Consider the following 72089-nt stretch of genomic DNA (forward strand, 5'->3'; position numbering starts at 1 on the left):
ATTGATGTACCTTCCCATGCAGAGATGACCTATGTGAACTGTGCACCTGCTTAATTCAGCGGAAATCATAAAACAGTTTGCTTTAACTTCAGACTTTTTTGCCACAGGGTGAGATATTTCCTTAGAAATGAACTGCTCTCCTGAGAATAATCTAGTCCTGCAGGTTCTAGCCTGCAGGGTCCGTTATCTAGGAAAAACACATATTAGCAACAAAAGCCACCATATTTTGAAGATAATAAGAGAATTCAGTGGTTTCAGTCCGTTTGGCCTGTTGGCACTCCTAGATGCTGATTTGAAAGCAAACCCCTTTATTCTTTGCATGGATAGGCTTTATAAGGACTTTGTACTCTGTAGAGGGGTGCAGTTAGTTGTGCCAATGCCAAATCTCTGGGGTAAACAGCTTCTGAAGCTGTGGTTTGGTGGATCTGGGTCCTAATGCACCATCAAAAACACTGTAGCCACATAACACGAAGTGTTGGTCTAGGATAAACTTGCATACCGGTTCAAATGTTTTCAGAACAAATGGATTAACTTCATATGGTAGGCTTTGTGCCAGATCAGATATCACCTGTCTGCGCCACTCTGACTTCAGGCTAGATTATATATCGTCTGTTCTCCCACAGCAACATCAACTCTTGCTAATTTGATAGTAATGTGATCATGTGCCCATACCCAGAGCAGGTCAGATCTGTATTGCTGAGTGATCCAGTGTTAAGGGTTGTGGGCTGACAGTCTGAGTCTGTTCATTAGTGGGGAAACTGCCTCTTAACGTCAGCCCACCGAGGCTGAAGCAAACCCTCCTTCCTTCAGTTGAGCACCTGGCTTCATTTCATGTTTCAGTCACCCTCTTCCATCATCAGTGCTCACAGTGACAGTGGGCTTTCCTCAGATGTTCCCATTCAGCTCCATCAGAGAAGCAGGCCAACATGCGCACACATACCTACCCAGCTGACAGGCGCGGAAATCCGGTTGGAGGTAGATATTTCTATTCTGGTTGAACTACTCTCATTCCTGTGGTTATTGTTTTATTTATGTCACAATACAAGATTAAATCAGGCCATGGCTTCCCAACAGGCAAACAAGGCGAGTCTGAACAAATGATGTTTTCAAAAGTTTTTGGGATAAGAATAATTCTGAATCTGAAATGCGTGAAAGGAACATTCAGGATTTGTTACAAGTTAAACTGCCCTTTAAAGAAGGAGGTGCAACAAGTTCTTTCATCTAACGTTGTAAATAAATTTTAAAAAGTCCTCCTTTTAGTTTTTTCTAACTTTTAAACTGTACTGGGCTTTGAGATGGAGGCAAAACTCTCCATGTTACTTGCCCCCAACTCTCACATGCAGTGAATATTTGAGTGCTCCTAGCATCATGATATTTTAAAGTAAATGTCTTTGTGTCAGGGATGGCTCTTATATAATACATGTTGTCATCTGGAGTGAGGCACAGTTGTGCATATTTAGCTGGTTTACTTTGTAATGCGTCATTACAAGTGACCAAAAACATGGTACAGGAAGTTGTTTATGTGCTTTTTTTTCATCGCTTATGCAACTCCCAAGCTGAAAATGTTCTAGAGAGCAGATGGTACAGAACAGTCAACTGCAGACTCCATTTTCCAGATGCATGGATGTTTCATGTCTAGTTGAAACCAGTTCAGATGGTTTTGTAAACTTGAGACCTACTATTGTTTAACCCTTTGCTGTGCCACCGGTGGAAGTTTCCTATGGAAGCTTCAGTCCTAATAAAATAATCTAAACGCACAAGATATGCTGTGTTCCCAGATGCTTAACTGGAATATGGGGCCATGCTGTGATAGGCAACTAAAATATTAATCCTGTTGTTCTAGAAGGGATATTGCAATTTGAGCAACTCATGCATGGTCCGTGGCTTCTATTCCTTTCTCTTTCTTTTCTAAATAGTACACTGTAACACTATGGCCAATATCTGAATTTCTTACTGCTTGACAAGGGGATTACTAGATAGTGAAAACAAATTAATTTGACTTCCTACAGAAAAGGTAAGAACTTCTTACCCTAGGGCAGTAGCACAGTCAGCTCATCATGACTGCATGATACTGATAAACTACAGTTTACAACTCAGCAGGTTTCTTGTTTGATTTGTTTTTTTCACTTGCTTGGCTCTTTGGACTTTTCACAGTAGGCTTGTGGCTGCTCAGCCATCAGTTTTTATTTGATAATAAATAAAAGTACTAGTCCAATTTTTTCCCCAGTTGTACTCAAAAAAATCTCTCTGAGATCATAGGAGTACTACAGACTAACTTATTTGGAGGTTATCCAGGAAAGCCAGTGTGCAGTTGTTGACCAGTCCAATCAATTTCTGTGTTCAAACGCAGTTTAGCTTTAGTTCAGTTCTGACTTTACTGTCAGGCAGTTGGTGGATCCAGGATTGTAATAAGCAAGGCACTTGATCTCACAGTACAAAACTGTTGATGAATCCCCACAGTATTCGAAAGGGGCAAATAGCAGTTCCTCCAAAGATAGTGCCTGGTTAAATGGTACAACTCGGTCAGAAGTAGACATAGAACCAGAGTCTCACATCTGATCCATTCAGCCTTACTGTTTTCAGATACTTCCAACAAACTTTAAAGAAAGATTATCTAAGCTGACAATAACTTTAGAAATAAAAGCTGAAGAGAAACATTTTTCTTTGTTACCCACTCAGTTTTTAACTATTTGTTACATTCTCTGAATGTGAAGAGATGGACCTAGACTGAATTCACAATTCTGAAGAATCCAGAGGTCAAACTGACTTTCCGAATCTCTGACTATGATCCATCTCTTAAACCAAGAGAATGTAGCAGTCTGGAATGGCTGAAGTCTGGCTCTTATGTTGGTAATACTGTATAATTCAAACTTAGATGCCAAAGTATGCTGGTTGATGGTAAGAGAGGTCAGAAGAAACTCGTTTCTTTAGAAAACTTTATAAAACAGCTTGGAACCTGTTCATCTTCATTTTTCTCTTCCTTTGAAGAGTTCTGAGTTATTTATTAAGCAGAGTCATGATGCTACAATTGATGTACCTGAGAGCACATTTCTCTACTACTAAGGTTTGTCCCATTTGGCAAGAGGACAGACAACTCAATGTCTCAATGAATAGCACAAAAGTTACTGGAGAGAATTTCTTCTTTGGCCTCCTACTGAAAGTGTAGAATTTTTATGAGGGCAGTATAATCTTTAGAAACTCGTCCTTTAAGCAAACCACCTGTGGACTGCAATATAAATAGTATTTTCAAGATAAAGAATTTTTATTGGAAGATCTCATTATTGATTTGCAACATTTCCTATTAGCCTTACAGTAATGAATGAGTTTCATATTTTCCTTCACTCTACCAAGGAGAAAACAGAGGATAGAAAACATAATGGTGTGTCAGAACTATGGAAAGTAACAGTTTTATTAAAATGTATGCCTTCTCTAAGAGACAGATGAAGAATTCACGTCTAGCAAGAGTTAAGCTTTCCAGTCAGACTCCAGTGGTGGTCTTTGCCATTTAATGCTCTTTCAAAACCAAATGCTGCTGTTGCTTTTTCTTTCACTCCCTCTTGCTGCTCGGGCTGTGAAGCAAATTGTATGTACTGAACTGGTTTCTCAAGGCAATAAGTGAAAAAAAATGGCATTTTAAAATAATAGTTGCCAGGTCCTGCATCTCAGAACTGTCATATTGCATGTTAAAAGCTCTCTCCTTCCCAGAAGTGAGGTGTAAAAAGTAATATGAATATTTGTGTGTGAGTGCATGTGTCTGGGTCTGGGACACAGACAGATTCCCTACCTGGAAATGGCTTGCTATTATTAGATATTCAGTTACCAGGGGTTATGTAAGACAATTGAAGCTCTGTTTTTTAACAGAGACATGATTCATGCTACTTGTAGTAACACTAACCACCTCCAAACCAGACAGAAAGCAGACACAGACAAAAGGCTGAAGAAATCAATGCAGGCTGAACACAGCCATTCTCCTGACATCTTCTCCTTCTTCAGCAGCCCTCAGGTTATCAGCAGCAGGGTTTAATGCTAATTCTGAAGTCACCTGGAATTATCAAGCTGATGCTCCCCTATCCGTGGCCTTTGCAAGGAGCAGCTGAGGCTGTAGGAGCTGGGACAGGGGACAGTACTGGATATGCTTTGCCGTATTCCCAGCAGTGTCTCTGGTGTTCTGCAGGATGCCGAGGGAGCTGTGAGAAGAACTAACACTCCTACCCTATTTTCTCAGTTACTCCAGCTGGGAAGGCTGGAACCAAAACAACTTTTGGCTTCTCTGCCATGAACACTTCTACAGTCATTTTTATAGTAATGTGGAGGGAGAGTTGAGACCTGGAGTAGCTTTGAACTTCTGCCAGTATTCTTCATTAGAGCAAACTGTGAAATCTTATCAAACTAGAATAAATCTGAGCTCCCCTGCAGCTAACGTTCCTGATCCATTTCCTATGGTACTTCTTGGTGGTCATGGAGGAGATTAGAATATCTGCAAGCTCCTTTTTGATTTTGTTCAATGGAGCGGTTTTCGTATGACAGTTTCTGTTGGGAGATAGCAGAAGTAAGGTAGCTGCCAGATTGTCTACAGTTAAAGATCTAGTCTTTTTCTTACAGAGAAAAAAAATGGGGTTAGGCTCAGGGCACCAAAGCGAACACTGATGGGGTGTTTATCTACAGCATATATCTTTCCAGAAATAAAATGTGGGGAAGTTGCTGCAAGGTCCCCTCCAGCCACTGCCATTCCCTACTCTGTATCGTCTTGGAAGACTGGATCTTTTGTATTATTTCATTTCAGCAACATCTAAACCATCCTGTATAGTAACTTCTGCTGTCAAGGAGGAAGATGCTAAAGATTTGGAAATGGTCTTCTTAGCTCACTGGAGGCAGCTCTCCTACATTAGCAGATCTTATCGAGCGAAAGAGCCAACTGCTTTCAGTTTCATTCAAAAAAGTTTTGAAATAACCAGAGAAATAGCCTTGAAGAGGTTCAGAGGAGAGCTGAATTCAAATACATTCCAAGAGTTCATTGTTTGCTAGTACAGCAATAAGAAAAACAAATATTACTGATACATTATTTTCCTTAATGCGTTATGCTATATGTACTGTTGAGAGCAGAAACCACTTCAGCGGCTATTAATGTTAGTAATCGTTCTCCATCAGCCGCACTGCGTAAAGTTTTAGGAGAAAAGCGTGCTTTAAAAATGGCATTTAGTCATGTCTCCGACCTTTCCTGGCGCTGCGTATTTAAAACCCAGATCAGGTGGCACTGACATCTCTACAGTTCAGATAAACTAAAGAAAAATCCTTTTTTGATGCAGCTGATACATAACTTAAAAAAGCAAATAATTATCACAAATATATATCACACCTCAGGACACATTGCTGTCAGTGACTTGACATTTCAAATGATGAGTTTCACAAACGCGCATAACCATCAGATTTGATTGAACAATGTTTTAGAATAATTCACATGTTCATCTAGAACTTTTTTTCATTGTGTTTTGGCACTGAAGCATGAAACAGGAAATCTACAGTGGGTTTCTCTTTGCTTTTGAGGAAGCGAACGCTTTGATCAGTTCTATGTACTCCAAGGCTGCAGTCAGTTATTCCTCAATGGATAATGAAACCAAAGCCCTGAGTGGCTCTGTTTCTCTGTGGATCCCGTGTGATATTTTATATATAGTTTTCGACATAAATCAAACAAGCTTTCATTTGTACAGTTTGAGGCCAGAGGCAGCAAGTGCACAGGAAGAATGGTATGCATATTTGGAAAAGCATGTTCATGGTTCTTTTTACCTAGTCTTTTCACTTTGTTGGTTACTAGCTCTTTAATGATTGACTTGCAAGGAAAATCTTCAGAGACTGGAGACAGCCAAAACATCAGCAAAAAACTTGAAATCATTTGAGTATTTTTTTCCTGACTGCCAGTAACATCATTGTTTAGCTCTGCATTTGGGCAGTGATTAATCTTAAAACTTAAGATTCCTTGTCTCGGGCATGATCTTTAATCACAGAATCACAGAACTGCAGGGGTTGGAAGGGACCTCAAGAGGTCATTGAGTCCAACCCTGCTGCTAAAGCAGGTTCCCTACAATAGGTCGCACAGGTCAGCATCCAGGTAGGTCTTGAATATCTCCATAGAAGAAGACTCCACAGCCTCTTTGGGCAACCTGTCCCAGTGCTCTGTCAACCTTACCGTAAAGAAGTTCTTCTGTATGTCTGTATGGAACTTACTGTGTTCAAGTTTTAGGCCGTTAGTCCTTGTCCTGTTTCTATACACCACCAAGAAGAGCCTGGCCTCATCAATTTGCCTCCCACCTCCCTTTAGATATTTATAAATATTAATCAGATCCCTCTTAAGTCTTCTTTTCCCCAGGCTGAACAGACCGAGTTTACTCAGCCTTTCCTCACACGGGAGATACTCCAGACCCTTCATCATCTGTGTGGCCCTGTGCTGGACTTCTTCCAGGAGACCCCCTGTTTTTTTGAACTGAGAACCCCAGAACTGGACACAGTATTCTAAATGTGGCCTCACCAAGTCAGAGTACAGGGAGAAGATCACCTCCCTCGACCTTTTGGCCACGTTCTTTTTACCATTGGCCTTCTTGGCCACAAGGGCACACTGCTGGCTCATGGCCATCCTGTTGTCCACCAGGACACCCAGGTCCTTCTCTGCAGAGCTCCTCTCCAGCAGGTAACCTGTACTGATTCATGCGGTTATTCCTCCCCAGATGCAAGACTCTACACTTGCTCTTGTTAAAACTCATCAGATTCCTCCCTGTCCAATATAAATATAATATAAATCTTCCTCTAGCAAAGGCATCAGTATGATAAGTAGCAAGTTTCTTCTTCTCCTTCTAAAACAAGTATCATAATAATAATAAGTGAAAGAGGAGAATTTCTCTTATATGATTCTTACTGGAGAGAGGGGGGTAAGTCATCCCATCTTTTTGCTTATCCCTTCAATAATCCCTCATTGCACTCTACAACTTCCTGAAGGGAGGTTGTGATGCAAAAGGGTCTGGCCTCTTCTCCCAGGCAAATAGTAGGACCCAAGGAAACGGCCAGAAGTTATACCAGAGGAGGTTTAGGTTGGACATTAGGAGAAACTTTTTCTCTCAAAGGGTGGTCAGGCACTGGATTGGCTGCCCAGGGAGGTGGTGGAGTCGCCGTCCCTGGTGGTGTTCAAAAGGCGCCTGGATGAGGAGCTATGAGAGATGGTTTAGTGCTTGTGGTACTAATAGGAATGGGAGGGTGGTTGGACTAGATGATCTTGCAGGTCGTTTCCAACCTTGTGATTCTGTGATTCTGTGTGATTCTGTAATGACTTGATTCTTGCTGTTTGAGAAAAATAGTTCTATGAGTAAAAATTTCATTTACTACTTTATATTGTTCTTGGTTGTTTTTTGGGTGGTTTTTTTTTTTTTTTTTATTTTGAATAAAATCCACTTAAATTTATATCTGGCATTATGCTGTTGGCCTTCATGGAATTATCTCATGAATTAATCTAAATAGTATCTCATGGTTTCTGCGGACAACAAGCGTTGAAGGAGCAGAATCTGATTGCTATGATTTTTATCAGTTACCATTTTGTTTCACCTTCCAAAATTACAGCAATGCAGTTCAGATTTGTGATTGATGAGAAATACAGATGTGGTGGCCAGGCATTGGATAAATCAAATGCTACAGGACTTAGACCATGATGGAAGTGGTTTCCACTTGTTAGAACCAGTGCCAGTAGTGTAAAGTGTAATACAGTTGTGCTCACAAAATCTCACAATTGTGAGATTTATTGTCCTCTTCAATATCTTTATTGGTGATCCAGATGAGGGCATTGAGAGACCCTCCGTAAGTTTGCAAATGACACCAAGTTGGCAGGAAGTGTCAATCAGCCTGAGGGCAGAAAGGCTGTACAGACGTATCTGGACAGGTTGGATCACTGGGGTGAAGCCAATGGAATGAGGTTCAACAAGACCAAGTACTGGGTCCTGCACTTTGGCCACAGCAGCCCCAGGCAACGTTACAGGCTTGGGGCAGAGTGGCTGGAAGACTGTGTAAGGGAAACAAATTTGATGCTCAACTGAACATGAACCAGCAGTGTGCCCAGGTGGCCAAGAAGGCCAATGGCATCCTGGCCTGCATCCAAAACATTATTGCCAGCAGGAGTAGGGAGGTAATTGTCCCTCTGTACTCAGCACTGATGAGTCCACACCTTGAGTACTGCCTTCAGTTTTGGGCCCCCACTGCAAGAAAGACATTGAGGCCCTGGAGTGCATCCAGAGAAGGGCAGTGAAGCTCGTGAGGGGTCTGGTGCACAAGCCTAATGAAGAGTTGCTGAGGGAGCTGGGATTGTTCAGTCTGGAGAAGAGGAGGCTTAGGGGAGGCCTTATTGCTATCTATAACTACCTGAAGGGAGGTTGTAGTGAGCTGGGGGTCAGCCTCTTCTGTTGTGTTACTAGTGACAGGACTAGAGGGAATGGCCTTAAATTGTGCCAGGGGGGATTCAGGTTGGATGTTAGAAAATACTGCTTTTCTTAAAGAGTGGTCAGTTGCTGGAATGGGCTGCTCAGGGACGTGGTGGATTCACAACTCTGGAGGTGTTCAAGGAACATTTAGACATTTTGTTGAGGGACGTGGTTTAGTGAGAACTATCAGTGATAGGTGAACAGTTAGACTGGATGAGTAGGTCTTTTCCAACCTGGTGATTCTATGATTCTATGATTCTGTGATAATGCAGTCCCTGCAGGTGAAAGTACATTATACATTTGCAATTCTGGTTGCTGAAACCTTTTTTTGTGGACATTCAGTACTTCCTTCAGTTCATCAACATCTATGGTAATGAGAGTTTCAGAGTTTATGCTAAAGTATTTGTAAGGACAGCAGTCAATCAAACCACAGCAGTGTGTAAGGGAGGAGTAAAAAACTCAGCTCATTCTCTTCATATGCTTTCATTGTTTTTGTTCTTCCTGAAAAATAATGTCCTTTCAGATTTCGTTTGACATCTCCATGATGTTGAACAGATTCGGAGAAATCACCAATATTTTGACAGGGTTCCTTGGCAATGAAATGCTCATGAAGCTCATCTGTCATGAGCTAATCTGGCTCATCTAGCCAAAGCAGTAGCTTAGGCAGATACATTACTGTAACAATTTAATTTCTACACATTTTCTTCATCTCGGTGACTGCAGTGATGGCAACTCGTATTTCAGTGGCAGAAACATTGGCAATAACTGCAGCACAACAATACCTTTGTTTTTCTTGTGAGAACCTTGCTCAAGTGGAGCAATACAATATCATGTTGTCCAAAGCACCTTTTTCTTGGTGACAAGGCAATATTCTGTATGTGCTGGCAATCTTCAGTGTTCATGGCTTTAAAACCTCTTACCTTCAGCCCCTCCCATCAACCTTTTGAGTTTCATACTGTAGAGCTCAAGGATTGTAACTTACAGCATCAACATGGAGCTTCTTATAGAATCACAGAATCCTTGGAGTTGGAGGGAACCTTTAAAGGTCATCTAGTCCAAGTCCCCTGCAATGAACAGAGACACGCACAGCTACTTCAGGTTGCCCAGGGCCTGTTCCAACCTCGCCTTGAAAGTCTCCAGGGACAGGACATCCACCACATCTGTGGGCAGCTGTTCCAGTGCCTCACCACCCTCACTGTAAAAGACCTTTTCCCTATATCTGACCTAAATCAACCCTCTTTAAGCTTGAAACCATTTCCCCTTGTTCTGTCACCACAGACCCCGCTAAAGAGTCTGTCCCCTTCTTTCTTGTGGCCCCCATTTAGATACTGAAAGGCCATTATCAGGTCACCTTGGTGCCTTCTCCAGGCTGAACAGCCCCAGCTCTCTCAGTCTGTCCTCATATGGGAGGTGTTCCATCCCTTGGATCATTTTTGTGGCCCTCCTCTGGACGCACTCCAACAGGTCTTTGTCTATCCTGTACTGAGGACTCCACATCTGGACACAGTTCTCCAGGTGTGTTGACTGCACCCCCACAGCTTGGTGTCAGCAGCAAACTTTCTGAGGATGCACTCAACCCCACTGTCGATGTCACTGATGAAGATATTGAAGAGTATTGGTGCCAGCACTGACCCCTGCAGAACACCACTTATCCCTGATCTCCACCCAGTCATTGAGCCACTGACCATCATTCTCTGGACTTGATACTGCAGCTAGTTTTTTGTCCATTGAAACAGTCCAACCATTAAATCTGTATCTTTCCAATTTGAAGAGAAAGATGTCAAAGGCTGTGTCAAAGGCCTTACTGAAGTCCAGATAGATGACATCAGTGGCTCTTTCCTTGTCTGTTGATGCAGTGATGCCATCATAAAAGGCCACAAAGTTGGTCAAGCAGGATTTGCCCTTGGTGAAGCCGTGCTAGTTCTCCTGTATCACCTTCCTGTATTCCATGTGTCTTAGCATAACTTATAGGAGGATCTGCTCCTTGTTCTTTCCTGGCACAGGTGAGACTAATAGGTCAGTAGCTCCTGGGGTCATCCTCTTTACCCTTGTTAAAAATGGGTGTGATGTTGCCTTTTTTCTAGTCACCAGGCACTTCACCTAATTGCCACGACATTTCAGATGTCATTGAGAGTTGCTCAAACTGCTTCTATTAATAGTAGGTATCTAGAAAACGAGTGCTTAAAACTCAACACTAGCAGCGTACAAGGACCACCCAGAAATCAGTCTGTTTCCTGGAACGTTTATGTAGGTGCAGTGCCACTGAGCACAGAAGGTTTACTCTGAATTTAAAACTAGTACCAGTACATTCGTTTTTTACATATTTGCCTCAGTCATGCCCCATGTTTTAGTGAATAGTTTTTGAAAGTAGGCAGTTTCTTTGAGCATTAAGATACATTTGTGATGGCTCTGTTGTAGGAATATAGAGAATTCTGTGTTTTTATACACAACAATATTTTGTCAGAATAATTTAAAAATAATAACCATGTAGGTAACTGTGCAGACATCCACGTATATATGGTTGCCCTGTATACATACACCAAACTATGTGTACAGCATCATTCTCTTTAACACTAGTGAGAAGACAGCTCATGGTCTGACACACTGTCGTGGTTCAGTCTGACACTGCAGCTTTTTTGTTCATGTGGATGTCTGCCGTAGTGTTACTTTCGCATTGCAGTGATCTGCTTCCACTCTTATTGTGTCTCCCACCTACTGACAAAACATTGCCTTTTCCAGGTGCCAGTTTTCTTCACCGTTTCAAATCAGGCATGCAAAGTCCCAGTAGATACTTAACACTACTTTTCTACTTAGCAACAAGGAAGAGTTCAGAAGGCCTCCTCTTCCTCTCTTGGTTCTTTGTGGTGAGGCAGAAGAAGCATCCGTTGACTCTGCTCTCTGGTTTCTGAGGTTTGGCTCCGCATAGGTACCATCTAACTCCCTTCTCTGCAAGAGTTACGTTTATACATCTGACACAGCAAGCACAATGAGATCTTCACTAGTGAGAAAATATGCAGCACTTCAATATATTTGTTAAATGGGAGAGAGCATTTCCCAGAGTTCACATTTGAGGCTTTGTATGACAGCCTAGGGCAGGAGGGGCCATTCAGCACAGGGAGCAGAGGGGAAGGTTCATGGAAGAGTTGTTTGTCCTTTTGGACCTTAGCTCTTAAGAGTAGCTAGCTGTTGCATTAACAATACCACTTGCAAAATAGCAAGAAATCTCAGCAAGAATCAGCAGGTGAAAGTGATACCTAGAAAATGCCTTTTCCAAAGTGCCAAATTCAAACTGAAGAAAAGAGTTGCCTGTTAAGGGAAGAGGAATTTTATACTCTCAGATAAAAAGGAGTGAGAGAAGGGAAAAAGAAACAGATACAGAAAAGTCATACACAGTGTGTGAGACAAACATTGTAAACATGATGTAGGCATTGCTACAAACTACATTGCTGTTGCAGAATTCAGTAAAAACCCCTGGGACTTCAGGGAGAGGTTTTTTCTATAGTACTTTTGAAAATATGCCTTTATGGGAAATTGGCCTTCACTAGGCTAGAGCAGTCCAGCCTCTTTAAACAGACTTTCTGTGAACGTCTAATCCATTAACAATATCATTTCTGGATTTCAGACCTAATTACAGATAGTGGATGTGCAGTGTTTCCAGCAGGGTACAGCAATGAACAGTTTCCTCTCAAAGATGAAGGTCTGAGTGTTGAGAAAAAATTGTGCTATTCTGACAGTGTGACCTGTGCTGGTAAATGTTTCTGCTTTCTGTGGCACGCATTCTGGCCTCCATTGGGAAGGTGTTTTGTGAACAATCATGCATCTTGATCTCTGTTTAAGACATTGAAGTTGGATATCTACAGGTAGCTGACATCCTACCTTGTTCACTTAACATAAATGCTGCAGTCTGCCCTAGGCAGAGGATGTGTTTTCTTTTGAAAAAGAACCGGGACTCACCTGCCTCATGCAACAAGTTGACTTCTGAATCACACTTGTTGGTGGCTAGCACTGCTGCTCACATCTTTTCCTTCTTGTTGCTGCTTTAAAAGTATCACCTAAAATGCTACTCCTGGAGAGAAGAAGTGGCCACAAAAGAATTGCATTTATCCTAGGCAGCTTGGTCTGAAGATATATCCATGATTGTGAAAGCATCATTTAAAATTGACCCCACCCTACTCAAGAGGCCTGTACAATAACAATATGTGGATTAAGATCAAACGTGCTTACTTCTGTGGCAATAGCAAGTTCTTATTTTTCTTTGCCTCGTGATAGACTGTGCTGTGCCAGTGCAACAGATGATTATGAGAAATAAGCTCACAGGAAGCTCATCTTTTAATTTTTTATCACTGGGAATCACACAGAAAGCAGAAAGGAGCAGACTTTCCCTGAAGATATCAGAGAAAAAAGTATTACAGGGATAAAATAAATAGCGATTAACTAAAATATTGAGCCTTCTTGATCAGGAGTCGCCAAGAGAATGTAACAGAAGTCTGGTACCTGGTCTCAAGCCCAATGCACAAAGAGAAAGCTATTTCATTGATCGTATTGTGCATGTCAGACATATGGCTGCTCCTAACAAATATGGAATAGTGAGAGTTTGGTGATATATCTGAGTGGAAGGAGTGGAGTTAGGGACAGAGACAGAAATGCCCTACAAGGAATAAACCCGGAAAAAACAGATTTCAGGACTGAGCACCAGCAGGAAGTTGATTTTTATAGTATTCCAGTCAACTGTAAAGGAAATATTGTGGTGGTGTGTTGTCTAAAGATCAGAGTCAGGCCACTGCTTGCTTATGTGTGTTTTAAGTAATAGATTATGACAGACCACATCAGATCAATGGTGCTGATTAATGAACAACAATGGAAAGGTAGAAAATGAGATGAAAGAGTCAAGACACAAGTTTGAGGAGGGAGGAGGAGGAGGGTCATTGCATCAGAATATAGAGTTATGGTTTGGGATCCCATTAATCGTTAGTGTTATTATGTAAAGGACCATATTTTCTGCTGACATTGTACCCACTGTGTCTCCACTGAAGCTACTATAGAAATTGAGCTAAAGTTTGCATCTTAAATTACAATCTGTAGTACATCGAAGCCATCATAAAATAGATATTCCTTAATAAAAATAGTAATATGTTACTTACACCCTCTAAATTAGTTAAAAATTGGGAAGAATAAGGTGGAATGTATGTGAAGATACATAAAAGGCTCAAGTTAGTATCATCCACAAAAATATTAAAGAGATAACAGTCTGCACTTCTGGAATGCATTCATCCAGAAAAATTATCCTCTAAGATCTTAATTAAGAACAGTACCTCATGGAGCAGAGAAGTTAATGTTTTCCTTTTCTGAATAGAGAAGCACAGTTAGACTGGGGAAAAGGGACATAACTCAGTGTCACACGTTCCATTCCTCTGCTGTCCTGTTTGTGTCTCTTTTTACCCAGTTTTCTCATGGTCAAAAATTATTTTCCTCTAATTTTTCTGTAACTAGATTATGGCTTTTAGAACATGTTGAAGTGTTTCCTTGTCTGTTAAGCTTCGTATGCCTTACAAAGCAGCATCAGAATTGCTGATTTTATGTGCTTAAAAGGAACCTAAGAACCGTGGATGATCTCAGTGCTTTATGTTCATCACATCGAAGGAAAAGAGATGCATCTTCCCAAGCCACAGAAAAAATGATGGAGAAAAATGGAGATATTCTTAGTTCTTATTTCCACAGGGAGTTTGGTGTGCAGATTTTATAGAAGACTTTGAACAGCCCATCTCTAACAACTTGTCTCTCTGACCCTTGATGTCAAGCCAGATTGAGTGCTAGGCAGCACTGCAACAGAGAGCCACTTGGATTGGAATCCCAGCGATTGGAAGAAAAACAAATGACACACAAAGAGAGATGTGACAAAATATGCAGGATTAGTACATTCAGTTCCTTAGACTTCTCTTGTGTGAAATTAGGAGCGAAGTGAGCAGGAGTTCTGCTGAAGTAAAGACTAAAGACCTGATTCTGTGATTTTTCTGCTTCTAGTGCAAGTTAAAAATGCACTTTGACTGAAGTAGTGGGCAGTCCTCAAGCCATGCAGGATTTATGCCTTAAAAAGAGGAGGAATACTCAGATAAAAGACAGACTGATTTGTGCAGAGTGGATACAAGAAGTGAGGTCAGCGTTAACAGAAAAGGCGGAGCACATATGGAAGTGGAGAGTCTGAAAGTAAGCCATGCTGAGTGTTAGCAAGGGCTTCAGTCTGCAGAATCGCTGAGCATTACTGCACCTTTGAAATTCAAACCTTTGTGCTGGTCAAAGGTGTCACTGTTTCATGAAGTTCTTTTGAGCTAACCTGATGCTGGCATATGGTTCCACTCCAAGCTCCGGTGAAAGTCAGAGGTCCAGGCTGAGCTGAGGATTTTTTTTTTTCTGTTTAAATTTTCTAAATCTGCAATTCAAAGCAGGCTTCAAAAGGGGAGAGTCCAAGAAAATTGGAATCAATGAAAATGTTTTTTGAGCCCCTGTGAAGTGTAGTTGCCAGGTTTTGTGTAGCCTGTTGAAATGAGTATGTAGCACATATCTCAGTTCCCATTAAATATCATCATTACAAAATATGTAAATTGAACATAAAACTGAATGTATATTTTGTGAAGCACGTTATTACAGTGTCATCTAAAATCCTTCATTGTGTCTGCTGGCACTCATTCCAGTGTTCCTGCTGCACTAACAGTGGGTTTTTTTTTTTTTTACTGTGTTGCATTTATGGCCATAAATTCCAGCTTGCACAATGACATTAACTACCTGTGAAATAACAATTACATCTCTTATCATTTTTTGTTCACCTTCCTGATTTCTTTGATAAAGCAAATATTTGCTTTTCTTGTCTGATTGGAGTAGGCAAAATTATTTATTCATGGAAACAGCACCACTGGCTTCACTGTGGGTAGGACTGAATATGCTGATGTCCCAGGAGTTCCTTGCATAAGTGAAGTGAGCAGGATTTCATTCTGTCTCTGGATGTTAACTTCAGAAATACTTCCAACATCCACAACGAGCCACCCAAAGATTATAAGAAGTTAGCAAAGGAGGAGTCCTGTTAGTCTAGCAAAGGATTCAGGTCCCCCCAAAGATGTAAATACTCCCAAAAACTTAGGTCTGGGTGGTAAAATCGCCCTCTAATAAATATTGGAGCTGAGATTTCTCTTCAGATTCATTCCTGTATTAGTCCATTGAGTCCAACTCCCTCTATAGCTCAGAAAATTTCATCCATAAAGCTGTTCCTGAGCTGAACCTTCACTGGAAGGCTGGCAATAAGATGTTTGACTGCTCTCACTGCAGTGGTCCTGATGGGAGATGAATAGGGATTTTTTTTTTATATGAGCCATCATTTTTATATGTGATATGAAGACAGCAAAAGAAGTGAAGGAGTTTTTTTCTTCCTTCTCCTACCTTTTAGTTCTGAGGAAGTGTTCGTCGCTGCTCGGAACAGGACTAGCCTTGTTCTGATGAGATGCATTTTAGTGCCAAGTTTGTGCTAGCTCTCCATTGCTTTTCCATGCTCATGCCATCAAAGTGAGCAACTTCTTAGCAAAGAATCCTACTGATAGCATTTTGCTGGCTAGCCCTCCCTGTCCCAGCTTCACCAGAATAGGTCGCATGGGCAGCCTTTGGAAGCTGGGAGCCGATTCTGTTGTCATGTACAGCTGGGGCTGGAGAGACTGAACAAGGCTCCAGCCAGCTGTACTGACAGTGGAGAACGCCAGTTATCATTGCAACGAGTTTTCTTGCTCTCAATAAATAATTATTATTTCCCCCCTGACCTTTCCTTTTGGTTCTTTCTGTTGCAGACACAGCCTCTCTCTGTTCCCTGCCCCAATGAACGTGTGCACTAAGTCCAAGGCTTGGAGTAATTTACCTGAGGAGTGATACCATTTGGAAACCACTGTAAGTATATTTTATCTCGTATAAAAGGCTGCTTGTTTCAGCAAAAGAAAAAAAAAAAAAAAAAGGGACGGATTTAAAAAATAAAACAAAAACAAACTGCAACACCTGCGAGCATTACTGATGAGAGTAAACTGAGTTTTTGCTTTTGAAATTTACAAGGAAATATGTGGGCGAAAAATATGTCAATAAAAAACTTTTAAATATTTAAGTCATAGCCTCGGAGCATAGTTCAGCAATGGCTGTTGTGCTTGTGTCTCTTACTTTGGCAGGTTCTACTTGCTTACTGATCTAGTTTGTGTTGTTCTAGTCAGTTCATCCATGTTTGTCTTCGGAGTGTTTATCTTCTTATTACTTTTTAATGAGACACCTTTCCTCTTGCTGGTGTTTCATGCATTGTAGATTGAATTTACTACAACTCCTTAAAGGTTTAAGCTATTTCTTCCAGGCCTTGAGTCATCTCTAATTTGGGCTGGAGTTTCTTTAGGCCATTGCAATTTGGTAAATTTGGATGGATTATGTAAGTAGAGTTGCCTGAGATTGTAAACAGTTTTGACTTTGTGTTGTGGTTTTATTATACTGTGAAATGATCAACTTCACGTTATCTGCATTGTTGGTTTTCCCTGTAGATCTCATAGTTCTGATTTGTTGTGATCAGTTCTCATATTGTGGCAGTGTTGCTGTGGCCAAGGTGCTCTGAGGATATAAGTGAGGCGAGTTTTGTAGGCAAGGAGTAACTTTTTTGAGGTTTGTGGTTTAGGTGGAGAAATGGACAAGCTGGGGAGGCATGTCAGCCTCACTGCAGGTCTGAAAAAGACTCAGCAAATTTCAGTCTAAGTTTAACTTAATCTCTGAGTTTAACTTAATTATGTTAATCAGTCTCCTGTAAGGGATTTCGGAGTTTATTTCACTTTTCTGCGTTGATTAAATTTTCCAGGCTTTTATTGCATGAGAACATTGGGCCTCTCTTGTCAGCTCTCCATGCCTCCTATTCTTGCTTTTCAGTGTTCTGCTGGGATTTCCCTTTCATATTACATTTTATGGCCGTGTTTTCAGGAGTTTGTATTTTCTACTGTATGACACAAACTTGCAGTCAGAGATTTTAAACAAACTGCCAGTCATGTAGCTATAACAGCATGAAGATCAATGTGGCTGCAAAATCATCAGAGAAACCGTGTGAATATTCAGGCAGTCAGTCTGTGCAGGACTTCTTACTGCTGAAGCAACACTTCTGGCAGGAAAATTGGGATGGCTTAGGTTGTTTTAAAGCAAGCTTGTCTGCAGAAACTTCACTCGTGGTTCTTCTCTTCAGTCACCCTGAATTTTGAGGTGAGGGCTCTGGGCAGACGTAACACTTCTGTTGGGTGTTTTTGCTTTTTCTTTTCCTTTTTCTTTATATATATATATAGATATATTCAGTAATTATACTCATCTCTCTCTCACTCTGTCAGTTTCTAAATATGTATTGTCAATGTCACGTCTGGAAGAGACACAACACTGGCAGTGATAAGCACTGATATCAAGAGCTGTGTTAGTCGTGTACAGACAGAGGAAGAATGTGCAGCACAACACTCGGTGAAAAATACTGCTTAAAACCAAACGTGAACTGTTTTCACACCTTTATATTTTTAGGATCTGAAAAGCTAGGGTTTTAAAATTATAGATTGTGTGAATTACTAAGATTAGAGACACCAGTGAGTTAAGTACCTGGCTTGGGCACTAAAGGCATCTCTGACCTGAGGGCACTTACTGGAAGGTGATGTCATATCTGTTAAGAGATATAATGCCAGGGATATGGATGGGCAAACTCAACCAGCAGCAACACTTGTAACATCAGCAACCTTATGGCATGTTCCCTCCATGCTCTTTAGTATGCGATGAACAAAGGTCTGGTTAGTGACCCAGCCCCCCCTGTATTCAGAGGCTGAAAACTGCCTCATTATTGTTCATTATGTAGCATTATTCTCATACAGTCACATTATCATAGCTTCCCCTGAGAGCCAGGATACTACTGTGTGTTCTGCACAGCTACACAGGATCCAAGACCTGAGCTAATTTGTTCACTGCTAACCTAGTGGTTAGGACAGAAAGCTGCCCTCTCTGCAAGGGTAGGTTCAATCATTAGTGGTAGCCACCCTGTGAAAAGCACTTGCAGCTCTACAACATAGGTTGCCTGTTTTAGGGGGTTTGGACCTGATTTAGGGGTTCAGCTGTGAGAACATGATAACCCATCACAGGGAAATCCATTCTGAGCTCAAGCAATGGTTACGAGGGCAATGCAAAGAAATCGTGTGCAGAGCATGTGGAGAACTGGGGGCAAGAAAGCTGCATAAGTGAGTGGCAGCAAGAAGAGGTAAAGTTAGCAGGGATTTTAAAGGCATTCCAAAGCTCAGTGGTGGCAATGTTTCCAGATAGCTCTGAGGCTAGGATATCCAAAACATTACGTTCTGCCTTCAAATTAAGCAGAAAGGATCCTGTCCTACTTTGCAGCCAATGCCATCGCTGCAGTAAATGTCACACCGTTATCTGTCACCCATCTGAGACCTCGGTGTGTGATACTGTAGCATTGAAGTAGATGGAAAGGAGGAAATACCTCACTGCAGTGAAGACAGTGACCAAGAAGTTTTGGGAAACAGAAATAAAAAGCTGGGAAGGATTCCTGTTTTACACAAGATGTAGAAATCTCTAATGCACACAGTTTAGTTTGGGGATGTAAGTGGCTGCAGTTAAGCTCATATTAAGTATTAAAGAGCATGCAGTTAAGAAAGAAAATGTATTTTAGATGGTGTAAGTGAACACAATGAGAAGTAACGCAGTAAAAACAAAGGAATGCTGAAAATGAATACCAACAAAAGAAAAGTACCTGAACATAGGATGTAATTTAAAGAGATGAGTAGGTTGGATGTTTAGAACTGCTGGATAAACTTCTTATATATCAGCAGTAAAAAATATGTCTGTAGTGACTCTTCAGATTCAGATTATCTTGGGAGGGTCAGTGTCATTTCTGTCCATGACTTCTGGGAGTCTTTCCGTCAGCTTCATATATGGACGTGCCTTTCCTTTCTTTTCCATGTTGGCTTTCTGCTGTCCTTCACAAGAAGCAAAGATGATATATGGCCTTCTGATGGTTTTCGGGAGTAACGCAGTATTTGGAAGGGCTTGTAGTGAACCTAAGTGTGGAGAAGGAGCTCAGAGATAACTGAAGGTTAGACCAGATTTCTGTGCTCCAAAAGCAAATTCCCAAGTTTTTTGCAAGTATCTTCAACTTTCATTGCCCTAAGCAACAAGTATATTGCAAACTTCTTGTTTGGATTAGTCTGTGGAGGAGGACATACTCAGATAAACTCAAGTAATTAGGTAGGCTGACTTTCACAACAGAAATAATCACACAAGACTGACAGTGAAGTCCAAGGACAAGTAGTTGTACTTTGGGAAGGTTCCACAATTAATCTTTATTGCATGCTTCATTCTCATGCCTATCCCTGTGCTTTCATTCTTATATTTTTTTCACATAGCTAAGACAAGTCATACTCTTCCACAGTTAGTGTCCCATTTTACCTCTGGAACACAGAGATTTATTAGAGAGCTCACTGATGGAAGTGTTCATAGAAGAACTGTGCAATCAGAGAAGAAATTAGGTTGGAAGGGTCCTCTGGAGGTCCCTAGCCCAATTCCCCACTCAGAGCAGGGCTGACTTCCAAGTTGGATCAGGTTACTCAGGGCCTGGTTCAATTAAGTTTTGAAAATCTCCAAGGATGGAAATGCCACAACCTGTCTTGTCAGCCTGATCCAGTACTTAACAACTCTCCCTGTAAAGAATGTAGCAATAAGATAGCAATATAGACTTTGTAAATGAATGCATGAATGTTTAATTATAACATATAGGTGAAGATCGTAACAATAGGAATCTTTTGTAAGGGAGATAAGGTAGAACAAGAGGATAACAATATACTTAGAGCAATTGGACCTTTTTTCTGGTTTTACCTATTTTCTTTAGCTGACAATTGCAGTCTGACATTGCAGACTGCAGAGGAAGAACCACATTTGAGTTTCTTCATAAGCTCTTTCCTTTACTGAAATTTCCTCATGTGGAGGCCTGCATTCCCTTCAGGTAGTATTGAGGCACAGCACATGTCTAAATGGAAAGAAATGGAGAGCTGCTGTGGAAAGGTATTGCATTTAGTGTCATTCTAGAAACACTGCTTCTCCTGCCATCCAAGTCACCATGCTACAGGGCTCTAATGTGGAAAAGTGATGGTGCAAGACCATCTGACGTAGGTTTGGAATATGTAGGTTTGGAAAGGAAAAAGCAGGAGATGCTGTACACAGCCTCACTGGTGTCGTTTTTATTTCAAGTACAAGCGAGTTCTGGGAGGCAGATGCAGGATCAGAATGGATTAAATGTCAGCCTTGGTCAGTGCTAGGTCTAACAACATACTCTGGCTGTGCTAGCAGCCTACAAGCAGTGCTTGCTCAGAGCCCCTATCCTACAAATAACAGCACTGCCTTCTCAAAGGAAGCAGCTTTGCGTGGGGATTGAGCTGGAGCCAGAGGCCATACTCCAAGTATACAATTTGAGCTAACACTGGACTGCAAACAGACCTTAAATACAGGAGCTGAGCTTCCAAATGCGCTCAGAGTCTAACTCTATGTATGTCCTTTGCTGCCTGGACAAAAGCCATGCTATCTGAAAGCCTCTTGGGTAGCAATGCTGTAAAAAGCCACTGATTTATACACACTGCAGTATCCAGCATGTGCTGGGTGCACATGGGAAAGTCATGGGGTCAGGACACGATACGTGTGAGGGCGTGCAGTGGAAGTCAGCAGAGTTAGTATGCCAAGGAGCTACACAAACTGCTATGAACAAAACACAGGCAGTCTGTACGCTTTAAAATATACATGCTCACATGCAAGCTGTGCATCTCATGCAGGCTCAGCTATGTAGCAAGAGGTGGATCTTGGTGACAGGATGGGAAACAGACGGAGGGATGCCAGAGCTTGGATTGACAAAAAATGCTATGTTTACTCTTCATGAAAAATATGCTTTTGAATGCTTTCATTTTCCTTCTGTTCAAGATAAATTAATCCGGTTCAACCCTTAGCTGTACCTTGGCAATTTTAAGTAAGGTGCACTTTGTCATCTCCTATTTGTTACTGTTTAAATCTGATTTGATGTTGGCCCATCTTATTTTGAGCATATTGATTATATATGTGGAGAATGCAGCAGCCTGTGCCCGCTGTCTGTGGTACATCTGCTGCGAGGAATTTTAGCCCCATTACTCCAGAACACATCGAGGCTTCGTCGGTCAGCTTTGTTTTCCCTAAAATCTCTGCTGCAAGACCTAAACGCAGACTTTCTGGACAAGAGGGAGCACTTGGGGTCGTTTGGGCAGCTTAGGGACCCCGCCGTTGTGAGCACATCGCCCTTAACTCGTTGCCGTGCCTCAGTTTCCCCCCCCTTTTTTTAACTCCCCATCTTTCCTTCACCTTTCGATTCTTCTCGGCCTGTGGGACGTGGTTTGTTTGTTTATTTTGTGCTCGTTTAACTTTTGCTTTCTCCTCCTTTCCTTTCTTCCCCAAGCTTCGGCCGAAGGGACACCGCCGGGCACGGCAGCTGCTGCCCCCCAACGGCGGCCGAAGGGAAATGGCGGCGGGTCCCGGCCCTGCCCCTGGCCCTGCCCCCGACCGGGCGTGCCTCCCTTATATAACGCCCTTATGTAAGCGCCCGGGGGCTGAAAAACTCCGGGTTCTTGCGTGTCAGCCACAGGCTGTTCTAGGTGGGACATGGAGAGCAGAGCGTGTGTGGGGAAGGAGCCCCTGGATGTCCATGCGGGAGACCTGCTGTGTGAATCAAAGCCTGCCACATCCCTTCTTTGTGCCTCAATTTCCCCAATTGTGAAATGGATGCAGCAGTCACCACCTGCTTACAGCTTCTAATTCCCTGTGTTTACAAAATGCTGCGAGGAAGGAGGCCTTGAGGGCTTGCATGCGTTTTGGTCAGAGTACGTTGTTTCAGGCTCCAAAACTTAACGCTTTACTGAGATGACCTCTGAATCTCAAAATTACTTCAGTGCTTTTTTTTCTACAAATCAAGTCTTTTCTCTGATTTGTGTTGAACTGGAAACTTGCATATTTGTTTGCTTTTCAGACAAATCTATTACGTTTCTGTATAACTATTCAGAACGCTACAGCCTTGGTTAATATTTGTCAAACGGAGCTCCAACTGTCTAAACCACTGGGACGAGTTTCGCTTTATATGTCATCAGTAGGGGCAGAATGAGGAGCTTCGTGCTTGGCCTCTTTGCTGTAATACAGTCTCAGGGCCATTGCATCAGAGTCAAAACAAGGAGCAGCTTGTTTCCAAACAAGAAGCATGGAGGAAAGTCTTCTCTGCCTCCCTCCCTGCAAGGGAAAGGAGAGAAGGGAGGGGGGCGAGAGGGGGAAAAAGAAAGTTATCTTTAACAGATTCTAAAAATGCCTTTTCCCAAATATGCAGCCAGTCCCTTCAAAGGTCTCTTTGTTTATTTTCAGGAAGAAACCCAAGACAGCTGAAAACCAGAAGGCGTCTGAGGAGAATGAGATTACTCAGACGGGTGCATGCAGCGCCAAGCCAGGCCTTCCCTGCCTGAACCTTGAAGCTGTTCCGTCTCTGAGCCCGGCCCTCATCCACTCACCACATTCACCAACAAACCTACACGCACACACAGGGTCATCTGATTGTGAGTACACCAACGCACTGCTGGGTTGCACTGGGGTTCCTGAAAGCACGTTCCTTACTGTAGACCAGGCTTTCAAGCCAATTGGATGTTCTTTCCATAATGGCTCAAGCAAGACTTCCTCAGAGTTTACTTTTTCCCTGTGGGAATTACCTTTGAAAAAAGAGTGTTTTGTGATAAGGTCATGATAATGCAGTCAGACAGAGGAAGCTGAGAACATGTTGATGGGTCAAGTTGCTGGCTGCTCCGACTTCTTACGAAGCAAAAAGGGAAGATCCTTTGAGCATGACTCCTTCTAACTAGAGCTGTAGTTAATTCTCTCCAGATAGTCTCATACTTCTCATTACCCAAGCTCATCTACTCACTGGAATTTTCAGCCTATTACTGTATTGCAGTGTCTGGCTCTAACATGCTGCCTTGTAAAGGATTTCTACTTTGAAAGGGAGGAGTGTTTCTATGGATGGAATCAGATTCAATATTTGATAGACGGGGAGATCTTTATAGACCTGTGTGATTGTACCAGTCTAAGGCCCATGTTTTCAGTGCATTCACTTTCAGATTACTCAGCACGCGTTAATCAGCTTTTTTTAAAATGTTCATTTGTTCTTCCTCCCTCCTCTTCCCCACTTCCAGCCCTCTTCCCTCTGCCCCTCTCTTCCCCCCAGAAAAGAGGAAATGATTAAAACTGGATTCTGGAATGTCAGCACTTAGCCTGTCAGGTGTTCTAACTGTGTCATTTCACAGTGGTCCATACCTGAAAGTCTCTTGGGAAGGAACATGGAGGGTGTTGTTAACCCTATCATTGACTAGTTATATAAAACACAGCTAAACTCTTTTGTGGTGGTTTTAGGACACTGTAAAACTTACAAGGGGGAAGAAAGGAAAAGGAATCATAGAATCATAGGAAAATGGTGATGCCGGGTTTCAAGAGCTCAGAAGCCAATCAGACTTTTCAAAGGCCTATAAAAAAATCAGGGCATGACAATAAAAAATCAGATTAAAAAGTATGTATATTCTTTTTTCTTGTTAAATTTAAAAATCTTGCCTCAAGGCCAAGCTTGGAAGCAGCTGGGTTATAGGGATCATCACTATCAAAATCACTTTAGCTGCAATTCATTCCTGCTGGCTTCTGACTGTATTCATTATGAGCTTCTTCTGGAGATCTTGATTTTAGTAGAACTGATAAAAACATTGGGGAGAATTTCCTAAATCTCACCTAGTGATCTGAGGAGAAGAAAGAAGTGTGAAGCAGTTGAACAGCAGGCAGGATGCAATTTGGTATATATAAGAATTCTCTTCAAATTGGTGATGTCAAACACTTTGTCAAAGCTGGGATACAGTTTTGTCTTGTAATGTTTTCTAAAAACAAAAGTCATGTAAGAAGATACGAAAATGAGCAGAACAACAAGAAAAAATAATCCTTATTTTCAAACAAAGAATCTCTTTATCCCATTCACAAAGATGAAAGAGTTCATTAGTAAATGGGATTTGAAACCTCACACTGATGGTTTTTGACAGTACAAATAGAAACCCATGAAAGTAACCTTAGGACAGAGGCCAGCAGGAATTGTAGAGAACTCAGAGAATGAACTGCTTTTGCTCACTGAGGTGGCCAAATGCAGGGGTGAGGAAAATTGGTGAAGGGCACCATGAAGAGGTGGAGCATGCAACTCTTCGTACTCTTGTTTCATGGACAAGCAGACCTTTAGACACCCAAGATTTTAATGTTCACAAATCACCTCCCACTCCTGCTAAATTCACAGTGTCAATTGGAAAGAGAATCTTCAAACCTAGACTAGATGTTCCTTTCACGTGGAAGTCAGTTTTTGAAAAAGGATGTTTAATAGTATTTTCAGCATTAAAATTGTTCTATCTCGGAAGCTGTTGAAATCAGGTTCCCAAAATACAGTTAGAGTCCTACAAAAATTCAAGAAATGCGAAAAACCTCTTATGGTGTTGATCTGTTAGTTGATTCCTTGTGCTTTGAAACGGTTGGAAAAGCTCTCTCGCTATTTATGATGGGTTATAACCTTCATCAGGCTGTATTTGTTTGGGGCGGTATGCCTATAATTAATGTTTGGCATGTTCTTGCAAAATATCAATGCCAGTTTCTGACATGAAAATAAAATGAGGCAGGATGGATTTATGCTTGCATATTTACTACAGCTGTTTAACATGGTATACGTATTTTTTTAGAGGTTGTTTCAGTCCCTACTGCTAGAACACATTGACTGACCCAAGCGATTGGCGTCTGTAGTTCCCTTTACCTCTTCCCTTCCCTGACTTTTGGACTGGTTCTTTCCTCTCACACTAGATCCCTCCTTTTGCCCTCAGAATTATGTTGCCACACCTCTCTTTTTCTCCTCAGCTATTGGACCTGCAATTACGTCTTCTTTCTTTGGGCCAGCAGCACTTCCTGTTCTTCCCTATGCCTTCTTGACAGTACAGCACTGTTTCTTGTCCCTTTTGCCCAGATCACTATACAGCCTCTACCCTTGTGACTGAGCAGATTGTATTTCATTCTCAAATGGACACTTTTTACTCTGGTGGGATGTTTTCTAGAGGATAGCTAATATTCTATTTATAAATTGGAATTAGACAAAATGTTTGACAGGAATTGTTTCATGCAAAATATCAAAAACATCCAGAAAAAGTCAGCATGTAGGGTATTTCCATTCTTGGAAAAGTGTACTGATGTCCAGATGGCTCTGTAAGTCCTCATTTATGTATCTGGAAAAAAGTCTTTGATTTTATGGACCACCTATTCAAATCAGCTTGAGATCTTCACTGGCCATTTTGCATGCACAATCACTAGTGCTTGGCAGAAAACACCACATTTATTATGAGAAATATTCATAAGCCAGTCTACTTTGAAAAATCAGGGTGCTTTTGGAATGATTCAGACCAAAATACTTTTTCCAAGCATAGGAAATAAAAACTCTGTGATAGCCATCTGCTCCTCAGCCGTAAAGGCAGAGGTGAAGAAAGCCTAAGCAACAGACTGAATGCCAGTCTTACTGAATTGAATTCTTAGTGGGGAAAAATATATATATATGTAAAAGTCATATGTGATACACAATAAAATATAGAGCTTAAGGCAGTATATTCTGCATGCTGCCTCTTGTACTACCTCTTCACAATGAAACAGGATTGTTTCTGACCATTTTAGGACTTTGGATTTAATTGTAATATTTTTTCAGTGCAGCTGAACCCTTGAAGCAAAATCCAGAACTCGGGAGACATTGTGTCCATTCCCAGCTTTTTCATTCTTGGGAAATGAATGGTCAGGCAATGCAGTTGTAGAAAGAGGTCACAGGAAGAGGTACTTCCTGAGGTAACTATTTCCATGTGGGACTTGGCAGACAGAAATCACCACTTTGAATTAATCTGGAATCAAATCATAGACTGAGCTGATAGAGCTCCAAATACCTCTAGCTACTCAGCTGTCACAGACAGATGTAGCTGCTTGCTCAGAAGAAAGGTGTTCTTGCAAAAAACTACAAAGACAAGTAAAGAAGGGAGGAAAGGGTTCTGGAAAGGTTACAAAGAAGCCACATATACGAGAGTGGTGTCGTTTGCAACTTTCCATGCTCTTTCTTGCTTGTGGGCAGAGCATGCATAAACTTGGTACTGTCCTAGATCTGAAGGCTGAACTCCCTCAGGTAAAGCTTTTGAAGATTTTCCTGAGAGGAAAATCAGTCCACCAGGACTTGGCTCTCTGTTTAAACTGTTTTGGTCTGTATAGGCCACTTATTTCAGGAGCCCTTTAGAAAGCATCTATCACTATATATGTTTTGCAAGTGCCAAGAGATAAGATCATTTTGGCAGAAACTTTCACAAATGCTAAGAGATACAATCAGACAAAAACTTCATTCAGACTCTGATGTATGCATCTTAACAGATGTGTCCAAACTCAAAGAAATCCCATGGGAACAGTGCAACTGAATCTCTTTGTCTCTATTGATAGTTAAAGGAGTTATTCTTAGATATTGGATGGTCCATCTGCCTAGGAATTTGTTCCAGACAAGGGAAAAGCAGCATCTTAGCAAAGAGTTTCCAATGGGCTGAGAAGCAGCTTGGACAGTCATTGGAAAAACTGCTGAAGAATTTTTTATGATTTTGGAGAACACAAAATTCTTGGGGATCTGAGACTCTGATAGGCAATGAAAGTTGCAAAGAAAAGGGAGGCATGGATATCTTTTTTAAAAAAATATGTGAAACAATCACTGACAAGTTATTGCGATGGGGGAGGACTTCTTTAAGTCACATCTTAGCAACAGGCTGGAGAGTTCTTGAGAAATAGAATGCAGTTTGTAATAAACACTTCTGATGATGGACCAGATGAAAACCACTTGTCCATACATGCTCAAGTGATGTGGCTAACTTGGTCTGATTCCAGCACTTCTAAATTCTGATTTTGGTATCTTGATAGCTTTCCAGCATAATGGGAAAAGGCAGAGAGGGAACCTCAGAAGGTTCCTGAACAGAGCATTTAGAGAAGGCTTGAAACTCTAGTTTTTCATTTTCTTGAGCAGCTAGAGGGATCATCCATTTCCTTCCCATGAATCAACAGGTTTGATTTGCCCGTTGCTAATGTGGAGGCTAGATGGATCTGAAGGTGGTTTGGCCTCATCTTTATGTTTTAGGTTTCCTGTGTTTCTCTTTGAGGTTCTGTGGCAGGAAAAGAATGGTTATATGCCCTTATGGTCTTCCTGCTTTGCCTCTGGAAATGTGTGATTATGATTACCTGATAACTGCTCTGGAGCTTTGAAATGGTTTCCCCTCTGAGGGGAGAAGGAGGATCCTGATTCCTTCTTTACAGAGACAGACAGTATGTTAATAGTCATTTCATCTGTATTTTTGCTAATCTAAGTATGGTATGTGTTAGCTAATGCTGAATATTTTTAGGTTGTTTTTGGTGACCTAAGAAATGATGTATGTTTAGATATCTATTTTAGACAATATTATAATGAGATAGGCCTTCTCTGCAGCAACTAAGCTGAAAGATACCCATAGTTCTCAAATGCTGAATCTCACAAGACTTAGCTATTTGTTTATCTTGCAGAACATTCTAATATTTGTTTAGTAAATACTTTGGTTCTTAGCAGTCACGGGTGGTTTCTTATCCTGTAAATTTATATTTTTGTTCGTAATATTATCAAAGAAATGTCAGCCAAAAACGACTTGTGTTTTCACGGAAGCAGACATACGTTGCTTGAATTGTGTAGAGTCAGAAATAAATACAAGTAAAGATGTAAAACTATAAGCTGAGCTCACTCTACCTCTGTTGAAAAAGCTGTTGCTGTACACCAAAGTGTTAGTGATATTATACTACCAATCTGAACTGGTCTCTGTATTCCTGCGTACCTAAGTGAGTTTTGTCAGGTTGATCTCTTGGGCTTTTCTTCTCTTGAGAAATGACTAAAAACATATGGTACTTCAGTTATGAAGTCAATGAGTATGTTTTCAGAAACAACTGTGTGACTTTGGAACTTAACTTTTACTGATGCTTAAATCACAGGGAAAGTTACTTAAAGGATCTTTAAAAATTTGTTTATCTTTAATGGTGATTCTCTTATTAGATGACCCTGTAATACTGACTTGATGCTAGCCTGTCAGTCATTGTGGCATTCAGTGCTTTTCTTACTGGTCTCCCCTTGGAGAACTGTGAGTGATCACATGCATAACTTCAGCTTTGATTGGAAAAAGCCACGAGTGTCTAGCTTTCATGCTTTCAAGGGAGAGCTTGAAGATATGTCCCCAGCATATGTATTACTTATAAGTACAAGGAATAAGAATAAAAGATGTATTACTCTTTAAAATTCTAAATTTTCTATTCTTAAGATTTTAAGATTTTGATAATACACCAGTATTTGTAAGTTTGCTGAAGCACTGAGATATACTGGAACTGTCCAGTAAAACACTGGTAGTCTGTACCTGTTCATGCCTTCAGAGTCTACCTCCCACAGATTTTTGTTACCATTAAGTTGCAAGCCTTTTTGCAAATCCCTCCCTTAAATGAGACTTTCAACTATTTCACTCACTGAGTGAACAGTGAAAAATATGCAACTCTCAAGTGTTTATCACTGTTTATAAAGACGTAGTAATGCTCCATTGCTGGTCTTGGTTTCTCGTTCATTGGTTGGTCTGTGTTTGTTTTTTTTTAATTATGGTTTTGTTGTTGGCTTTTTTTGTTGTGATTTGGTTTTGTATTTTTTTCAATAACTGTCTCCAGGACAGTGCTTTCTTCCTATCCCCCTTGAGGTAGTTTACCTTCTCCCATCATCTTCCATTCTGAAAATTAAAGCAAAATTCCACTGCATAATTTCTGTAACCTCTTTGATTACTTTTATTGCTTTCATAAATCTGTAGTCCAGCCAACCCACTGACTCTGCTCCTTGCCTGTTTAATCTATCAAACTACATAATCTAAGGCACTTCTTAGGTACCAGTCATTGCCCTGTAAGCTTCCTTTATCTGATGTGGTTAAAAAATATTTTATTACAGTATTTGTCTTTATACTCCTAGCTGTTTTTCTTTAAATTTCCCCTTTGTCCTGCCTAATCTTTGTTTTACATCTAGCCTGCAACAGTTTATGCTCTGTTCTATTAGTGTCACTTGGGCATGATTTCCTTGTTTGGAAAGATACATTTTCAGCTTTGATGAGCTCTTATACTTCATTATTTAACCATTGTATTTTTTTTCTTTTTTCTTTATATTTGTTATTGTTGTTGTCTTTGCATATGGAGTCTAATATCAATGTTATTAAGGCCACCTTCCTGATGATGTTATGGATTTAAATTCCTTCTCTTTTCCTTTAAGACCCTTTCTAACTTCCTCTTTTATTTATTTCTTTTCTTTTACTAGTTGTCCCTCCTGAAGATCACAGAATCACACAGTCAAAGAGCCATAGAGGTTGGAAGGGACCTCTGGGGATCATCTAGTCCAACCCCTCTGCTAAAGCAGGTTCCCTGGAGTAGATTGCAGAGAAACATGTTCAGGCAGGTTTAGAGTGTCTCCAGAAGAGACTCCATAACCTCTCTGGGCAGCCTGCTCCAGTGCTCTGTCACCATCAAAGTTATGAAGTTTTTTCTCCTGTTCAGAGAATGTAAGCAGTCTTATATCTAATAGTACAAAAGGAAACAGTGCAGGAGAATACTGTAGAAATGATCATGCCAATAGTTGGTATTTCATATCTTAATCATGCATGCTTCTGCTGTCATCTCCTCAGTCCTAATCAGTTGAGATGACTGAACTAAATGTACCATTTCCTTAGCATGGTCCACAGAGGGACACTTCATGTAGCGGTCAAACACAAATGATTTTCCTGTGTTTGACAGGTGACTCTTCCTAAAAGAAAGCTGAAGCAGCCACATCTACCATCTTTTGTTCTGCTGTGTGTTACTGAAACCCTGTGTAACTCAGTGCTGCTGTATCTCTTGGTTTGTCCTTTGTATGCTGTGAGGAGACACCTTCCGTGCTTGGGGAAGCATTGTCTGGCACATTACTTGTCAGGTTTGTTACAACTATGCAACTTCAAATCTACAAATGTAAAAATAGACTTGGTCACCTTCTGTTCCTTTTCATCGCTGTGACTTGTTTAGCACTAGAGCTTTTTGCTCTTTTCATCTCAGCTTCCGTGGTCATTTTCTCTTCTTTCCTCTTGTTTAGCCAGGGTAGAACAGCTATATAATCCTTGTGCCATGATCCCACTCAAAAACTTTAGGACAAGGTGGGGCTAGAGCAGTATTCAAATAAAATAACAAAATAAAACAAAACCAGAACAATTATGTTATTGTTCATGTCTGACCAAAGGGAGCTCATTCATTCCAAATAGTTTTGAAGTGCAGTCTTAACATGGTACTGGGAGAGAACCTGAGAAATAAAAGCAAGCTGCTGCTTAATACTGCCTACTGATGTTTATAAAATGTGCTAGGGGATGCCACAGGGGGTAGGAATCACCTGTTTCCACAAGAAACATGGTGTTTGATCTATTCCATAGGTAAAAATCAGTTGTAAGCCATGTGAGTGCTGTTAAACTCCTTCCTTGCTATCAAAGCATTTGTTCTGGCAGCCTCATAATGTATGGTAGAGCACAACAGTGTGTTCTTGTTGGCCAAGGACTATACTTGGTTCCAGAGTGCACTAAGTATTATTGTTTCTTAAGAGAATGCTATCATGCCATCTTTTTATTTGTTTTCTATGTGTATTTTCATTGTCCATAAAGTCATTTACAAGACTAAAATAACACGAGATCTAGATTTACCCATCTGCCACTCAGTAACTGGAATATAAAGAGAATTCAAGATATCTAGTTAATCTGTCAGCAGAAATAGCTCCACAATGAATTAACTGTGCCTATGAAAGAGAAAAAGAAAAAAAAGGGAAGAAAAAAAAAAAACAGGATAAACAAATCCTAGAACCCCTACTCCTATTAGCTTTGTTGTGTTAAACACTGAAGGGAGCTCTGCCCAGTTGGGATGAGCAATATATACTCTGTATCAATCTGTGACATGTGGTGAAATGCTTCTTCTTGAAAACCCAGGAGAGAGAAGTAGTATAAATTAAGAGTAATCTCACTACAGCTATTTTTGAGATCTTAACCAGTGAAAATGGAAGTGTAGCAATATTGTGCATCTATTAAAAATCTTGAAAGGCTCTTTATAACTAGATGATAGGAGTGATAACGTGTAATTTATTGATGTTACACAGAGAAAAAAAAATACACACAAAGTAGCAATTTTTGTGTGAAAAGGGGTATGATAGAGGAAATAAAAACAGAGCAAGGGACTTCTCCCCAGAGCTTCATGCCTGTATGTGTGGCCGTGTCAACTTCAACAAAAATACCTTGTGCTTTGATCCCATGTAGTGTTTCAAAAGAAGGCATAGCCCTCCCTGCATTCAAAAGTAAAACCCCTAGATGTTATCTCTAATGTCTTTTGGCTGAGTAGAGGGTAAAATGTGCCTGAAGGCAGACCTGAGAAATAACTCTTAAGCACAAGAGTAGTCTCACCTGTTAGTGTCTGTATGCATGTGCTTACCTGTAGTTCCCGAGCCTTTTCCCTATAGAGAAAAAAAAAATACCAGAACTGACAACGTACATTTAACGGTACAGACCTATCTGATGGTGTCAAGTCACCCATGAAAGCTGTGTTCTTTTTTATTACTGTCATCTATTAGTTTAGAGCATTCTGTCCTACACTGTTCTTCGTATCGAAACAAGCAGGTGGTTTTGGAATGTGCCTGTTACCAAGGATTGCAGAGGTCTCACTGAGGACAGAGATTTTCCCTGTGGCCTTCAGCATCATTGACATGAGCATGTACTGTTTCCCACTGGGTTTTGAATCTGAATTAGAAGCAGGCCTGAACGCTTACCCCCTAAACTCAAAATAAAGAAGCCACAGTCTAGTGCAGTATGAATATCTGTCTCACAATATTTCTAAGTTGAGATATTCACCAAAGCACCCAGTTGTACTAGTTAACAATTACTCTTTCACTGACAGATAAAAAAGATAAATGGAAAAAAAATAACCAAGTAAAATGTAGCTTTTTTCATGTGATAGCTTTCGTCTAGCCAGAACTGAGCGAGGCACAGCCACTGGAAGATACAAAAGAGTCTTTTTCCCAGTCATGGGGACTGGCATTTACAGCTTCTCCTCCATTCCTTGTTTGTCCCATCAACCACTACGTCTGTGACCAGAAAAAAATCTCCTACATTTTAAGGCCTTTCTCTGGAAACATGTGGGATATAAGCAGTCTCCAGTTCTCCCACCAAAGCCATCCATTTCTGTCCAACTGCACCCTTCTCCTAACAGACTGCTACTACAACTCCCCACAGAAGATTTTAGCTTCAATAGAAACCTTCTAAACAGTTAATTATCTTAAGAGGTTTTAATCTATATTTTCCTTTTAACCAAAGCCCATAGGCTTTCAGGCTTACTGTATTTAACCATGCTCAAACTGATAAGCTTTTCCTCCTTGTCTCTCTGCCTGGGGGAAAACCTAACAATACAGCGCAAATCTGAAAGGGTTCGTGGAATAGCAATTGTCTCTTTTGGAGACACATTTTAATATATTTTAACTATTAGCCCTTGAATTCCTTCCTCCTCCACTCTCAGATCCCACCCTCAGCCCTTTCTCCTCCCAGTGTTTCTGAGAGGGGACATAAGTTTCTAGAATCCAACACAGAGAGATGACCGAAGGGGACTCCCCATTCACTGTCCTTACAATCTGAAATACATTATTAGGATTTATGCAAAAGCCCTTAAATTAGGCGAAAACATTCTGAATTAATATAGTAAGCTTTTAATATGGACCATTGAGTATCAAAATACATCACCATGGTTGCCTGTATTTTTCTAAAGTTTATTGTTTTTCCCAAGAAATGTCCCTCATCCTTTGTTTAAATTAAGAGTATTTCAGCTTAATTCCATGGGCATTGTTGGCCTATCTTACTTCTTTCCTAATCAGTGGCTCTTTTGCAACATACCCACTGGTACAGAATGCATTCTGAGTGACAGCACCTGGCACTGCAGAGGAAATCCAGCAATACATGTATGCACCTAGGTTTTTAAAGAGCCCAAATGCCTTAAACTTATAGCCAATTAGAACAGTTGGGCCATGCTGGGCCTTGGCATAATCGTGTATGAGCTCTCTGGGAACAAGCGAATGCAGTTGAAACAGTTTTCATTTAGAATATTAAAATGTTCCCTAACGAAGAGGAGCCGAGCCGAGCCTGGTTTCTCTTCCTAGGAAATGGTGCCATCATGTGGCTACGTTGCTTTCTCTGATTCCTATTGCAAAAGGCTGGTTTTCTCACTTTCTGTTTTCAGTGGTTTGCTGATCCCACCTTTTGCTAATGAAAATTGGTTACAGGTAGTCAGTGCACAAGAACTAGCACCCATATTGTGAAATTGCCATCCAAATACCTGTCAGTGCAGCTATAGCAACAGCCCTCATGGTTCTTCTGTTGACATTGTGTATGTGCAGTTGTAAGTAGTATGTTCAGCATCAAGAGGCATAAAGGAATCAAGGCACTAGAGCAGGGCAGCGGAAATCTTGATTTTGTAAGCCTGGAGAACAAAATCTTGTGTGTCTTCTGGAATTAATTCTTGGTCTTTCTCTACTGCTCTTCACAAGTTGTTCTGCATTTCTTGGATAAAGATTAATTGAGGCACCCAGTCCTTCTGCAGAACTGGGCACATGATGCTATCCCTCTTTTACATGCAAAGCAAAGTGAGGCACAGACTCATTGCTGCCCTGCAGATGAGAAGTAAATGGGGTTATGGCTAATGGACTCTTCCTGCAGACTTCCAGGCAAAGCACAGGGAAGTGATTCAGTGCCTGCACCCCAAGTATCTTGCCTGAAATAGAGGCTTTTGTGCTCAGCGTTGAGGATTTAGGACTGCTGGATATAGAAGCAATTTTATGTGCAGAACACCTATGGTTTAGTTTTCTGTTTGATGAAAAATGGATATCTCATCACTATGGATGCTAAAAAGAATGGGGCAATTAGCTAAATAAATCATCCGTAGGACATTTGCTGAACATTGCTTAGCCTGCAGAAAAAGCCTGTCTTCTCAAAAAAGTTTAAACAAACTCTGATTAGCCATCTACTCTATATGTTTGCTCCTTGGAGAATAAGGTTGTGTTCGTGTGTGCATGCATTTCTGTCTTTCAAATAAACGTAGTTATTAGACTATGAAATTTAGAGAATTTTGACAGCTTTCAGAACACAGTGATTCTTTTTTCCATAGATTTTATTACTGACACATTAATAGATGTTGTGCTGGTAAAAATACAGTACTTCCTGTTAAATGTAGACTGCTACATATTTTGATTCTAACAACAATCTGGTAGGGTTAGGGCAATTCGTGTAGTGTCATCTGGTGTTTGTTTTGGATAGATATTATAGAAGGAGATACTGATTTTCAAGATGTTCAAGCAGATGATTGGGTGAGAACTCCAGCAAACCTTTAAAGCAACAGAAAGCAAGAGCTGCTCCTGGTCAGATCTCCTGCTGAGGATACAAATGTTCTTCCTGTGCTCCCGAAACTCCATACAGGTTTTATGCCTTGAAGACCCCTTTTCAGAATGAGGCCAAGTATTCAGAAGAATGAATCCAAACAGAGTTGGATAAATCGGTCTCTCTGGCATCATTGGGATGTACTAAGAAGTCAGCCACTGCTGGGTTTTCGGGATTTTAAATTCAGGTCACTTCTTTGAGTGGAAAAGTGTCCTTCTGTTAAATGCAGTCTCAGAGAGTTGAAACCTGATGTAGGACTAATTTTGTCAACGGCAACACCGGATATGAATTTTTACTCCATTCATGCAGTTTTATTTTAGAATAACGAATTTCAGAACAACAGAACATAACACTTCATCACTAGGGACAAATCAGGTCATTGGAGCTGAAGAATGCACCCGTGGTTTTTGATTACTAAGGTTGGAACAGGAGATGCTGATGTATGGAAATGAGAAAACTTCCTATGGTAATTGTGGGGCTTTCATATGTTGTGATAGAAATGCTGTATTTGTAATGAACTGCCATGTTTATGCAAGACTTTAGATTTTTCATTCCAAATTAAGCATTCTTTACTGAGACATGCTTTTTTTTTTTTTTAAGGAAAATCAGTAGAGTTTCATTTTGATAACAGGGCTTTACTTGCTTGATTGTATTTATCCTGTAAGGTATTTAATAGTATTGTATCTGAGGTGTCTCAGGCAAGTGTTTAATTCACACTGTTACTGAACAAAAACTCCAGTCTGAAAGATGACTTCTTAAGACCAATGTGGATTTTAAAAAAGTAGGCATTCCTATTGCGGTGCTGGATGCACAGGGTTGGGTGTACATGTTATGTGCACAAAAAGTCTCCACATTATGTACATTTTACTCATTACATTTAAAGCCGCATAAGCATTACTGATTGATTGCTACAAACTGTTTGGTACAATCTGATTGGATTAAGGCCACTTGGTGAGTTTCGTTTGGCTATACATTGGATTGGCAAATCTAGTGGCTAATGTTTAGTTGTTAATGTTCTTTACTTCCCTACCTATGTGCTACCTTCAAGAGGCTGCAAAATGTAGGTAGCCCAAGACACACTGCAAAATATACCACAAGACACAATGCAGACATAAAAACATACACTGTGACTTAGTGGTATAATCATTACAACATCGCTCAGCTAGACACTTAACCTGCTTTAGGGCAGTGCATTTTTAAGTGAAAGAAGGACAAATGGAGTAGAAGATGGAAGAAAAGAATGAGAGTATGTATGTCCAGTGAGTGTGATGGGGAGAACAGAGTTTGGATTTTCTAGGAAAGACAGGCTTAAAGAAGAAATGTGAGACATTTTCCAGTACGTGGGAGGCTGCTATAGAAAGGAAAATAGTCAACACTTCTCTACGTCTGTTGGAGAAAAGGATGATTAACTGATTTCCAAGTAGAATACTAGGAAAACTTTCTTATTATAAAGATGGTAGACAGTCTGTCTGAGGAGAGAGTGGAAATCCCACGCATTTGTGGTTTTTGCAAATGTCTTAGGCAAATTTCTGAGCGCATGGTGTAACTAAATTGTTCCCGCTACGAGGAAGCGGAGTAAACGTGATGACTACATGAAGAACTTAACACATCCTTTTGCTCTAGCCAGCAGGCTGTGATCCTCCAGCACTTGATTTGGGGGGCAAAGGTTAGAGATAACCAAAACAAACCACTGCTGGGACAGAGAGTAAAGAGTAGATGCTGGTCTCCAGCAGCAGCAGGTTAATTTAGTTTGTGGTGCTTCCAGGAACTGGATTACAGGTGCACATACTCTATAGGAGATAAAAATGCCTCCAGCTTTTCTTCAGTCACTCAGTGGGAGATCTTCTCAATGCAAGGCCTGAGAAGCTTGTCAGGAAGACAAGTTAAAGCAGCAGTATCAAAATAGTTCTAGTTAATCCTGTCTAAGTACCAATGAGATGAATTGCCAAACAATTTTCTGGATGCTTCTTCAGAAAATTGAGGCTAAAACTCAATCCATTTATGTTTCAATAGGCCTACCAGCTCTGAAGTATATGAGGTGACTATTTCACCCTTGAAGTATGAAGTTAAGAGTAGAGCCTTTGGAGTTCCCCCTGCAAAGTTATTCCTGTGAAAGATCACACAGTAAGTTCCAAAAAAGAGCCTGGATTCCAGCGACACTGGCAGCTTTCTCCAGGGGAAGGCCATGCACTGAGCTACTGCTGGCTTACAGCAGCTGCAGTGATTTCCTCATCGCTGTTTCTAGGAATGATCAGTCATCATTGAGCAGTATGCTTTGAGAGACTGTGATTTTGAAGGGCAATAGAGAAAATCAGATTCTGTGATACCTTACAGGTATGAGCTTTAAAGCAACAAACGTTGGCTTTGCAGAAAGGGACATCTAGTGGCTGTACAAAAAAACCCTTACATTTTAAAACACAGCATAGCCATTTGTGTATGACCAGCAGTCTTCAGCATTCTGTACAACTTTGTAACTGTGCTACATCATGCATTTGCTAGGATCATTCACTACATTTCTGACAAAAAAGTTGCTTTTGTGAGCTGTACCTTTCCACTTTTGTGAAGATCTATGTACTGTAGCTTTAATGTATAGAAATCTTCCTTCAAGCTATGCTTGATATATCTCTCGGCTTTACTTCCACGTATTTTAAAACATCTTCCGAGAGTCCACTGCCTGCTGTTTCCTTCTGCCTTTGTACCCTCAGTACCCTCTGGCACTGTACTTGGAGAGATTGTCACTGTCATTGTCATGGTAAAAATCTGCCTTCCTTAGAACACCCTTAGCATAAAAGTCAGCAGGAGGGGTGGAAGAGATTCAAGAAAACACTAATCTAAGCATTCAGTCATGTATTGCACAACAAAAGTTTTTCCCTTTCCCATCCATGTTGTGCTCCTTCTTACTGGCTGAGGATGAATTCCATGCATGTTTCTGTGAATAGCCTGACAGTTTAATCGGTACATTTGCATATGGGGAACTGGAGCTTTTTTCAAAGTTGTGCAGTAATATGTTTCACCTTTATGCCATGCCAGCTTCAAATTGCAGCTCAGGAGGATTGCAAATGTGCATAATCTGCGCTGTTGACTGGGCTTTTTTTTCCCTTTTTTCTTCCTCTTTTTTCTTTCTCTCTCTCTCTCTCTTTTTTTTTTTTTTAACTGCCCAAACTCCTATTCATTGCCCATCTGAGTAAGAATGGCCTTTGCGTTTTCAAACCCATTCTTTCCTATATGGTTTGTGAATACCCCTCCAATCAGAACTTGCTTCATAGAAAGGGGACAAAACCATTTTACAGGAGTTTCTTAGAATGAGTCCATTGGGATCTCTACATCATATTTACTGGACAAAAAAGGGGGGAGAGGCGGGGAGGCACTTAACAAAGGCCACTTGAATTTCACAGAAAGTTTCCCACTGTCTCATGTTTAAAAGAGTGGCAGGCCTGAGCAGAGCCTGAGACAGTAGTCTTTTTCTGAGCCAGGCATTCTGTAGGTGAGTGACTGAGTGTGTGTGTGTGTGTGTGTGTGTGTATGTGTGTGCACATGTGCACCCACATGTGGGTGTTGCTGGATCTTGTGACGAACTGATACGCTCTGAGACATGCTGAAAGAACTGATACGCAGCTTGGGCTTGCGTAAGATTCTAGTATTCTTTGTCAGAATATCACATTTACTTTGGAGTTAAACCTAACAAGTCCAGTTCTTATGGGAAACACCAACTTTGGACTGCTTAGAACAATATAAAGGACAACTCCAGAACTTGGATCTGGACATAGTTCCCTGCAGAAAGGGAGAGGCTGCGTTGAACAGGGCAATCTCTAGAACTTGAGTGAACTACTGCTTCTTTTATGCTACTGTGGTTTGTGTACTAGCTTCTCTAACACAATCATTGCAAGTACTTCGGTTGCACTTTAAATGGGTATGGTTTTCAGTGCTGAAAATCAAGGAAGATAGCTTGGAAAAATCATCCTCAAAATCTGCATGAGATTGTGTTGTTTTTGTTTTTGTTTTTTACCATTCATTATGTGTCTCTTCCATGCACCACTCCTCTTTCATCCTTAAGGAGTGAATTTCAATTGTTTCTCTGTTGAAGTAGGGAAGGTGTTTCAGTTTCACTTGAAGAAGTAAACAGATTAGATGAGGCTTTTTTTAAGAGAGAGCTCTGTTTATGCCAGGCACAACCAAAATACCTTTGCCTTACATGGAGTGACTCACGTTGTCACAATTATATCAATATGTCATGATGTATATTTTAATGTCTACATTATGTTTTGCTATATGTTTTATTATGTGTCTTGTGCTACTTATGTTTAATGACATTTTGAGTAATCATGGTGGTAAACCATAAGGAAACGAGGCAGCAGATAGATAGGCAAGTAAAGAAGATTAATGACTAAACACTAGCCACTAGATTTGCCAATCAAATTTGTAGCCAAACAAAACTCACCAAGCAGCCTTAATCCAGTCAGATTGTACCAAATAGTTTGTAGCATCCATTTGTTGGAAATATCCAAATAATTTTTGTCAGGACGATATCTCTGATAAAAGCAGATTTTATTCGCGATTGCAATGGTGGGCATCCTGCAAGCAGGAGCACACCTATGAACACAGCATGACAGCCTTTATATCCTGTTTTCCCCCGTTGCCTCCTCCCTCCCCTGCTTTCCTCCCCCCTCCCCTCCGTTTCCCCACTGGCCGGTACTCCAGGTTCACAGTCTTATCAGAAGGTTTACATTTGTTAATTTATTTGTTATCTGGTGTCAGTCCTGTAGTTTCCAAGACATCTCAACATTCTTCTTGTTCATGTTGATATGGTGATTTTGTTCAGAGTCCTTGTTAAACAAAGAATACGGAGGGGAGGTGCCCGATCTTCCTTAATACCTTCTTCAGGCACTCCCTGCGGCACGTAAGGAATTGTCCTTTTAATTTGCGCAGGATGCTCTTGCAATGTGTGTGACATATATCTTCAATGCTGGCTATACATAAGTTGTTACTAGCTTATATGTATATATGTATGGCTTATATACTAAGTATGTGCTGTTGGGGAAGATTTATCTAGGGGATTAGCAATGAAGACTTATCAGAGAACCCCAGTAAAGTAGAAAGGCCCCCTGAAAAGAACTATTAGTTTAATAAAGGACCCAAATGGTAGCAGAGGCCATGAAATTAACAAAATTCTTACTTTGTTCTGATGCAGAAACAGCATTCAATTCGCACACATTCAATAATGCTTATGCAGCTTTAAATGTATTGAGAAGACTTTTTGAAGACTTTTTGTGCTGGGCATGCATGTTAAATGGGGTGATCCGCTATGGATCCAGTGCCACAATAAAGAAGGCTTGCTCTTTAATACCACATTGGTCTTCAGGAGTTATCTTTCAGACTGGCATTTCTGTTCAGTAACAAAATGACTTTGAGTCCAGTTCATAAACCTCAAGGAATTTAGTGTCCTAGATCAGTTCCTATTAGAGAGCTATTAACATCAGTCTCTTGTGAGCACACACACCTCTTTTTCTTAGCCTTGTTTAACCCTGACTGGTGATTTTCATTAGTAGCTAATGACCAAATACAATGCAGCAGAGAAGGCTGCTGAAACATGCAGATAATCCCCATCTTTCCTTCCTTCTGTACTTGTAAACAGGTAGTGAGATTCCCTTTCCTGATTTCTTGATACAGATCACAGTGAAAAGGAGCTGAGGATGCATTTTTTGGGGAATTTAACTCACAAAATTAATGCTTTCTGCCAAGGTTCATATGAACAAGGTAGAATTCTTTTCAGATCAGGCCTAGCCAGCATGAATTCATGAAAGGCAGGTCCTGTTTGATCTACCTGTTCTTGACCCAACTGTTTATTGAAGGAAATGTTGTGGATGTAATTAATCTACCTAGACTTTAGCAAAACCTTTGACTGTCCAGTGAGCATCCTTTGCCCAGTGACTGGTGATGAATGGAGTTGAATCCAACTGACAGCTGATCACTGGTGATGTTCTTCCGAGGTCAGTACTGGGCCTGTCCTGTTTAATATCTTTATAGATAATCTGGGCTGTGCACCCTCAGTACATATTCAGATGACGTCAAGGTGGGAGGAAGTGATGACCTTCCTGAGGGTAGAAAGGCCCTGGATGTGGATAAGCTGGATCGATGGGCTGAGTCCAATTGTATGAGCTTTAACAAGGCCAAGTTCCAAGTCCTGCATTTCAGTCACAACAACTGCATGCATTGCTACAACTGCCTGAAAGGAGGTTGTGTTGAGGTGGGGGTCAGCCTCTTCTCCCAGGTAATTAGCAATAGGACAAGAAGTAATGCCCTTAAGTTAAGCCAAGGGAGGTTAAGGTTAGATAGCAGGAAAAAATTATTCTTGGAAAGAGTGGTGATGTAATGGAACAGATTGCCCAAGGAGGTGGTGGAGTCACCGTGCTTGGAGATTTTCAAGGAAAGGGTAGATGTGGCACTGAGGAACATTGTGTATAGTAGACACAAGTGTGGTTTGATGGTTGTACAAGGTGATGTCCATGGTCTTTTCCAACCTTTGTGATTCTAGGATTCTGTATCTCTTCTTATTATCAAATTCCCCGTTTGATAAAACAGAGGATAAACTAGATGTCATTCTCTTTTTCAGGAGAGTATCTCAAATACCTACTCTCACAAAGGAGAAATAATAGGGTCAAACCAAGTAGTGAGTAATATTTTGTGATGGGAAGCATACTGATAGGCTGGCACTCAAAGGGAGATAAAGATAAATGGATACTTATGGAATAACTTGCCACGGCCTACTGTAAGTGTTGAGAGAAGGTCCTCTGTTCACCACTAATCATCCATCTATCTGTTTCTCCACCAACACAAAGCTTTTACAAAGTCCTTTTCCTTTAAAATCAAGGATATATTTTTTTTTTTAAAAATGTGTGTTTTCCATACTTATGTGGTCTGAGATGCTGGGAAGGAAAGCATCTGGAACTATCTTGGAGGCCTCTGGAGAATAACTGTCTGGTGGAGTAATTTATACATTATTCTGTTTAATAGTAATTGTGGTGCCCATGAAGGAAAGGCTCCGAATTGCTAAGACATTTTTCCAATCCTGATGATCCAGATCATCAGAGGAAGAAGTTCATGTTTCCCAGCAAAGCTTATTAACCAAGACACAACTAATTCACAACACCCATGATATTGTTAGTAGTTTTCTCCTTGTTACAGTTCTCTGGGCATCCCCCTAGTGCTCTGACTTCACGTCTTCTGACACTGGCTAGTTCACATCTGTTAGCATCAGACATCCTCAGATAGCTTGGCCTCATCAGGATTTCCAATTCCTGACCTTTGTGCTTCCTTTTATCATCATCATCTTCACAGAATTAAAATGACAACCTGTGTCCAGGGAGATTTCTCTATGAAGCAGCAAAAGAAAAGAAGCTTGAGATGGCAGGAGTAGATAAATGAGAAGGAAACAGTGGAAGAGGGAAAACTCCACATTTTCCTGCAAATTGTAATACATAATATTCTACAGCTTGCATATGAGATGTAAGACACCCATTAGGCCGGACTGGAGGATCATTGTTGGGTTAAAAAGCATGTGTATGAAACCACTTTTGATGCCATTTATTTTCTCTTTGTATTTCTCTTAAAGCAGACGGTGGCACTAAGCTTGTTAATTTACTCATACTTCTCTATCAAATTCCTCTTTTAGATTCTTAAGCACTAGCTGTGCAAAAGGTGCTGTAACTTTGGTAGGAATATTTAAGAAGAAATGTTCCATAATAGGGGTAGTGATTTAAAAGACGAAAAAGTAGTTTCTGCCATCAAAATCTAAGTAGATGAAAAATGAATAAAGAACATGAAAAGAAATAAAAAAGCATTAATCCAAAGAATGCAGGTTGGACATAGGGAAAAGTGAATCAACAGTTTAAGAAGTTAGACATGAAGGTTAATTTTGAAGGATGCATTTGCTTTGTACCTGTATCAGTTAGATGCCTTTCTACACTATTCCCTATTTAGATCATTCAGCCAAACTAAGACTAAGTCTTAGAGAAAATGCCTGTAATTTTCCAGTTTCTGTCAAGTAAATAACAGCAGGAGAACATTTGTTTATATGATGGCATTCTGGTGCCAATCAGAACTTGGGATATGCTTTAAACTAAAGGGGACAGCTCATGTTATCTTTTTTGCTTAGGGTTCTTAAGGAGGACTGTTTGTTACTATCGGGGTAGCAAATGTTCTCATCCACAACCCCAGACAAAACTGTGCGTGGGATTTTAGGAACATTTACAGTATAAATCTTGGTATCTTGGGAAGTGAACGCCAACTTTTTGTACAAGTAGCTGTAGTATAAAAACCAGCACGCAAATTCCTTGGAATGACATTCTAGATAGAAACCACATTTTCACGCAGACTCTTTGCATTAACAAGTTGATGTAAAGGGTAATTAAAGTAATAATTTGATCATTTCTGGAGTAGATCCACATCCGTACAGCTTAAAACCCAGCTCAGTGCTTACAGTTGGCTGGCTCTAGGATTTTAAAGCCATGTAAGCTGGTAGGAAGCTTGAGGCCCAGAAAAGTGGTTGAAACATTGACCAGCTACACTTTCTTTGCCTCCTTTTGTTCAGAAATTCGGAACTTTCTCAACTCTGCAAAAGAGTTGTATAATTTTACTTCTATCCTTAAAAAGGTGGCATCTTCTTACCAGTGCCTTTGTGACTGTTATGGTATGATCTCTTTTGTTTACCCAGTGGGCAGTCACCTTTGTCAGTGTCCTGTCTGCAGAGGAAAAGACCCAATCTCCTCTTTTTTTTTTTGTCACCTGCTTTGCTACAGGTAACATCAGTTGCAAGGGGATGACAGAGCGCATTCATAGCATCAACCTTCACAACTTCAGCAATTCTGTGCTCGAGACCCTCAACGAGCAGCGCAACCGTGGCCACTTCTGTGACGTGACGGTCCGCATCCACGGGAGCATGCTACGCGCCCACCGCTGCGTGCTGGCGGCTGGCAGCCCCTTCTTCCAAGACAAGCTGCTGCTGGGCTACAGTGACATCGAGATTCCCTCAGTGGTGTCAGTCCAGTCTGTGCAAAAGCTCATTGACTTCATGTACAGTGGGGTGCTGCGGGTCTCGCAATCAGAGGCCCTCCAAATCCTCACAGCTGCCAGCATCCTGCAGATCAAGACTGTGATTGATGAGTGCACAAGGATTGTCTCGCAAAATGTTGGAGAGATCTACCCGGTGATTCAGGATTCTGGCCAGGAGACACCCAGAGGAACTCCCGAATCAGGCACCTCGGGGCAGAGCACCGACACAGAGTCTGGCTACCTGCAGAGCCACTCACAGCACAGTGTGGACAGGATCTACTCAGCCCTGTATGCCTGTTCCATGCAAAATGGCAGTGGGGAGCGCTCCTTCTATAGTGGGGCTGTGGTCAGCCACCATGAAACAGCCCTGGGTCTCCCTAGGGACCATCACATGGAAGACCCCAGCTGGATTACCAGGATCCATGAACGGTCACAGCAGATGGAGCGGTACCTCTCTACTACTCCAGAAACCACACATTGCCGCAAGCAACCACGCCCTGTCCGAATTCAAACCTTGATGGGCAACATCCATATTAAGCAGGAGATGGAGGATGACTATGACTACTATGGCCAACAGAGGGTGCAGATCCTTGAGCGCAATGAGTCTGAGGAATGCACTGAGGACACTGACCAAGCCGAAGGCACTGAGAGTGAACCCAAAGGGGAGAGTTTTGACTCGGGAGTCAGTTCCTCCATTGGTACTGAGCCTGATTCTGTGGAGCAGCAGTTTATGACTGGTCTGGGCAGGGATGGGCAGCAAGAACCTTCTCAAGCAGATCAAAATGATATCCCTGCTGATGGCAGTCAGCCTCCGCAGCAGCAGCAGCAGCATGTGGATGCCAACTCTTCCTCGCCAGAGAGAAGCAATGACGTTGAAATGGACAGCAAAGTGCTCACAGTCAATAACAGCACCGAAAAGGGGGCTTTGCAGCCTTCTGTCAACACAACTGTTGCCCAACCGTTGCCAACCACACAGATCTACTTACGCCAGACAGAATCCCTCACCAGCAATCTGAGGATGCCACTGACTCTGACCAGCAACACTCAGGTCATTGGCACAGCTGGCAACACGTACCTGCCTGCCCTTTTCACCACACAGTCTGCTGGCAGTGGCCCTAAGCCTTTTCTCTTCAGCCTGCCCCAGCCCATAGCTGGCCAACAGACACAGTTTGTGACAGTGTCCCAGCCTGGCCTGTCAACTTTCACTGCTCAACTGCCAGCCCCTCAGCCCTTAGCCCCATCTGCAGGCCACAGCACAGCAGGTGGGCAAGGCGAAAAAAAGCCTTACGAGTGCACTCTCTGTAACAAGACTTTCACCGCCAAACAGAACTACGTCAAGCACATGTTTGTACACACAGGTAAGAGTTTGTCCTATTGGCTTACACATGAAGCCAGGGAAAATCCTTTACAAACAAGGACTTAAGTTCTGTTTCCCAACCTGACAGCCCTCAGCACAAACAGAAGGGAGAGGCTACCCAGGGAGCTGGTATCACTGAACACTAAGCTGACTGCATTGAAGTTGAGCCCCTGTGGACACACCTAGGTCCCACACAGGGGTCTAACTGTACATGGTGCAGAAACAAGCTCTTTATGCTTGGAGTAAAAGGTGTCCTGCATCCATACAAGGAAATGGTAAGCACTTGTTTTCCTCTGCTAGCTGGCCAGGCAACACTTAAGTGGCATGACAAAATTATAATAGAGTCATCAAAAGAAGAATGCATCTACTGTGGAAAAGCTTCCCAGTGCTACAGTAGGGGTTTAGGTTCAAATGATGACTGGAATGACATTAGGGCATGTTCATTCCCGGTGGAGTTGCAGCACTAGGTCCAGGCCTGGGTGTTACACAGAATGCCACATATTTTCTAAATCTCACATACATTTGGAGTTTTTTAGGAAGTTTTTCTGTACTTCTGTACTACTTCTTAAATGTTTCACCAGCTAGGACTACAGAGACATGGGACTCAGAAAAAAAAAGAAAGTAATGAATGTAGAACACAGCAGCAGCACCCTTTTTCTTTAAAAAATGTTTTTAGTGTACGATCTTCTGAGGCAACGTAGGTGACTGCTTTTACTACTAATCCAAAACTACCTTTTCTGGCTTTGTTTAGTTATAAGATTTTAAATCAAGGATATTGTATCTGTCTACCTATCTGTTGGTCATGGAGAAGCTGTCCGGGGTTTAGGGCTAAATTTTGCTTTCTTTAGCCCTCATCTCATTTTGATTTTGGAAAGAAATTCCAGTTTAGAGAAAGAGTAAATATTTCTCTCACTAACCAGTCTTTTTGTTAACATCAAATCTTAAAGTAAATTTTGGGGTTGTGATATATAGAGTAGAACCTGGAGAAATTGCCTAAGGTATGGAAAGAATGTAAATCATGCCTCCCTACTGTATCAGATAAATTTCACTTCCATTGTAAGTAAACTTTTAACTACTATTTATGTATAAGCATCACTTAAATTAAAAAATCCTTTGGAAATCTAAGGCAGACATGTACACACACATATAATTTACAGGAAGGTTCACTTCTCATGACTGATAAAAAATGTATGGTTGCAAAGATCAAGAATCCCGAGTCCCAAAATTATCCTTTTGTGTTTGTTTATGTTCTCTATCTTTTTGCTATGGATAAGTGGCTAAAATACTATGTAGATAATGTTGTGTTTTTCAGGAAAATATCCCATTAAAAAGACAGTCACTTATATCTGCCTGCATCCTAGTTCTAAGAGCTAGAAAGGCTTTTTTTCTTTCTTTTTTTTTTTTTTTTTAACAAATAATTTCACTGAGATCAGGTGCTTTACCTTCCCCAGTCTCAACTATGCACTGCATGCAGTGTTTGGAGTCAGATAAGGGGTAACATTGAAAGATCTGTCTTAAAGTATTTCTAAGTACTAACACAGTCAACCAAGGTGACTAAGAAGCAATAGCACCTTGAGCAACAGAAGGCAGAGCTTCCAACAAAACACTCTGAAAATAAACTTCTTATGCACAGTCTTGAAGAAGGCTTGTCTGCTGCTTGCCCATGATATATGGCTCTTGTGAGGATCCAAGGAAAATGAGAAAGATTTGGGAGATGCAGGTGTTTGAATTTGTCTTGCTCTCAAGAGAATTCATGAGGTATCTACTCGTAAACCAGAATTCAACAACCCTTAGATCTCCCAATCCCAATTTTAAGGTTCCAAGACCAATATTCTGATGCAACTTTTCATGCAATGAAAGCCCTGTAATGTAGACACAAACCTACCCCCTTTTCTTCTTTCACATTGTGTTCCATGTGAACTGGCGTAAATGTATCCCATGATGTTCTTGGAAGTTAGTGTTCTGGAAACACAGTGGTAGAACATTTGCAGTGACCTGCACCTTATAAACCGTCATTGCCTTCTCCTGTATGCTACACATTAATATTGAATAACTTTCTCATGTTATTGGCTAAAAGCAGTCGAATATAAAGTAAAGAACCAAAAGGAAGAACATATGCACCTAATTGATGGAACGCCTGATTTCAAGAGGAAGAATCATGGGAACAAAGTTCCCAAATCTACAGTGGGAAAAGGCAACAAAGTGATTACTTAAGGAACACGTAAATTGGCATATAAAAAAGAAAATCTAAAAAGTTTTAAGATTTTTAGGAAAGAACTCCCAGGAAGGCTTTGAAGCTAAGATTAGAAAAAAGCCAGAACCCAGCATATCTTAGAAATATGTGCAGGCAAAAATGAGGGTGTTTTTATAGCATAAACTTAACAAGGTCTAGAGCAGAGGAGACTGACTTATTACAAACTCTGGGAGATATGTTGCCTAAGGCAAAAATGAGCACTGTAAATGTAATCAGTCTCTTGTAAATTAGCCTGACATGATTATAGCTGACACACTATCGTTTCCTACATAACACGTCAAGTATATTAGCCTGTCTATGCTCATCACACTACTGTGTTGAACAAAGCCAAGAAATTTAATTTTTTTATACAAAGTATCTTTGACCAAGTCAGGACAAAATCATCGTTGCTACGCAGACGTGGAGCTCATGGATTCTATCCGCAGATGTTGCCATCATACGTGCAAGCTGTGAAATAAAGAGAAACGAAAACTCAGAAGAGACAAGAAAAGTGGATCCTTCCCATCCAATCCATATGAATCATGCTCTCTGAAAACTGAATGTACCTCACTGCACAAAGAGTAAATAATATATTACCACGGGAATGCGATGGTCCCTGAAAATTGACTCTTCAAGATTTAAAGCAGTCCTAGGCAGACTGTAAAAGGGAGGAAGTAGGATGTGAAAGAAAAGGATCTCTGCTAGACAGGAAATTGCAGAATAGTCAAAGGAAAATTATTTTTCAGTCAGCAAAACAAAGGATGACTGTGACAGTTTCAGAGTTATGGGAATGTCTCTCTCCCTGATAGGCTTAGGGCTGATAATTTGCCACATCTGAAATATACATGACATTTAAAAAGATTTGAAAGCACCTTTTGATGCGACGTTTGGATATACAGCTATATATTTGTATTATGGAATACACAGTAATCCATATTTCAGATATTAAATTTGACCAGAAAAAGGGGCAGCAAATATAAACTCTCATAAAAAAGCTGGATTCCCTTGACAATCTTTAGCACTTATCTTCTTATAAATCTAAAGCAATTTGACAGAAAAGAGTGTATTACAGGTCAGCTGTCTGGTCAGTCATGTTTTTATTGCATACACGTAGGGAAATGGAGGCACTAAAAGGTAAAATAACCTGACCAAGACCTTCCTAGGAAGTGAAAGAGAACAGGACAGAAACGGTGTTCCCTCTCCTGCCTGGAGCAGCAGAGGCTGTGCCGTTGAAACTGAGCATAGATGCCAGAATCTTTTTATCTCCACTCCTGTCTTTGCAATTGTTTGTTCTAGGAGCTCACATGAGCTCCATTTTACAGTGTGTAAATTGGGAGTACCTATAGCCTCCATTGTAAAGCATCGTGAATCCTCTGATCAAACAAGGTTTTGTGTATCAAAGCATGGTTATTAACAGAATTAGTCTTTCTTAGAGCATCTCTCCAGAGACCCCTGTGGGGTTCACCTTTCATTTACTGCAAAGCATTGTAATTCTGTTACCTTTTTTTATTTTTATTTTTTTTCCTCGTCTAATTTTCGTTTTCTCTCTTTTTGGTAATGGGCAGGTGAGAAGCCTCACCAGTGCAGCATCTGTTGGCGCTCCTTCTCTCTAAAGGATTACCTAATCAAACACATGGTGACGCACACCGGCGTGAGGGCCTACCAGTGCAGCATCTGCAACAAGCGCTTCACCCAGAAGAGCTCCCTGAATGTGCACATGCGCCTGCACCGCGGGGAGAAGTCCTACGAGTGCTATATCTGCAAGAAGAAGTTCTCCCACAAGACCCTGCTGGAGAGGCATGTGGCTCTGCACAGTGCCACCAACGGCACGCCTGGAGCCACCGGCACCGGCGCGAGGGCCGTCCCCGCCGGGGTGGTGGCCTGCACAGAGGGGACCACATACGTCTGCTCTGTCTGTCCAGCTAAGTTTGACCAAATTGAGCATTTCAACGACCACATGAGGATGCATGTGTCAGACGGATAAGTAGAATCTCTCTCTCTCTTTGTTGTGAACAAAAAATAGAAACAGCAACAACAAAAAAAGCTATGGCACTAGAATTTAAGAAATGATTTTTGTTTCATTTTTACCTTTATTTTCCTCCTTTTTTTTGGGTTCGTTTCGTTTTGTTGTTTTTGTACTACATGAAGAACTGTTTTTTGCCTGCTGGTACATTACATTTCCGGAGGCTGGGTGAATAATAATTTTCCCAGCCTCCCTTGGATGGTGGCCTTAAGGCCAGGTAGTGCTTCACGAGCTCCACTGGTTGGATCTCTAACTACTGGCCTCTAAATACAACCCTTCTTTACTACAAAAAACAAACAAACAAACAAAAAAAATCATAAAAAATCAAAAAACAGACAGAAAAAATAAAAAAAAAAAAAAGATTTCTTTTTTCTCACTTGTGAAGAGCACTACAAAAAAAAAAAAGAAACAAAACAAAATATATTACAAAATCTACAAGGCCTACTGTCATTATAAGTACACCGCTCGCAGTGTTTCAATGGACATAATTCACAATGCTGACCGCTTTTGGACTTCACAGTATCCAGTTAGAACTGTGGAATATTTTACTTCTGGTTGAGCAGCAACCAGAGGAACCAAGGCCCTGCTGGTCTCCACCACGTGTCTGCTATCTCACTCACATGCACCCACAAACACACGAAAGGGCTGAGGGGAGTGCAAGGCAGTGTGGCTTGGATAGTGTGGAGTCCCTGCAGGATGAGGAAAAAGAATCAGAGGTTCCTCACCTGGATTCTGCTCCATCCCACGCTCTCTGGCTCACCCTCCCCGCTGCTTTTCCCATATCATCACCACCTTACAGCAGAAACCAAGAAGATTCAGACAACGAGCAACGGTGGCTTTTTGTAATTTATTCAGTGTCTTCGCTGAGCCCAGGGCCTCAGCACAATCAAGAGGGACTTTCACAGAAGGCAAAGAGAAACACAGAGGAAAATCAAAGATATCAGAGGTTGCAACCTATGGATCTAGGTACAAGAGAAGGGTTAGTTCCCACAATCTTTGCAAAAAAAAAAAAAAAAAAAAAAAAAAAAAGTTGCATCAGGATTTATTCTTGTGGAAGAAGGAGGAATAGAGGGGGGGCGGGGAGGGGAATAATTAAAAAAAAAAAAAAGAGTTATTGGGACTTTTTTTAATTCAAAATTTTATAGAGGGGCAAAAGTGACGTTTACCAGATAGAATGCTGATTTTTTTAATATATTTACAACAGTATTTGTGTAAAAAAAAAAAAACAAAAAGTGAGATTGTTAAAAGTAATTTTTTCTTTGTTTTCTTTTTTGTTTTGCGTACACTGCCACTAATATCTTCTCTTTTATTATATATATGAATATATATATGAATATATATTTTATTTTAAATTGAGACTGTTAAGGTTAGCTAACCTGCTTCCAGATAGAGGGGGGAGGGGAGATGATCTTGATTTTTATTTTAAAAAAGAGGAAGGATGTTTCCTGATTTCTTTTTCCGAGTATTATTTCTCTCTTTCTCTCTCTCTCTCTTTTCTAATGGAATCAAGAATTACCTGGGTCGATGAGGGGCTCTGTGAAGTCATCTGTGGGTTTATCTACTAGAGTTTGTGTGTCTTGCGGTATCGGTTATACTTTGTTTTTGAGTTATGTGGTTCTCTTTTGGCTCTTACCAAGGTTCTGTTGTTTCTGGTTTTGGTTCCATCTCAAAATTTATTTCCGCTGAAGGGAGATTCCTTTTGAGAAAGAGATTTTCTCTCAATGTTCCCTTGGTTTTGGGGATGATAGAATTTGTATTCTTTTTTTTTTTTTTCCTTGTCTTTCTTCATTTTTGCAAATGTCATGAAACTTTTGGAGGTGTATAATAACTAGGATTCCCCTTCTTTTTGGTCACTGGACGAGAATTAATACGCTGCATTGTTCTCTCATCCCTGCCTGAAGCTTGCTAGAGAGCTTCCATATTTGTATGGGAATCTGATCCTGCCCCTGGTAGTTTGTGCTGATGCCAAAATGACTTAAAACGTTACCATTGCATATGACCTTCCCTTCTTCATTTGCAAAAATATCTAACTTAAGGGCCACATCCCACATTCTCTGCATATGCAAAGCTATGCAAGGAATGTAGGATCACTGTGAAAGGTTGATTCCTGATCTGCATATATGTGTTGGTGTTTTGTATTTTGTTTTATTGTATCAGCTAGTGTTCTCCCTAGTCATCTTCTGTGCATCCGTGTGAGAATTTTCCCCCAAAGCCAACTCCCAAAGTACATGGGTCCTTAGTTCAGTTGGATCAGTGTCTGACACTGTCTTTGTCTTGCTTGAAATCCATAGCTAGGATTTGCACCAGCTGCACTCTGGACTTTATATTTTAGGCAGAGAAAAAGCACCTAACAAAAATATGCAAAAAGGAAAAAAGAAAAAAGAAAAACTGCTAGTTTAGCTTTTACTTGTGTCTATACTTAAATTAAGCTTTCTTAAGTTTACGAAGCTTGTGAACACTTAGCATTTCACACGAGACATTCTATTATGCTGGACAACTTTCTAAATACTGAATCAGTAGGACTACACATAAAATGTGTGTTCTTTACACCCACAGCTTCTGTACTCAGAACAAGTAAGCCCATTGCTGCCTTCTAGGCCTTTTCCATTTCTGATTTTTTATAGGGAAAAAAAATGACAGATACTTGAGTCTCAGAATCTTTCAGCAACCTGCAAGGTATTGTTCAGCAGATCCTAAGTGTCCAAGGCCTGATTCTCACTTGCACTAGACAACGTAAAGAGACTTTGAGATGAGTGCCAGAGCAAATTAACTTTCTATGTGGTAACGTCTTTTTTGTCGCCAGTTTATTTGGATAGTTGAAGGATTTTCAAAAAGTATCTACATTAGTTTGGCAAGTTAAAAATACATTGTTTTCATAACTGCAATGGTAAGATCAGTGCTGACCTGTAAAGCTAGAGGTGAAAAGACTAAGCCTAAGACAAAGACAGGAAGAACTAGTATCTGCTGTGTGAAGGCACACTAAGTCTGAAAATTCAGGTTGTAGAGACCAGGGTGGGTAAGAGAATAGAATAATGAGCCTAGACAAAATGAATTAAAGGTGTTTCCGTGGGGAAAGTAGATGGGTTGTTTTTGATTTCTTTCTTTTTTTTTTTTTTTTTTTTTTCCCTGAGATCTTTAGTATTGAAATGTATTGAAATGTTTCATGTTCTCCAGTTTGAAGAATGCATGAATTTTGCCCGGCTTAAAAATTTGTAGCTGTTCATTTGCCATCTGAGGTCTGGGGAAAAGCTGTTTAATTTGCCACTGTTCAATCTGGTCAACTATAGTCAAAATGTAGCATATTCTGAAATTTGGTTCTCATACCAGGAGAGATGCCCGTAAACAGGAAATAAGAATCAAGGTTTACATCCACCAAAATCCTAATAATGGTTTAGAGTCAGAAATCCTATACAAATCTTAATTCTTCAATTTTCAACCTTTCTTAAGTGAAAAAAAAAAAGCATCATCTTTGAAATGCAAATTTATTACAGGGCATAATCAATTTAAAGTGAATTAAATACCATTTACTAATGAATGAATGTTGCCAATTAAAAGTAAACTCTTTAAAGTAAAGCTAAGGCATATAAATTGAATTCTAAATCACTTGACAGAGAGCTTAGGCCAAGGTCTTCACAAACAGAAATATAAACAGATTTTGTCAAATGTCTAGGCTCAAAAAGTAGTGGCTAGATTTTGTAAAACATGGAGCAACTTGCAGCTTTCCTGCAAATGTTGCCGAAAATGCTCATCAGGTCACTTATGCATTTAAGCGCCCTTCTGTGAACTTAGGAGCTCAAACATAGATCCCTATGTCTTTTAAAATGTTAAATTATTTTTAGTAATGCTTCCTCCTAACCATGGGAAAATTTGTATACTATGTGGAAACAACTACAATAGCTGACTTTTGCAAGTATTATTCAGCTTCGTGTATTGCTAGGCCCAGCGATCTACAAACTGCTGTTTGAGTGCATCTGTCTCAGTATGCTCAAAAGGTTTCCTTCAAAACACCTAATAAAATTACATAGATGAGCAAGAGCGGACAGTAGCACACATCCCTATGATGTGTGAAGCACACAACATCCTGCATTCCTTGAACCTGATTCTCACTTTCTCTATAGCTCTTCTTATTTTGCTTCAAGCAATGGAAAACAGCATCAAATGAAGCACAAATTCAAAAGTAGAAATGAAGGCTTCTCTACACTTCAAAAATGGAAGGAAGCCTTAGGGTAAATGAGAGGGAAGTGCCTTCTCGTACTGCTGCTGAGGCTGATGAAGTCAATTGAAAATATAGGGACAACCGCAGATTCACCCTGTGGTCCACCTGTCTTGGTGTTCTGTCTCTAAGACCCATGTTGGATAATTGCAAAGTAGTAAGCTTTGTAAATAAAATAAGGGGAAAGATTTATTATAGTCCCTATCAGATATGTATCTGCTTATAACCTGAAGATGTAATGATTGATGGCCTTAACCTTTTATTCCTTACAAAAATTGTATATTGTGGCAAATAATTCTCATTATCCTATAAAGATCTAGCTTACTAATTGATAATTGGCCCACTGCTATCCTGTGGAAGTGAGTTGCTCTGTGTAATTACTGCCTTATAGAAAAAAATCATTTTCTGGTTAAATTTATTGCTGTTCATTGAAACACCATTGTTCTTGTATCCCATGAAAACATAAATCAGATGACCAAAATTGGCCTTTTCTTGCCCGTTCCCCTGAAGCCTGCCTGTCTTTGAGAAATCTGAATCCACAAGGAATGCAGGATTACGAGATCAGTGTCTACTGGTCAGAAAGTAGAGAACAGCTAGCAACTGCGTGTGTGTGTGCGTGTTGGGCATGTGCATCAGTGAGGTTCTCCATCAAGATTTCTTTCAGAGGCATGGAAAGTACAGCTCTTACATAATCAGAAAATAACATGGAAGTATACCAGTATTTAGAAATTGTAATATGAGCATTTTGAGCTTGTCACTTCTCTCACAAAACCCCCAGTAATTGTTTCTCATAAGGAAAACAGGCATAGATGTGTTGCAGGAGCTGCTTGGAACAACTGTCTTTCTGCCAGTAGACCCACTTCTGGCCCATGCAGTTAGGTATTTTCAAAACCAGCCCAAATTCACCATAAGCTAACAGAGAAAAGTATCATTTAATGCGCTAAGACAATATGATTTCCCTTTGCTCTTAATTAAAGAATCCTCACCTACACAGAGGCTGAGGGATGGGCTTGTTCAGCCTAGAGAAGAGAAGACTGCAGGGTGACATCATTGCAGCATTTCAGTGACTAAAGGGAGCCTACAAACAGGAGGGGAATCAACTCTTTGAAAGGGTAGATAACTGCAGGACAAGGGGAAATGGTTTTCAGTTGAGGGAGGGGAGATTTAGGTTGGATGTCAGGAGGAAGTTTACCAACAGAGTGAGTGCTGGAACAGGCTGCCCAGAGAGGTTATGGATGCCCCATCCCTGGAGGTGTTCAAGGCCAGGTTGGATGGGGCCTTGGGCAGCCTGGTATTAAATATGGAGATTGGCAGTCCCGCCTGCAGCAGGGGTTTGGAGTTTGATGATCCTTGAGATCCCTTCCAACCCAAGCCATTCTGTGATTCTGTGTTAAGTGATGCTCATTTTTCTTCTTTCGATTTCTTTTTCATCCGAAGAAAAGTTGAAAAATAACCCACATCAGCCCCCTCACTTCTTACTGACCCTAAACTGGCTGATTTCAGTCATCCTTAAGCTGCTCAGGTAATGCTGGATTGTTCATATGGTGGAATAACAGATCTCTTGCCTTTAGTATTATTGTAGCATGTTCTGCCTCTCTTAGTATAGAAAACAAACCTTGCAGGGGGAAGGCACAAAACATATTCTTTGCATAAGCACTGAGCCCAATCCAAAAACATTTCAAACACAACCAGACATCCAGTATGCTTATGACTGTGACCCTTTCAACAGTCTTATGGCAAGGTAATCCTGCAGCTCTCATTGCTCAAGATGACTTGCTACTCAAAAAGAAGTGTAATATCAATTTAGTACCTGGTGGCTGTTCTCTCAAGGCAAACTAGACCTTGATAATATCACCCTTTCAATTCTGCATCCAACTCCTCTGATCTATTGAAAGAAACCTGATAGAAATGAATCAGCACGCAACCTAGCTGAAACAGCATCTCATCAGCCTAAAGCAAAATAGCTACCTTTCACGTTCTTTGATTTGTTGTTAGCTAGCTGTGACAATTTGTGAAGGAGGTGCAACCTGATGAACTTGACTTGGAGAGGTTCTGAGCCTTCTCAGCTCCCAAGGGGCTTGTCACTCAGTGGGATTTAGCCCCTAAGTGATCACAACCCTGCTAAAGAAAGACTTAGGAAAGAAACCACACAAAATGTTACATCTGTAGTCTTGACTTTGTAGATGGAAAGAAAACCCTTGCTAGTGCAATACAAGCAGCAAGTAAGCTGAAATTAGAAGAAAAAAATAAGAAGCTTAACATTGAGGGTGGAAAGGTCTTCCAAAAATGTCGTCAGTTTGGATTGTAACCTCCCAATTTGCACATTTGTCCTTAGCTGTTTTTTAAAAAGCAAAGAGCAGTAAAATATTTCTTTGGGAAATGAAAACACTACAGCCTCAAACACAATTGCTTTAAACAGAAATGCATCTGAGCTGTATAGTGTACTTAAGTTTTGTATATGTAGCAGAGTTCTATACAAAACATTCTCTTCATATGAAATGTATTGCTTTGTGTTTTCTTGTATAAGGGGGAAGCAAAGAAGTAAAGAAATGATTCCTGTTGTTCTCTTTACACTGGATGGTGTTTCCAGCTGTTTCTTATCTTTTCTTACATCTCCAGGTTTGGTCCTCTTCCAAAGTGATCCTGTCTTTATTGAGTTGGCATCAACTCCCTGTAAAACACTGGAGGATAAATCTTGCTCCTGTACTAAATTAACAACATGAGCAAAAGGCTGCATACTTCATTCATATGACTTTGTGGTGATTTTTTATCATGTTCTGCTGCAACAGAACAACTGAGGAAAGTGCAGAGCTTTGTTAAATACGTGCTGTAGTGCTCAGCTGTCTGTTCCTGCAGCGTCCCATTTATACAAAATGGATAGGCACATTTCTGAGGTCTGTACATCTAACTAGGCATCTTTTCTGTTTAACTTCGCTCCTTTTCTTTTTGCCACCTGAATATTTCCATGTTCTTTGTTGACAACTGCAGAGTTCCCTAAAAGTATCCCATGTGGAAGATCTACTGTTTGACTAGAGAGGAACAGTGCATTGAGGAATAAGGACTACAGTCATGCAACTGCCCTGAAACACAACACAGCTTTTTTTCTTATTCTTCCCCAAAAGTCTTTTTCTTGGTTTTCATTTGTTGCATAGTCTGTTGGTATCTATGGGATCTCTGAATAAAACCAAATTATGTGTCCTCCGTGCACATGTGCATGCAAATAGATGTGTGAGTGTGCATGTGTATGTGTGCATGTGTAGGTAGGTAGCTAGCTAGATCTGGATTGGGAAAGGGTTGCAATGAAACAGCAATTACAACATTAACTATGGAACACTGACATGAATCTGTAGTACACTACTTAAGCAGTATACATGCACACATATATTCATCAAATGCACTTTTGGTTGGCCAAATGCACTAAAGTACATATTTGCCCAAATAAAATGTTTGCCACTGTTCAAAACTTGAACAGAGTTCCCAGAACTGGCCCGGTGTATTTTTGTTGGTACCTACTCTGAAGGAAAAGCTAAAGTGTGCCTCTCAGACGGACATTTAGCCACAATATAAATAAAGTTGTGTTGCTCAGCAGGTTTTGCTGGCTGAAGTGAACAGCCAGGGGACTAGCAACTCTGGGGCTATCTTGTTGAGCTCAGTCCCTCATTTCTGCTGAATTTCATGTTCACCTAACAGGGGAATAAAATGAAAAAAAAAAAAAAAAAAGGCCCCAAACAAAACATAATCTAACATTCCTCTTGCCCACATTAAAAAGGATAGTAAAAAATTATCAAGTCATTAAACAGTTAGCAATACAGTGTATTGATGGGCTCAAAAATAACCTCTTGTATCCAGAGGCCCGTATCAAACAGCTCTTTCCCCACCTCATATATTCTGCAACATGTTGGCTATGAATATTTTCGAACTAATATGAATAAGGTAATCAGAATGTACAGCCACTAATAATTAACTTTCCTCTGGTCTTTGCCAAAGCTTTTTCAGGAACATCCTTAGTGTGTCAAGAAGGCTAGTAAATTATCAGGAGAAGGAAATGGTTGGTGAGCATAGTCAGCATGTATTCCACGAGAAGTGAAGGATCTCTGGAATGCACTTTGCTCTCATTTCATTAGCAGGATGAATCAGTATGTTAAGCTACAGCTGCCTACTTTGGTATTGTGTGGCCCTAAAGTAGCTTTTTATTCTTTTTATTCTGGAATTCTTTTTTCATTGTCACAGAAAGGGTAATTGATGATTTGGGGTGTGTTGTTTTTGTTTTTTTTTTTCCCTTTAATTTTCACTCATACAAAGTTGAGTAAATGTTATTCCTTTTCTTATATTGGTGGCATTTCCCTTCCTCGTTTGAGTAAGATGATAAATGCAACAATTTTGGCTGGATGATTTTGGGGTGAGGTTTTTATTTTGGTTTGGGGTTTTCCTTTGGTTAAATGTACATTGTCTCTCTATAGTCAAAATGTCTGTGACTGTAACAGTATGTATTTCTTTTACTGGAGAAAATAGACTTTTTGGTTTTTGTTAACAGTACTAGTGACTTTGTGGAAAATGACAAGTTGCTATTTAGATCTGCTTAGTAAGTACAGTACACTACAATACAGTATTTCTGAAAGCTAGAACATACAGTACACAATATATATAGCAATTCTATATCAATATATATACATAGTATAATCATTTAACTTTTGCATCTGCCTATGATCATAGAAAAAAATATTTTCACATTTATCATTCACAACCCAATCAACTGCTGCAGCTACTTGAAGCATTTAACAATCATTATTACAGCTCTATTGTGCTTTTTCATATTATTTGCTTCTTTATTGTCTTTACAAGTATTTTTTTCAGGCTTTTAAAAATCTCTATGTAGCAGAATGTAGGAAAATAATTTTTTATGAAAAGGTAAAACAGTATTAGGTTCTACAGAAAGTTAGATGTTGTTCCCTGCTATCAATCTCATATCAGAAGAACGATTAATCAAAACAATTAAGATTATCTATTTGCTCTCTTCAAAGATGTGCTGTTGTTTCATTTGCAAAAGCATCTGTCAGACTTTCCTCTTCCACTACCACTAGCCTTGGAGAAAGATGCCCGAAGTGACCCTTTACTCTTTCCAAATTCCATTTCTTTGAAGTTTCAAGATTTCCTAAAATTCTTCCCTGCACCAAGAAGAAGAATTATGACTCTTTTTTACAGTCATTCTGAATGTGGCCAGTGGATTGTGACAGGAATTGGATACAAAATACCTCCATCCACCGCTATTAATATATTCCAATTAGATTTTCCATATCCACTTGATCATTTCTTTTTCAAAGGTCAGCACCTCCCTGAAGCTGGAGTTTCAGTTTGAAAGTTTTCCAGTGTTGAGTGTTGCCTTTGTTATCTTCCAGTTGGTTCTGAGTTTTGAGTCAGACCTGTTAGGATTTCACCATGGAGCTGCTGAAAAAATGTCACTAGGCTTATGGCAACATCTGAATAGCCCAGAAGAAACTGATCAACACCCAAATCTACTGCCTGGAGGTTGCACTCTCATCTTGCAGCAGATCACCCAGGCAGCAAGTCTAGATCCAGATTTTGTACAAGTCCAATCTTATGAGAGCTTGGAAATTTGTTTGCTTTTCCAGTTCACTTACATCTCAGGTGATCTTTATCCTTTTGGTCAATAGCATATTAATTTGAGATGAAAATGTGCAAAATCAAGTGGACGAGAGTTGTGGAGGAGGTGTTCTTTGTATCTTATTACTTCTAACTGTAAAGACTGGAAGAAATGAGTAATGGTCACATTGATTATGAACTGTGCTTTCACTGAGAATGAGAAAATCTGTGTCACTGCAAATCAGTAAACTTAAAGGTGATTTTGGAGTGAGAGAAGAGGGAAAGATTTATCTATGCCACCTCGTGGGATGATAGCATGAGAACTTCAAGCACGGGAGTCATCAGGAGCTGGCAGTTTTTACAGACTCCTGTTGTCTGCCATTTGCACTTACGTGGAGGCCACTACCACATTCTTTTTCTTTCTACATGCAGTTTAAAAGTCGTGGTCTTCCAGCAGTGATTTCTAACTCTGGCTTGTCTTTATTCTGTGTATATCCATTTGTGAGGGAAGGAAGAGACTACTAATTTGCCCTAATACATAGAAAATTATTTTGGTCCCCTTAAACCAAAAAGGTGCCATTTCCCAAATTAATTCCAGTTAGCTGCTGCAACAGAGTGCTGATTCAGTGGTCCACAATTTCTGACCATGGTCTTTGCCTTTTCCTTTGACTCAGTGCTAAATCATACATATTTTAGTAGAGAGTGTTCTCCCTTCACTGAGAACGTCTGCTCATTTAAATGGCTGCATACCCATTCCATGCTTCCCCTGCTAATCCTTTGTAAGGTTCAGTAATTCATTTAGGATAATGACTAGTTAATACGTTTCTTGATTTAACTTCCTTGTTGCCTTTTATTTTTCCTAATGCTTTTTTAAGCACCACCGCTCATTTTGCATCTTATACAGTTTACAGTTTATATTTTTAGGCTAAGAAGTGGTTTTACAAACAGGATGGTACCAAACAGGTAGATTATCCACACTAGAGATTGTACTTTTAGAATGCAGTGTGTACAGATACAATTGCCTAAGGGAAAGTGAAACTAACAAAATAATCAGCTGGTGAACACTACTTTAACATATATTTTACATAAAGAACAGTCAGTCATTTGTGAATCCAGAAATCTTGCTTTTTTGAACATGTATCCTTTCTTTTTCATTCTCTGAAGAAACGCTAACCTTGAAAATTGTTATGTTCTACAAAACTTGTATGTGCGTGTTTTCTGTTTTTCTGAAGAGAGAGAAAACAGAAGGTGATACTGGCTTTGCAGTTCTCCAGTCTTGCTTTGGAGACTTTTCTTGAATGGCATAAACATTAAGGGAAGACTCTATCCAAGCATTAGCTTTATCCTATTATATGGTTTTCATTGTGTTTTTCATTCTGTTTTCATCTCCTCATTGACCAAGTAGACCTCCTGGGCTAATGCAAGCCATATTTCTGCAGATGATAGCATTACCATCCATCTCCCTTCTGCACTTCTTTTCACTTCTTTTCTGTTTAATACAGCTTTTGAGGAATGCAACAGTAGAAGTAGGTAACACTGTCACCGCAAGAGGGAGAACCTTGTACTAAGAGAGCATTACCCTGTACTGCTGTGTGGGGACAGAAAGGGATTCTAAAGCTCAAATCTGCAAGTCTGAACAAGAGGAGGGTCCCTCTGCCTTGACTGGGAGATCTTCCAAGAGAAAGGAATGTTTGAACTCCATACAAGGGACTTTCTCTTCACCCACTCCACTTAGAGAAAAAGACTGAATTGTCAGCATCTGCTGTTGCTCTTTTTTTATTCATATATAACTATCTTTAGCTTTTTAAAATGTGTAGTTCCTGTTTATTGATGGAAGAGATGTCACTGTTTTAGTTTTTGGTGTCAGAACTAAATCAGTTCACAAGTATCTTCAACAGGTTTCATTGTCTTTTGGGGCGTGATCTTTTTCTCTTGCCATAATACCAGAATGTAGACTGGATTTCGATGAAACTCAGGATCCTTTAAATCTTTGATTTATTCCCAGTTCCATATATATTGAGCATTCAGTCCCTTGGATCCTAACTCCAAATTGTTGACAAACGTAAGATAGAAAGGCTGCTCAACTCAGGCTGGATGTCCTGCATAACCTTCTTGTCAGCATCAGAGAGCGCTGTACTTAATCCCAAAAACAGAATAGACCAATGCCTTCTGGGCCAAATCCTGCAGACGTGACTTACAGACTTTTTTGTTGACTTTGTGCATCCTCTCAGACTGCAAAAGCATATGTAGTCCTACCGAAGGTCATAGTCCTAAGAACTAATTTCATATACATCTTCTAAGATGTCACAAGACTGTTCCCCATAACTTAGAATGTTCCTGCCCAAGGTTTTCACTCTTCCTAAAACTGACTTAAGATTTGATTTCATTCTGCCAGGCAGATTTTGCCATTTTTAAGGGCTCTACGATTAAAGGGACAGCTTCTTGCTGGGAGGCTTAAACAGTCATAAGAAATACACAGAATGCAGGGCAGGACAACCACTTCCCAATAGCCTTGAGTCCTTCATTCCACAAGTGCACAAGAACATAGCCTCTTTTGATTGGCAATAGCATGTTAATCTTAAATAATTAAATAGGGGGCCACAACAGCTAGTGTAGATGTATGATGCACAGCAATTGTTTTTCCCTAATCTAAAGCATTGCTGCATCACTTTTCTATTACTAGAACAATGTACAAGCGTTTGGGGTGTAAATGAGAGCTATGACTCTGGGACATTGCAGCAGTGATATGTGGAGTTAAATAATTCTACGTTTCTGGCTATTTTACCAGGACTCTTTCTTGCAGTACCTTGTTCTATAATCATTTGGGTGAAATAAAATAGTTTATTTGTAAGGTCTGATTAAAATAACCCAAAATTCAGAGAATAAATCATGTTTTTCTTTAGACTTCCTTTAAAAAACATACGATTGCATCTCGTGTGCAGGAGAATGGATGGGAGCCCTCACGGTTTTTCATGAGTTGGCATTTTTGCAAACAGGACGCCCTCAAAGTACAGCCAAATAGAGAAAAAATCATTGCTGATGGTTATACTGGCTAAATTGTTGTTTACAGACTTTACAGAAGAGCTAGCGAGCGTTACCCGTTTTGTGTCTTGTGCATGCTTTGACATGGGACACATTGCTGCAGCTCTGTTTCTCACAAAAACCCAGAGACAGAAGGTTTAGGTGCTTGGCCCCTTCCTTTAGTTAACAATTCAGTTGCAGTCTCTATTTTTTCTGACATTCTCATTGCTAAAATTAGACAGCAAATCTCCTCGTGACCTGGCATTTTTCTGCTTTGGAGATGAATATTCAGGATCCCCATACCCTTAATTAGACTCCTCTTTCATTCCTTCTTCTTCCTGTGCACTCGAAGACCTCTTAATCTTTAGACTGAAAAACAGAGTGTATCTGTGCATCTGACTCGAGGGCATGGTTCTTATGTTTCTGCAAGAGAAAGAAAAAGGAGGAACTTGTTTCTCATTTATGCTTTGGTTTATTTGCTGGGGTTTGCTTTTGTTCACGTTCTAGGTAGGCTGCAATTTTCAACAAGGGATTGGGAATGGGAGAAAAGGGAGAAGACATGAGAAAGCATGTGCCTGAGCCTAGATGAAGCATCATGCAATATTCCTCTATATACTGAGCAATTGTAGACAGACTTGTATAGCAGCAGCAGGATTGCCCTAGTATGTTTCTCTTTCTATACATTTCCTTTTCTTCCTCTTCCTCCCCCACTGTGGCCTCTTACACTATTTTAGAGGTTCCCCACACTCCTTTCTCATTGTTATGAGTGCTAGATGGAAGCTCTGGTGGCGGTCCAAACCAACATTACTCTCCAAGTACTGGTGAAACCCCCATGGTCTTTATGATGTTTTTCCAAGTGATACTTTAGTGAGTGGCAAGCCCTGGCAGATGTTGTTTTATTGAAACAGATCAATAAACTAGGGGAGGCATAGGCTGATTGGGATCTGGTAAGCTACTTGCCTTTGTTACTAGTGAGCTTCATAATATTTTGCTATGTATTTTCAGTTTTAGGTACGTAAAAGCTTATATGCCTGTCATTAAAATTCCTGCTTCTCCCACCATAGCTCTAGAAGACCTATGAAAAAGGTCCTTTATATATATTGCTTGTGTATTTGAAAGGTGAGGGAGGGAACTTTCCATGCACGTGTGATTTCGTGCGAGGGAGAAAACTGAAGTTAGTGTTGATCTGTCCATTTGTTTTAGGGTGGCCACAGAGCTGCCACTTTGAGAAGTTGATTGCACTACAGAACCTTAGCTTGGGCACTGTTGAAATGAAGACTGTATTTTGGGAACAGGGAAGTTTTTTGGTTTTTTATCCACACTTACACATGCCCTTTGCAAGATGTACCCTTGCAGATTTTGCATCTGACAAGTTTGTATAAAACCACTACTGACCTTTTTGCTGTATCCATTTAGTTCTCTCTTCTTTCTGCAGCCCCTAGAAAATGTTGTCCCCTTTCCATTTTCAGTCATTTGGTTTTTTATGTTTTTGATAATTATCCCATCTACTAATGAGATCTCTGTATTGAGCAGGAGGAGGAGAGAAATTGAGGCATGTGAAAGTGTGGCTGGGAGACTGCAAATCCCCCATTGTTTGGGGGCATTCGTATACTTTTACTGAGAGCTGATTTCTTGGGGATTGGGTGGGGTGGGGAGGGAGTTTGTGCTTTTTTGGTCTGGGTAAGGCTTTTTATTTTTGCACTAAGTTTGACTGCACTGCACTGCATTGCACTACTGAAATGTATTTACATGTGGTGGGTTTGGAAGGGGCCAATTAAGCAGGAAGGGAAAGGAGAAAGGGATGGGCACAGAAATCAGATGTATCACAGACTTGACCAAGTTGAAAGAGAACTGGGGCTACCTTTACTTTAAACAACTAGTCAGACACTGAGATAGCTGTACTGGATAGCTTCTGTAAAAAAAAATAAACTAAAATAAAAAAATAAGAGTAACAAAAAGCACTATAATAGAAACAGCAGAGGCATCACAGGATTCAGAGTGCTGGGGATCTTTTTCCCCCCATTTTCCTTGAGTGTTCTTTGTGGCTGTGAGAGAGTTAAGGGAACTAAGCATAAATCCAGAGTAAGGCATCAGTATGAAAATACCAATTTCTAGTTCAAAATCTGCTCAGGATCTGCCTTGTCAGATGGGATCTCTTCAGAGAGATTTGGCTGTGATTAGTGTCCCTTGGGTATAAGTATGATCTCCCAGCTTGAGAAGTGAAGCCACAAAACAGGCTTACCAAAGGGGAAGGTCACTGAAAAAAAAAGCTCTTTTTTCAAAGGTTGTTATGGGAATGGTGCAATAAAGTCATTCTGAACACTCAATCAGAAGTGTTCCAGTCAAGCCTTAGGGGCAGAAGGAGCAGGCAGGACTAGTGGACAAGGAGGTGTGATGTGGAACTCAGTACAATAAGAATGTTCCTGCTTGGACAAAGATACTCTTGGGCATTTTTTGATCTTCAGTCTGATTTCTCTACTCAAACAAATAGTAAAGCATGGGAAAGGCTTCTGGCTGGAAACAAATGGAATTCGTAGCATAGTTTTTTTACAATCATGATTCATGGTGGCCTATATCTTTGTCATCAGCCCTGTAACAAGGATAATAGAAGAAAAAAGAAAGCAATGGCAATGTGCAGCAAGGACCATCTTTGCTGTAGCTCTTTGTGATCTATAAACTCTCAAAAGTTTGTGTTGATCTCTTCAGTAAAATTATAATTACAACTTTTGCCAGAAGATAAAGTAGCATCATGAATAATGCTCTGTATAACAACTAGGAGAGAAGTGTAAAACATGAGGGCATCTGCAGTGCAGGGGCCACCCGTCTAATGTGCACAGAGGTTTCATGAACAAAAGAGGGGAGGTAAACATCCAATTCCTAAGGAAAGCCTACAGTAATTGGGTGTTCAAAAGTCTACTAATGCCCTGAGTTTCTCTGTAGGCCCAAAGCTAAGACCTTTTGGCATCATTAGTATCAAGTAGTGCAGACTTTACACAGAGCTGCACAATGCAGAGCTAATTGTTGCTGGTCATTGTTGGGCTGCCTCATTCAAGAAAAGTAGCAAGAACTAAGGAGAAATAACACCTGAGGCTGGTCCTGGGTGAGATGAGCAAGCCTGTCTGGAACCAGAAGAAAATGGTTAGGAATGTGTCTGTCATAGAAACTCTGAGATTTCCATTTTTTGTTAGATTTCCATCCTGGCTTGGGAGTGCCGGAAGAGAACTGGAGATAACCCCTGATATGGTGCCAGGTGAACTACTGAATGGCTCTTCCCTCAAGAGCAGGCAGTTCAGTGGAACACATGGTCTCTTTCCAAGCCATCTGTGGGAATCCTGGAAGGCCTTCTTCCAGTAATGAGGCAGAGGTCACCCAACAAAAGCACAGTTCGTTTGAGAGCCAGCATAATACGGTGGCTGGAGAGCACATTTCATTTGTAAAGTGGCATTTACTTCCATGTGAATAGTTACAGCTACAGGTTCATGATGTGGGAGGGAATCGAGTCTGTCTACTGAAGTTAGTTCAGGTTATGAGCCAATACTCCCCCTTTTAGTTTAGGTGAGTTTTTGTTTTGTTTTCTTGTATAAAACAGCTGCATTTATTGCTACTGTCAGAGTGGATTTGTGTTGTCCAAGAGGAATAGTGGACTACTCCCCCAGAAAAATGAAGCTGAGGATTTACTGAGCCTGCTGTGTCCAGAGTGCCTTTCCTGCTGTGGTAAAATAAAGAACTTCTGTAGTTTGAGCTGTTCTGGCTGACTGATTGCTGCATATTCCTCCCTTGTGGGATACCTGATGTCAGCCGTGTTTGGACAAGGAGAGGAACACTGCATGCTTGCAATGCTGTGATAAGATGCCATTTGCACTAGTTTTTTGGTTTTTTTTAAGTACTGCGACCTGAAGAAGTGGGCTTTGAGCCATGCACCCCAACAGGGTTTGAATTCAGCCTGTTTAAACCTGATTTCTTCTGACTCAGTTTCAATAAAACCAATCTCATCCATGTAAAAAAGAACCAAACCATTTTTAAAAGCCACATTCCAGCCTCTGTTCTTGCTTGGTTATAGTGCTCAACCAGATCAGTTCCTGGATGTATAGTTGTACAGTGATTGCACAGCTTTAAATGGCTTTTAAACAGGTTGTTCCTTTTTACCTGGTCAGTTTGAAATTAGATTAACAAAATACATTTAAATACAGCACAAACTCAGTTTTTTCAGCATGGTACTAAAGCCCCACATAGACAGTGCTTGACTGAGAAACCAAGGATAACTTGAGGTTCATTTTAAGAAGCCAAAACATATGTTGCTGATCAGAGATGCCACGTAACTTAATGTCCTATTTTTTTCTCCAAATGGAGAAAAACTAACTTCCATCATTCTCCTCCATTTGTCACCCTGCTTCATTGTTGCACCTTTTCTCTTGAATGAAAAACTTTGGCCAGTGGGCTAGATCCAAAACAGAACTTCCCTTTTCTGTGTGATGATTAGTTTCTGCATGTTCCTGTGCTAGACACTAACAAACACTACTGAGGATCAGCTTGAGAATTTGCTGAGACTGCGTGGCTTAGTTACAGTTCAGTAAGATTCTAGTGATGTTTTCAATGCTATCGTAAGTGTATAGCTTAGCCTTTAAGAAAATATTATGTTTCATAAGTTCCAGTGGAAAAAAAAAAAGCCAGGAATTATGATGGAGCTTCAGTCACAGTGCTATGGCTAAGTTTTTAGGGAACATGCTTCTGGTGGCTGGTAATGGTGACATTTACAAAGATGATTCTAAAGCAATAGAGAATGTATGCCTTCTCATCCCTGTTGAACTTAGAGAGTTTTTGCTAACAGAATGATCCCAGACTATCCTGTTAGAGTTCATTACTTTTTTCCCCAATGGAGAAGGCTAAGCAACCTGTCACTTCAACTTCAGCAGTCTGAGTTTGACTCTAGACTACTCCCAAATGGCCAGCCAGCCAGGTGCCCTCCCTGACTGATCCCACTTCTATGCTATCTGGTGGTTTGTCAGATCAGCCGAGGTGACCATGTCACAACCTTGGCTCCAGATAGGAGCCTTGTACCTTTTCCTTTTTGGTTTCCATCAAACTAGGAGTGCAATTAGCACTAAGTGGATGTCAGGTCAGCCTTTGCTCCAGGTGACAAGAATGGCAGAACTGGGCAGCAAATTGAGCTACTGTTGTCCTTTAGGACACCGGTAAAGGCAAGAGGCTGGGCTCTGGTTGCTGGTGTAGCTGCAAACCTACAGCATCTGCTCCAAACTTGTTCTGACAGCTATGCTGTTGCTCTCGAATATGCTTTGTGTGTGAAAAACTGAATGCAGTTGTTCTGTTGTCTGTCTCCTCGATTCTGCATCATGGATGTGGCACCACCTTGCTCTCACAATGAACTTGGGTGTTGTTTTGCTGTTGTTATTAACATGTAATTCTACTGTAGACCAAAAAATATGAAAAAGAAAAAAAATCAGTTTCAAGACATAGAAGACCAGTGAGTGAAAGGTGAAAAATAAAGGAAGCAAAGGTGTGAGAGAAGCAGTGGTTAACTGTGCTAAGTTAAAAATCTCAGAATAGCCTTACCTATTTCTTAACCAATGCTTACCAATCATCCAGTAGTGGGGTTAGATAGCTTTCTTGGCTCATTCGTACCTGTATCCTAACATATATTATATATAATTTTTGTTTCTTTGGTATTGCTGTTGCACATCATGTTGTCTTTCATAATGCCTGATTTTATTGTATTGTACGGTCCGGTTTGTTTTTGTTTTTGTTTTGAAGGACGGGAAAAGTAATGTTTCCTTTTTGTTTTGAATTCATGAGAAAGAAATGCACTGGAAGTAAACACAAACAATTTTTGCCATTTGAAAACTAAAAAAAAAAAAAGAAAGAAAGAAAGAAAGAGGAAAACACACAGCCACGCAGTGGAAAAAGCTAAGAAAAAGCTCCCCTCTTCTTCCTTTCAATGGAAGCATCCTCTAAAACATATGCTAGAAAGAAAACAATCAATCTCAAACAAAGGAAGGGAGAAGCCTCTTTGATCCCAGCTCTGCAATCTGGAATATTTAAGCACAATGTTTTGCAGGGCTGGGCTTCTACTTGGCCAACGGTCATAAAATCCAGAACCACATGGGGCAAATTTATCCCTGGTGCAAGCAGATGTAATTGCAGTGAAATCAAAGGAGGTACACAAAAGATGGATTTAGCCACGCCTGCAAGGTACAGCTGCCTTCCCTATTGTACCTACTGCCAGATGTCACTGATGTCGGTCTTTTGGCTGTGTTAATCATGTAATACACATTAAACCATGTTTGAGGTAGGCAAAACACTTTCCCACTGAATAAGTCAGTTCTGGATGCACCTTTGCGTGACACTTACTGCCTACCGGCTTTCCACTGTTACCCGCTCCCAGTCGCGAGCCAATCTAATTGACCCTGGTCGAAGAGCCCTGCCTTTGCCAGAAGATGGACTTGACTAGTGAGTGTAGTAAAACATTGCGTATTTAACTACTATAATCCAGAAATTGCCCTTGCACTTTTGAGGCATATGGAAAGATCCTCTCTGTCTTTCAAAACGGCTCTGGTTCTTTTGCGAGTGAAACACACACACGTGCATACAATCCAGGGGCTCCACACCCCACATTCTTCCCTGGTCCCGTACTCGGCTGTGTCCTGTCTCCCAGCCCTGGCCATTTGAGCCCAGCGGGACAGATGCGCATTGGAATAAATGCAAAGAGCATGCCTTTTAAAAGGCAGATGATTTTCCTGTTATGCCAGCATCTCTCAATCCCCATATCAGCTGATGATTTTCCTAGCCCGATGGCGTTCAATCAGTCGTTGAAACATTGGCTTTCTCTGTTTTGTTTTCTAAGGAGGGAATGTGGGGTGGGGAGAATAATGTGTTGTTTTTTGTAACTTCACAGTCCTGATAGTTGGTTTGTATCTTCCATATTTTATGCAAAAACAGACATTATAAGTCAATAAATACTTGTGCCCTAGGTTGAAAGTTAAGTGTTCAGGAAAAGAAAAAAAATGGTTGGCATTTTTCTACATTTTTGTGAAGACTCTTTTGGAAAGGAAGGGTACATATTTTTGTTGTGTAGTATTTTCTATTTTTGAATGCATTTTCTTGGTACAAGACTGTTTTGTGGAATTTTTTTTTTTCCTTTTGGTGAACACATTATTTAAAAAAAGAAAAAAAAAAGAAAAAAAGAAAAGAAAGAAAAAAAAACTAATTGAAAAGTTTGCCCTTAAGGATATGCTGCAGTTTTGAGGTTTAAAAAAAAATAAAACATTGAAGGCGCGTGTTAAAAGTTGGGGGATTGTATTGTTGGGAGTTTTTTTGTAATTGTTACGAGAAGAAGTTTGTAGCCACTGCTGTTTATTTTGTTTCAGATGAGTAAGTAAAGGGATTGTTCTTGTGTTATTCTTTTTTTTTTAAAAAAAAAGTTATTTATGAAATGTCACAAACACTGGACTGTGAGTTTGTGTGGAAGCATTTTACCACCCTGTGTCTTCATAGAGCTGTTGGTGATCCTACTTCTCATTGCTCTGCCTTATGATTTCCTGGGCAAATCTGGGGGGAATGGTGGGAGGGAGAGAAACTAGATGCATTTTTGAGACAGAAAAATGCAAACAATGTTTTGGAATTCCCATACACGGACCGTCAGCTCTACTTCTTCTCATTTGTACCACAAGAAAGAGATGGGCTTGCAGGGGAAGGAAACCTTGTGGTACAGTAGACTTGGCAGTGTGCAAGGGGCTAAGCAACCGAGAACTGTGGTGCTCATGATGACCTCTGTAAATGGCATCCCAGTTCCTCAGTGAGCAGCTCCCCTAGCTTGCCCATCCTCAAAACAGCGGCTTTTGGGACAGCTTCACCAACCCAAGCCAACCAAAACCTTGGGGATAGTTTGCCCTTACAGTTGCCAACAAGCTCTTTTGGCACCCCATCCATGGGCATGAGCAGTGGGGATTGCTGCTCGGTATGATCAGTGCTTCTGGATCTGAGGAGAAGTAGAGGCTGAAGGCAGCCGGGGAGGTGTGTTGTGCGCACAGTTTGGAAGAATATTCTTAATAAGACTGAAGGGCAGTGCTCCAGGCACTCATGGGACCAGAGAAAAGGGAAGGAGGAAGACACCAACAGCCGTAACAAAAAACTGGAGATATGTAACTGGGCTATATACTAGACCAACCAGACTCTTCCTTCCTGGACAATAATGCAGCCAAATCTTGAGACTGTCAAGCAGACAGAAAGCTGAATGTGGCCTTCATTTCTCCTGCCTTTCCTTTTTATTGTCCCTCTTCCTTTGCCCTGAGATTTCTTCTCAGTGAGCATCTGCTCCACTGAGCACTTTTTTTGCCCTCCGCCTAAACTGCCCTTGCTTTCAAAATGTGGGTTCAGTCAGGACTGAGTAAAATCATGTGCCTTCTTTTTCCAGTTTTGTACTTATGCTAACCTTCTCCCCTTCCCCACCTTACACACGCAAGATGCAGAAGGAGGCTGTTAAGGAGTGCTGCTTGTCTGCAGGCATCCAGCAAAACATCGAGGTGGTGGTGAGGAGAAGGGGAGCAGAGAGAGCTATTAACTCCTTTCCCTTTCAACAAATAGCACGTCTTCCCTGGCAGAGGGTGGCAGAGGAGACACCCTCTGCCACCACCTCCTCTGATGGTCCCCTCTCCTACAAATTAGTCCTAGCAGGCGTGGGATGGCTTTTCACTCTGGTTCCTGTCCTGGCTGAGTGAAACGCTCACTCTATTGGGGTTCATGTCATTCACAAGCAGTTATATCGAGGAAACCAATGCAGTTTGTGGCCTTATCAAGATGACTTTTAAACCACTATAAGACAAAAAGGCAACTCAATTCCTGCCCAAGGTTTGTGTCACTTTCTAAAAACCCAGCCCTCAGTTGTTTAGACTCCTTTAACCTCAGTCCATTTTAATGATGGTGGCTCAACTGACCAGCCAAGCAGTGAAGTACTAGACTGTCTGGTCTCATGCTTTCTTTGCTGTAATCCCCACTGTCTGCTTGCTTTTCTTACTTTCTCTGCATTCTCTGCTTTACAAGCAGCCCTATTGTTTGGTAAAAGGTGAGAGGAGCCAGTGAGATCCTGGCTCAGGGAAAGGAGTTGATAGATCATTTTTCAGTGTTTTAGCAGAAGAAGGATACCCCAGCTGCCACAGCACATGCATGTTATGATGGACAGGCTACGGTATTTTCATGGACAAGAATCCCCACCCTGTTATTGGAGCATGGCTTATTCCCAGGTCCAAATGGATAGGAAATAGCACTTTAGCACTGAAAAAAGTGACTTGCCACCCACAGCTGCTCTTGTGCACGTGAGGCCTGGTTGGAAAGACATGGAGCCAGCTGCCCCTGCCCTCTCTGCAGACTTGCCTGCTGCACTGTGGAGGCTTTTTCTAGTTTTGAGAATCATTGCAAAGCAGCCCCAGGTAGTACCCACCCAGCAGAAGGACCATCTACCCATGCTGC

General features: G+C 40.7%; 1 protein-coding gene across 3 annotated transcripts; it reads left to right on the top strand.

Moving 5' to 3' along the window:
* The first annotated feature begins 22908 nt into the window (after window positions 1-22908).
* ZBTB20 (zinc finger and BTB domain containing 20) lies at window positions 22909-49807 on the top strand. Of its 3 annotated transcripts, none has more exons than XM_042811071.1 (3): window positions 22909-23092; window positions 43909-45519; window positions 49317-49807. In XM_042811071.1, the coding sequence occupies exons 2-3, from the start codon at window positions 43929-43931 to the stop codon at window positions 49733-49735; spliced, it is 2010 nt and encodes a 669-aa protein (XP_042667005.1). In that variant the 5' UTR covers window positions 22909-23092; window positions 43909-43928; the 3' UTR covers window positions 49736-49807. The 3 variants fall into 3 exon arrangements, with proteins under 3 accessions (XP_042667005.1, XP_042667004.1, XP_042667006.1); XM_042811070.1 differs by lacking the exon at window positions 49317-49807 and adding an exon at window positions 45607-49310 and having other exon boundaries at window positions 23017-23092; XM_042811072.1 differs by lacking the exon at window positions 22909-23092 and adding an exon at window positions 30441-30603.
* The last annotated feature ends 22282 nt before the right edge of the window (window positions 49808-72089 follow it).

The sequence above is a fragment of the Centrocercus urophasianus genome, unplaced genomic scaffold (genome assembly GCF_019232065.1).
Source record: "Centrocercus urophasianus isolate 14NV4802_14NV808 unplaced genomic scaffold, USGS_Curo_1.0 seq_12, whole genome shotgun sequence".
Lineage (NCBI taxonomy): Eukaryota > Metazoa > Chordata > Aves > Galliformes > Phasianidae > Centrocercus > Centrocercus urophasianus.

Excerpts from the sequence above, each read along its gene's own strand:
- ZBTB20 (XM_042811071.1), top strand. The coding sequence starts at position 43,929 with ATGACAGAGCGCATTCATAGCATCAACCTTCACAACTTCAGCAATTCT. Across the intron at positions 45,520-49,316 it reads GCACATGTTTGTACACACAG|GTGAGAAGCCTCACCAGTGC; the intron begins GTAAGAGTTTGT and ends GGTAATGGGCAG.